The following is a 71,832-nucleotide window of genomic DNA, read 5'->3' as shown; positions in this document are numbered from 1 at the left end:
GCCATGGGAGACTTCCTGGAGAACGTGGGTTTTCAACCACACGTTGGCTCTTTGGACAATTTACTTTGTCCCCTTGTGTCCCAGCCTTCGTATCCTTAGATTGTCGGGAACGTTTACACTTGTGTTGTTGCTGAGCATGCTCAGAAATAACTAATGCGCTATATATATAATCAAGCTACCCAAGTGAAGCTGGTGGCTTGTTGGTATCTTTCATTAAAACATTCTTCTTTTTGATCTCTCAACAAAGTACTGCATTCTCAATACACATTAGGGAACTCCAAGCATATCTCAGGAGGTGCTCACCAGGACTTGAACCGGGGTCGGCTCCATGCAACCCAAAGGGAACACTCCGTAATCCTTGAGCATAACCTCCAAGCCAACCATCTTCATCTCTCATTATTTGGGTTTATGTTGGGTAGATTTCTTTGGTAGCCCATCCTATAAGGGCTAACATTTGGCAACACTAAGCCACCAATAGTGATGGCCGAACGGTTCGCCCGGCGGTCGTTTCGCGGCGAATTTCCGACATTCGCGGTCCGCACGTTCGAACGCCTTTTTCCGTCGTTCGCCGCGGCGGACTTACGTGTTTAATGTATACAAGAACTTTAACCTTTGGTGACACGTTTATCATGTGATACAGGACAGCCAATTGAGACATGACAGCACATGGACACTTGTACATTCCCCCTAACCTATAAATACACCCGATCCGGTGGCCATTTTACATTCTTTCTTCTGTTACGATAGGGACAGGTTCCTGTGTGGAGTAGGGAGAGATAAACCACTAGCTATTTGGTACACAAAAGTTCTTTTCAGGACTGGTATAGGTGTTAGGTGTTGATAGGTTTGCTGTGCTGCTGATTCTTGCAGCAGCCTGAGTGTCTTTTGTTAGTTTAGAGAAAGGGAAAGGACGGTGTATGCTACAGGGACAGCCAGATTAGTCTTTCATCATCATCATCATCATCATCATCATTAGCTGTTACTATCAAGGTCCACAAAAGAGCTGTTCCAGTAACCACTAATCGTTCTCTTTTTTTGCCAATTTGTATAGGGACAGGAAGGAAGCAGTGTTGTCAGGCAGTGAGGGTAATTTTAAAGACTTGCTGTTATTATTAGTTCCACAAAGGTTCTTTTCAGGACTGGTATCAGTGGTACAGTAATAGGCTTGTACATGTATAATATTCTTTCTTCCAAATATAGAAAGGATATTATACTTGACTGCTGCCCTTCTGCTGCAGTCTGCTAAACATTCACAACTCACTTGTTCCACAAAAGTTCTTATAAGGACTGGTAACTTGGTATAGGGTGCTACGGTACATAGGCTTGAGTGCGGTACAGTCTGCTGTTCTGTAAGGACCGCTATCGGTCCACAATAGATAGGGTTGACGTGCACCACTGCTGACCGCTGCCCTATACTGCAGCAGTCCTTCAGCGGTATAGGGACTGACGTACAGTCTGCTAAACACTAATACACAACCTGCTTGGTCCACAAAAGTTCTTATAAGGACTGGTAACTTGGTATAGGGTGCTACGGTACATAGGCTTGAGTGCGGTACAGTCTGCTGTTCTGTAAGGACCGCTATCGGTCCACAATAGATAGGGTTGACGTGCACCACTGCTGACCGCTCACCTATACTGCAGCAGTCCTTCAGCGGTATAGGGACTGACGTACAGTCTGCTAAACACTAATACACAACCTGCTTGGTCCACAAAAGTTCTTATAAGGACTGGTAACTTGGTATAGGGTGCTACGGTACATAGGCTTGAGTGCGGTACAGTCTGCTGTTCTGTAAGGACCGCTATCGGTCCACAATAGATAGGGTTGACGTGCACCACTGCTGACCGCTGCCCTATACTGCAGCAGTCCTTCAGCGGTATAGGGACTGACGTACAGTCTGCTAAACACTAATACACAACCTGCTTGGTCCACAAAAGTTCTTATAAGGACTGGTAACTTGGTATAGGGTGCTACGGTACATAGGCTTGAGTGCGGTACAGTCTGCTGTTCTGTAAGGACCGCTATCGGTCCACAATAGATAGGGTTGACGTGCACCACTGCTGACCGCTCACCTATACTGCAGCAGTCCTTCAGCGGTATAGGGACTGACGTACAGTCTGCTAATCACTAACACACAACCTGCTTGTTCCACAAAAGTTCTTATAAGGACTGGTAACTTGGTATAGGGTGCTACGGTACATAGGCTTGAGTGCGGTACAGTCTGCTGTTCTGTAAGGACCGCTATCGGTCCACAATAGATAGGGTTGACGTGCACCACTGCTGACCGCTCACCTATACTGCAGCAGTCCTTCAGCGGTATAGGGACTGACGTACAGTCTGCTAATCACTAACACACAACCTGCTTGTTCCACAAAAGTTCTTATAAGGACTGGTAACTTGGTATAGGGTGCTACGGTACATAGGCTTGAGTGCGGTACAGTCTGCTGTTCTGTAAGGACCGCTATCGGTCCACAATAGATAGGGTTGACGTGCACCACTGCTGACCGCTGCCCTATACTGCAGCAGTCCTTCAGCGGTATAGGGACTGACGTACAGTCTGCTAAACACTAATACACAACCTGCTTGGTCCACAAAAGTTCTTATAAGGACTGGTAACTTGGTATAGGGTGCTACGGTACATAGGCTTGAGTGCGGTACAGTCTGCTGTTCTGTAAGGACCGCTATAGGTCCACAATAGATAGGGTTGACGTGCACCACTGCTGACCGCTCACCTATACTGCAGCAGTCCTTCAGCGGTATAGGGACTAAGAGTTTTGTCACAGGGTCATTTAAAAAATGACATGCAGAGGAAGAGGCAGGCCCTTCCGCAGGGGTGGTAGGGGTAGGGCAGGAGCAACAGGCTTGAGCCAAAGTGGGAAGTTGCAGAAGGTGCGTTCAATTACTTTAAAGGATGCACCAGACTTGGTTGAGTGGCTCGCTCAGCCTTACTCTTCTGCACCCTCCTCATCCTCTCGATCTGCACCCTCTTCTTCACTCTCTGCTATGTGCACCCCCAAAGACACTACCACCAACAACACGACCACCACCACCACCACCACATACCTTCCGCTTGAGTCACTGGAATTATTTTCCGATCCATATCAAGAGGACATTTCTGATGCGCAGCCACTCTTGGTATTGGATCAGGAAGAGGAGGTAGCAACAAGCGCTACTCAGCAGTCTGACGCCAGTACCCAGATCAGCCCAAGGAGGAGGTTGGTCCCCGGTGTTGCTGCCTACTCCGAGATCTCTACTTATAGCGGTGGGGAAGGTGACGTTGATGATGACGTGTCTAGTGATGTCACGTGGGTGCCCACAAGAGAGGAAGAGGAGGGGAGTTCAGAGGGAGATATGGACCAGCAGATAGGGAGGAGAAGCAGCAATGACTTACATTGCACAGCAGGGACAAAGCAGACTGCAAATGTATCAGGAGCGAGTCATCGACCATGTACGGTCACATCTGGCGCTCCCAGGACACCGGCACATGGCTCCGCAGTGTGGGCTTTTTTTAACGTGTCCGCTGCTGACAATAGCGTTGCCATCTGCAATCTTTGCAGTCAACGCGTTAGTCGCGGTAAGCCCAATACTCACCTAGGGACGACCGCCTTAAGAAGGCACATGAGCAGCCATCACCGAGCCCAGTGGGAGCAACGGAACACACAAAGCCACACTGCAGGCTCTCACCGTCCAGCCTCGTCTTCTACTTCTCCTTCTCCTCTCTCCTCACAATTGTCCTCCACTCCACCTTCCATCACGCCAAGCTCACATTTTTCTGCAAAAAGGCAGGCTTCCGTGGGCCTAATGTTTGAGCGTAAAAAAATGATGATGCCGGATAACCCTCTTGCCCAACGGTTGGCGGCTGGCTTGTCAGAACTCATAGCCCGCCAACTACTGCCATATAAACTGGTGGACTCGGAGGCCTTTCGCAAATTTGTGGCCATTGGAACACCACAATGGAAGGTCCCAGGAAGGAAGTATTTCTCAGAGAAGGGCATCCCAGAGCTATATGGCCATGTTCAGCGGCAAGTGAATGTATCTCTGGCACACAGTGTCGGTGCCAAGATACATCTGACCACAGACACGTGGTCTAGCAAACACGGGCAGGGAAGGTATATCAGTTTTACTGCCCACTGGGTGAACCTTCTGACGGCCGTCAAGCATGTAACCCGTGGCACCCGTGTAGATTTGGTTTTACCGCCACGGATTGCATGCAGGCCTGACTCTTCTTCTCCTCCTCCTACTCCATCCTCCTCCCTCTCCTCCTCAGCTGCCTCCTCCTTTTCCGCTGCTAGCGTCTCTTCCACTGCACCGCCCAAGCTCCCCAGAACCTATTCCACATGCCAGGTGAGACGTTGCCATGCCGTGCTGCGTCTGTTGTGCCTGGAAGCAAAGAGCCACACTGGCCCGGCACTCCTTTCAGCTTTGCGTTCACAGGCAGATGAGTGGCTAACACCGCTCAATTTGACAGTTGGTAAAGTGGTGTGTGACAACGGTGCCAATCTGCTTAGCGCATTGAAACAGGGCAAAATCACGCACGTGCCGTGCATGGCACACGTCTTAAACTTGGTCGTGCAGCGATTCCTTGTCAAATACCCTGGGGTCCAGGACATCTTGCGGCAGGCAAGGAAAATCTCGGCCCATTTCAGAAGATCTTACACGGCCATGGCTCGCCTTGCTGACATTCAGCGGCGACACCATCTGCCGGTCAGACGTCTTATTTGCGATTGCCCGACGCGATGGAACTCAACCTTCTATATGCTTGATAGGCTGCTCCAGCAGAAACGTGCAGTTAACGTCTACCTGTATGAACTCTGCGAAAGAAACGGTTCTGGGGAGCTGGGGTTTTTTTCACCGCGCCAGTGGCTGCTCATGCGCGACACATGCAGACTTCTGCGGCCATTTGAGGAGATCACCAAACTGGTCAGTCGCAGCCATGGCGCCATCAGTGACATGGTACCTTATGCCTTCTTTCTGGAGCGTGCATTGCGTCGTGTCATTGATCAGGCTGTGGAGGAGCAGGAGCGGGAAGATGAGGAAGTCGCAATGCTGGATGAATTCCCAGGGGGGGCTACTCTATCTGAGACAAGTCAACAACAGGAGTCTGATGAGGAGTCAGAGGAGGATGGTGCCGGGGCGGATGAGCAGGAGCAAGAAGAGCATGCTTTAAACCTTTCTGGGATCCCTGTTGTGCGAGGATGGGGAGAGGAGAATGAAGAGGACGACATTATCCTGGATGATGAGCAGGAGCCAGGCCACCACACCGCTTCCACTTTAGTGCAAATGGGGGCCTTCATGCTCCAGTGTTTTAATAGGGACCCCCGTATAAAAAGCATGAGGGTCAAGGACCAGTACTGGGTGGCAACGTACTTAGACCCCCGGTACAAACACAAAATGGCGGAAATGTTACCGCCGTCGCAGAGGGCTGTCAGAATGCAGCACTTCCAGGCCTTGCTTCGAGAAATGCTGCATTCTGCTTTTGCGTGCGCTGGCAGAGGAGCAATTCCCACTCCCAGAGAAGGATTTGCGGGTACCAATCCAACAGCGCCTGCAAGAAGAGGCCGGTTTGAAGATGTGTTGGTGACTTCGGATATGAGGTCATTCTTTCAGCCGACCCATCGACAGGTGTCATCCGGATCCAGCATCAGGGAACGCCTAGACCGTCAGGTGTCCGACTACATTGGGTTAACGGCCGATGTGGACGCTCTGAGGAGTGATGAACCCCTAGACTACTGGGTGGGCAGGCTTGACCTCTGGCCAGAGCTTGCCCAATTTGCAATCGAACTGTTGGCTTGCCCCTCATCCAGTGTCCTGTCCGAAAGGACGTTCAGCGCAGCAGGGGGGATTGTGACCGATAAGCGTACTCGCCTAGCTCACCACAGTGTTAACTACCTCACATTTCTAAAAATGAATGAGGCATGGATCTCGGAGGAATTCAACACATGTGACCAGTAGACCATGTATATGTCTATAAACTATTTTTTTAATCAAGCACACAGACCTTCTTAATTCATTTGGCTCACTTCCTTGACCCAAAAAAGCACACCGTACTATATGCCCCTACCCTCCTCTTTGAAGAGGTTGAGCGGTGTCATATTTCTACTGGGGCTGCTTATGATATCCCTGTGCTGTGCTGACTTCCTCCTGGGGGTTCTTATTATGAAGGGATCACACTATCCCTGTGCTGTGCTGACTTCCTCCTGGGGGTTCTTATTATGAGGGGATCACACCATCCCTGTGCTGTGCTGACTTCCTCCTGGGGCTGCTTACGGTGCTGCTGTCAGTGCTGTATGTCACGGTGCTGCTGTCAGCGCTGTATGTCACGGTGCTGCTGTCAGCGCTGTATGTCACGGTGCTGCTGTCAGCGCTGTATGTCACGGTGCTGCTGTCAGCGCTGTATGTCACGGTGCTGCTGTCAGCGCTGTATGTCACGGTGCTGCTGTCAGCGCTGTATGTCACGGTGCTGCTGTCAGCGCTGTATGTCACGGTGCTGCTGTCAGCGCTGTATGTCACGGTGCTGCTGTCAGCGCTGTATGTCACGGTGCTGCTGTCAGTGCTCTGTATTACGGTGCTGCTGTCAGATGCCTCTATCACGGTGCATGTGTCATTCCGGTATGTCACGCTGCTGGTGATCATCTCCTGCACCCTCTTCTTTGCCTACCCTGGTCCCTGACCTTCCCTCTCCTCCATTGCCTTCATTAGCTCCATAGTCCTGAATTGTTAGAACAATTTCCCAAATAAAATAAAAATGCTTGTAGTTATCGATCCCAAATTCACCTCATACATGTATTATGTCATTGTCCAGATGGTGGGACTACGTTTTACCCCCTAATAATTACCACGTGGCCGCAAATTCGACATGAAGGTTTGCAAAGTTCGCCTCCCATTGAAGTCAATGGGGCCCGCGGCGAACGTTCGGTTTCGCGAACGTTTGGGTCCGTTCGCATTTCGCGTTCGCGAAACGTCCCGTCGGAAGTTCGTCCATCACTAGCCACCAATCCTTGTAGAGTACTGGTTAAGTATCCTGACTGCTAAGTGCCTTCTCCTGGGCTTTACATAGGTTCAAGTCCTACTTTTGACTACCACTTTGAAAAAGGTAGTTGGGTATTGTTATAAACCAGCATGAGAACCTTGTGATTGGACATGATGGGGGGGGGGGCAGTGGCTGCCAATGGACCCAGGACTCAATATTAGCCCACATTCTGCATAACCAATGGTATAGCTTCTCACAGGATAGAACACTGACCACCAGCCCATCTACAAACAGCGAAGTGGGCTATGCTATGAGTTTTCTCAATATCCACTTTGGCAGTGGAAGCTTTAAGATTTAAGAAAGTCACATCTACTCCAGGTGATGCAGCCGTAGCATGCAGGTTAAGTACTCTGACGGCCAGTGTAGCCACGGGAGACTTCCTGAAGAGACGTGGGTTCGAATCCCCGTGTTGGCTCTCACCAGCGAAGGGGCCGCCATTTGCAGGTTAAGTACTCTGACGGCCAGTGTAGCCATGGGAGACTTCCTGGAGAACGTGGGGTTTTCAACCACACGTTGGCTCCTTGTGACCTTGGACAAGTCACTTTGTCGCCTTGATGTCCCAACCTTCGAATCCTTAGATTGTAGGGAACGTTTAACTTGTGTTGTTGCTGAGCATGCTCAGAAAGAACTAATGATACATATATAAAACCAAGCCACCCAAGTAAAGCCGGGTGAGCTTGTTGTATCTTTCATAAAACATTCCTCTTTTATGATCCCTCAACAAATTACCATCTCAGTGCCACATTCTCAATACACGTTAGGGAACTCCAAGCATATCTCAGGAGGTGCTCACCAGGACTTGAACCGGGGTCAGCTCCATGCTATCCAGAGGGAACACTCCATAATCCATGAGCTTAACCTCCAAGCCAACCATCTTGGTGATCACCGTCTCTCATTATTTGGTTTTATGTTGGGTAGATTTATTTGGCAGCCTATCCTATAAGGGCTCACATTTGTCAATTCTCAACCACCAAATCTCGTAGAGTACTGGTTAAGTATCCCGGCTGATAAGTGCGTTCTCCATGGGTTCAATTCCTACCTTTGACTTCAACCTGAATTTTTGGAAAAAAAACTGTTTTCTGGTGTAATAGTTGGATATCTTTATAAACCAACGTGACAATCTTTATAGTTTTTTTTTCAGGGTCTTGATAAACAAATGAATTGTGTTGCAGAGAGGAGCCATGAGCGTGCCATGACCTGAAGGATACCACCACATCTGAGAAACACGGTGAAGGCAGTGTTTTGGCCGCCAATAGACCCGGGTCTCGTTTTTATTGAGTTCTGACAGAAGCAGCAGAGAGATTCATGAGATGTAGAGGGTTACTGCCTATTATCAGCCCAGATTGGACCAAATTCTGCGAAAACCGACGGGACGGCCCTCCACAGGACAGAACACTGACCCAAAGTATACTGCAAAGGGCAACCCAAGAGCTGTTGGAAGTAGTGAAGAAGTAGAGTATTCTTAAGTGGCCGAGTCAGTCCTCTGACCTTGAACCCAACAAAACATCTATTTTACTTGATGACGATGAAAAAAAAAAAAAAGCAGCTAGAGACAGCAGAAGTGTAGGCCTTGTAAGGGATTACCAGGGAGGGAAACCCAACATAGGACCACGTCTATGGGCACTATATGCAAAGCAGCCAATGGAGGTGATCTACCAAAGGAATATTGCTGGGGGTTCCTTGAGCTGTGGCTGATGAGCCACCTATTAGATGGTGCCTACAGAGTTTAAGGTTCAGCACCACTTAGTAAAGCCAAGAAGCATGACACCAAATATCTTTTTAGCTGTCTTTAAAGTGGTTGTAAACCCTTACAAACCACTTTGACCTACAGGTAAGCCTAGATTAAGGCCTAGATTAAGGCTTACCTGTAGGTCCAAGAAATATCTCCTAAACCTACACGGTTTAGGAGATATTTACCTGAAGACAGCCACCGCTGTCTAGGGGCGCATGCGCCGTAGACAGCGGCGCGCAGGTGCACTGGGCAAGCCGCAGATCGCGGCGATATGCCGCAAGTGTCGGCTCCCGTGCGCATGAGTGACGTCATCGCTGATTCGGCGAATAACAGCGCCGGAGCAGCGAGACCCAACGAGAAGATGGACGCTCGGAACTACAGGGGACAGCGGTGACATCGCTGGCTCCTGTGTCAGGTAAGTGACACATAATGCGATGTGATGCATAGTAGTCCATTATGCTTTACCTTTGCAGGGAATCAAAGAGGAAGTAACACCCATCAGGGTTTACTTCCTCGTTAAGGGTGGCAATTCTGAACACCACTTTAAGGGGGACATTCTTCCTGTTGACCACCCATATAAGGAGCATTGTTCCTATTGAGCCCTGAGGATTTGGTTTTAGGAAGGGTTCCCCAAGACATGAAAATTATTTTTAGGGTTCCTCTAGGGTTAAAAGGTTGAGAAAGCCTGCTCCACAAATGTAAAAGCAATCTTAGCAGCGAAATAGCCGCTGGATCGCTATTACATGCAGCAGAAAGGTCCCGCCGCCTTCCGGTGCCTTTCTGGGCTCTAAAATTCCATCGGGAAAAGCTGGGAGAGAAGCTGGAGGTTCCGCCGGCTTACCATAGAGATGACCGAGAACAGGAACATCCATGATTATCTCTATGGTCTACAGCAGGGGTCTCAAACTGGCGGCCTTCCAGCTGTTGCAAAACTACAAGTCCCAGTGAGGGAGTCATGCTTAAAACTGTCAGCCTTGCAAAGCCTCATGGGACTTGTAGTTTTGCAACAGCTGGAGGGCCACCATTTTGAGACCCCCTGGTCTACAGAGATCTCCAAACTACAGCCCTCCAGCACTTGCAGAACTACAAGTCCCATCATGCCTCTGCCTTTGGGAGTCACGCTTGCAACTGTCAGCCTTGCACTGCCTCATGGGACTTGCAGTTCTGCAACAGCTGGAGGGCCGCAGGTTGAGCAGCCACGGTCTAGTCTGAGAAAACAGGAGCAACAAGGATTTTGTCACTTCTGCTTTTGCTCAGATGTAAACGAGCCGTTACCGGCTGGGGAAAGCATCTGATCAAACAGATCTCAGTGTGATCAGATGTAAGGGTAGAGGAGAGATATGGGGTCTAATAGATCCCTGATGTCTCCGCAAAGAGAACCTGTCACCAGGGCTGGACTGGGACAAAAATTTGACCCCAGACTTCGTCATGGCCGGCCCACTTTAATTTTGAGTGTCTCCATCAGCACTTCTCCTTACATCAGAGTGTCTTCTCTCTCCTACCTTTCCTCCCCCTCCCACGTGTACTCACAGTTTTGAAGGCAGCTTCTCGTTCCTCTCTGTGTCATATGATAAGTGACAAGTGATAAGGGGAGAGAGGATGGAATGTCTGCCAGCTGTCTGTCTCCCCCTACAGGCTGGATGGAGCAGAAAGCCTAACGCTCTCTCCAGCAAGTGACGGCAGCTGCTCCTCCCAACGGGAGTGAAATCGCGATCACTCACTGTCAGAGAGGAGCGGCTCCAGGACTGCATCTGACCGGCCCACTGAGCCATCGGCCCACCGGGAAACTGGTTGTAGTCACATCATAGCGCATATATACATGGCTCCATAGATAAAGACACCCTTCCATGGGGCCATGTATACACTGGGCTGGAAGGCGTTATAATCACAGGATTGAAACGCGTTGACACTTCTCCACGCTACGCGCCTTTAAATCCAAGACCAATCACCAGCCCCCTGTGTGTACTAAAGACATTCTGCAGAAATGCCTGCACTGGACCTAAAAAAACCAAGAATCTCTTTATTGTATTGCAGTGGCGGCCCGTCCATGCAGGGCACTGCCCCTCTGGATGCATGGATTTCAATAGGGGTTTTTTTTAAGCACGTGATTGGAGCCTGAGGCTCTAATTGGCTTAAAAAAAGGGTGGGCTCAAGGCGCATAGTACTGCACCCCGAGCCCACCTAGTTGTATGACGATAGCGAATTACTATTCAATACTGTCCTCCTGGCCAATCAGGAAGCAGGTCCGAGACCCAATTGGCCAGGGAGTCTCAGAACACACTTCCTGTTGAGCCAGGAGGAGAAGCAACGGGCCATCTCCTCATCCTTCCCCCTGCCCCCTAAGTTAAGGTCAGTCTCCCGCAGAGGGGGGGGGGGGGGTGATGGTGGTGGATGGTCGCCGCCTTCTTGTCATCTAAAACCGTGGGGGGGGGGGTGTTTGCGGCAATCGACACCTTCCAGTCCATCTCCTGCGGGGGGGGGGGGGTGTTGCTGCTTGCAGCGATCACCACCTTTCCGTCCATCTCCCTCCACGTGGGGGGGGGGGGGGGGATGTGGTTATTTTGCCCCACCTCCCCCTGAAATACTTAGCACCAGCCGCCAATGTTGTATTGACTATAACCGAATTAGATTGCACTCCCATTTGTCACATTTCCTTCTGGGAAAGAAAATTGAACCTTCTATGGCTTGCTTTAGGAAAGATGAGAGACTCCCACACTCAAGGCTGTGCTCCACCCCCCCCAGAGCCCACCGAATACAGACTTGTCCAGCACCACAGGAAGCTGGAGAAAGGGGGGCCCACCTCTGAGACATGTCACCAAGGCAACTACCATCCCCTTTTTAAAGTAAGTGTTGTTGGACAATTCTGTATGCTGTGGGCTCTGGGGGTGGAGCACAGCTCTGGGAGTATCTTCCCATGCTAAAGGGGGACTCCAGCTGAAGCCATTTCTCTTGCAGCCCTGGCTATGGTGTTGGTTTTCCTCCTCCCCTGATGTGAGGAAGGGGAGTTACAATCCTTGCAAACCATATCGATCACCCAGAGATGATGGTTTTCCCCTCAAGAAAAAGCGCAGTTACTCTAAAGCCAGACATACATGGATTAAATCTCGGCCCGGTTCAGCAAGGACCGGCTGAGAATCGATCGACTAACTTCAGTACAACCAGCCTTTTGAGGTGGGATTACTGCGGCAGTCTATAGCCACAAACAGCAATTGTGCTTTGCCAGTTGAGAAGGCTCCTCGCACCCATCACCCCCCCCCCCCTTCACCGCACTGGACAGAACACAATAGCTCCATAGGTGGGATTCCCTCATCAATACCGACTGTGCTGATGATGGAAACCAAGTAATTATCTTTCCATCCACCTGTGAAAAATATCTCTGGCATGCTTTAGGAAAGAGGAGAGTTACACCCATGCCCAGGGCCCACAGCATACAGACTTGTCCTAAACCACAAGAGGTTTGATAAAGGGGGACCCACCTCCGAGACATGTCACCTGGGTAACCCTCACCCCGTCAAAGGAAGTGTTCCACCTGTGGTGAAAAATCAAATCACTTCTGGCCTGCTTTAGGAAAGAGGAGACAAACCCCCCCCCCCCCACCCCAGAGCGCCCACACTTGCCCAACAACACACTTCCTTTGACAGGGGATGATCGTTACCCAGGTGACATGTCTCAGGGGTGGGCCCCCCTGTCTCAAGCCTCATTGCAATTTTGGTCTGTATGCTGTTGGCACTGGGGAGACTTGAAAAAGGAAGTCTCACCTTTTTTTCCTAAAGCAGCCCATAGATCAAGCTGTGTGAAGTTGGCACCCCATGTTTGTAAAACCTGAATAAAAATATACCATTCGTTTGTGCCGCGTTTGTGCTGATTTGTGCCGCAAAAATTAGCGTTTGTGCCGGTTAGGTTTCTGAGATATTAAACATTCAATTTAATGCAAGCCCCGCCCACTTTGCACCCCACGTTGCTGAATTTGAAAAACAAACGCGCCATTTGTTTGTGCTGCGTTTGTGCTGGTTTGTGCTGCAAAAATAAACGTTTGTGCCGCTTTGGTTGCAGAGATATTGTGCGTTATATGTTGTGAAACCCCGCCCATTTTGCACCCCATGTTACCGAATTTGAAAAACAAACGCGCCATTCGTTTGTGCCGCGTTTGTGCTGGTTTGTGCTGCAAAAATAAACGTTTGTGCCGCTTTGGTTGCAGAGATATTGTGCGTTATATGTTGTGAAACCCCGCCCATTTTGCACCCCACGTTACCGAATTTGAAAAACAAACGCGCCATTCGTTTGTGCCGTGTTTGTGCTGGTTTGTGCTGCAAAAATAAACGTTTGTGCCGCTTTGGTTGCAGAGATATTGTGCGTTATATGTTGTGAAACCCCGCCCATTTTGCACCCCATGTTACCGAATTTGAAAAACAAACGCGCCATTCGTTTGTGCCGCGTTTGTGCTGGTTTGTGCTGCAAAAATAAACGTTTGTGCCGCTTTGGTTGCAGAGATATTGTGCGTTATATGTTGTGAAACCCCGCCCATTTTGCACCCCATGTTGCCGAATTTGAAAAACAAACGCGCCATTCGTTTGTGCCGCGTTTGTGCTGGTTTGTGCTGCAAAAATAAACGTTTGTGCCGCTTTGGTTGCAGAGATATTGTGCGTTATATGTTGTAAAACCCCGCCCATTCTGCACCCCATGTTACCGAATTTGAAAAACAAACGCGCCATTCGTTTGTGCCGCGTTTGTGCTGGTTTGTGCTGCAAAAATAAACGTTTGTGCCGCTTTGGTTGCGGAGATATTGTGTGTTATATGTTGTGAAACCCCGCCCACTTTGTACCCCACGTTACCGAATTTGAAAAACAAACGTGCCATTCGTTTGTGCCGTGTTTGTGCTGGTTTGTGCTGCAAAAATAAACGTTTGTGCCGCTTTGGTTGCAGAGATATTGTGCGTTATATGTTGTGAAACCCCGCCCATTTTGCACCCCATGTTACCGAATTTGAAAAACAAACGCGCCATTCGTTTGTGCCGCGTTTGTGCTGGTTTGTGCTGCAAAAATAAACGTTTGTGCCGCTTTGGTTGCAGAGATATTGTGCGTTATATGTTGTGAAACCCCGCCCATTTTGCACCCCATGTTACCGAATTTGAAAAACAAACGCGCCATTCGTTTGTGCCGCGTTTGTGCTGGTTTGTGCTGCAAAAATAAACGTTTGTGCCGCTTTGGTTGCAGAGATATTGTGCGTTATATGTTGTGAAACCCCGCCCATTCTGCACCCCATGTTACCGAATTTGAAAAACAAACGTGCCATTCGTTTGTGCCACGTTTGTGCTGGTTTGTGCTGCAAAAATAAACATTTGTGCCGCTTTGGTTGCGGAGATATTGTGTGTTATATGTTGTGAAACCCCGCCCACTTTGTACCCCATGTTACCGAATTTGAAAAAAAAAAGCGCCATTCGTTAGTGCCGCGTTTGTGCTGGTTTGTGCTGCAAAAATAAACGTTTGTGCTGCTTTGGTTGCAGAGATATTGTGCGTTATATGTTGTGAAACCCCGCCCATTCTGCACCCCATGTTACCGAATTTGAAAAACAAACGCGCCATTCGTTTGTGCCGCGTTTGTGCTGGTTTGTGCTGCAAAAATAAACGTTTGTGCCGCTTTGGTTGCGGAGATATTGTGTGTTATATGTTGTGAAACCCCGCCCACTTTGTACCCCATGTTACCGAATTTGAAAAAAAAAGCGCCATTCGTTAGTGCCGCGTTTGTGCTGGTTTGTGCTGCAAAAATAAACGTTTGTGCTGCTTTGGTTGCGGAGATATTGTGCGTTATATTTTGTGAAACCCCGCCCACTTTACACCCCACATTGCTGAATCTTAAAAACAAACGCGCCATTTGCTTCTGCCAGGTTTTTGCTGGTATAGTTGCAGAGATATTGAGCAGTATATATTGTCAAACCACAACAACTTAGCACCTCGTTATTAAATCATACATACAACTAGATTTATTTGTTAATAGTTTGTGCAGATTTGGTGGATATTATACATGTTTTACTTCATATGCATAGTTTTGCCACCCCCACAGGGATCCCCCCTTTCCGATTCTCTAGTGCTGAATGGAAGAACAGACAGGGAGGGGGCGGGCACAGATGGCTCTGGCTCTAGTGAGCCAGAGCAGTTGTCAATCAGGCGGCAGGGTGGATCTCGACAGTATTGTCAGGATCTGTACCGGCTGCAGCATTGATCTGCACTGGCAGGATATAGTGGGCAATGGCCCGCCACATGCACATGAGTTTTTTTGTCACAGGAGAACATACTAAATGTCACCTTGTGAACAAAAAGAGAACTAAGGCCAAAAAAAGTTGGGACATAGTTCTCTTTTAACATAAGTTTAAACCAGACGTTAACCAAGAAAAACATTACTCCAGCAGGAGAGAGAGGTTCGGAGTGGCCATCTACAACTTTCAAGAAAAAAAAATGAAGAACTAAGCTTGCAGGTGGGAGATACAGTGCAGATATTTGATTTGTTCCTCCAAGTGAATCCTCTGTACCACCCTTCATATGTCTCAAAGTAGGGGATATTTCCAGCTGCACATACTCATCAGAAAGAAGTGCAGATGACGGAGGGGCGGAGTTACTACATGGCGCCAAGCAGCAGCGTGATGCTGTGAGCTCCTAGGCATTCCCCCCGAGCGAATAAGCTAAGTGAGCCTGAATTTCCGTGTTAAAGCTGATTTGTGCCCCCACCATGGTAGCTGCTTATCGGTCTGTTACGTGCTGCTATCCACCTGCTACCTACCCAGTTTCCGGATCTCAGCTGGTCAGTCGTCTGTCTCCCCACTGTCCCTGGTTGATCGACCCGCAGTGAGCCATCTACTGGGCGGCAGTGGAGTAGCATGGGTTGTCAGCACCCGGGTCAAGGCAAGTAATTTGCACCCCCTAACCTGCGGACTTTTAGCACTCCCCGAGTCCCTTCAAATACAATAGCAGTGACCTACCTGATTCCTATACTGACCACTACACTAACCTACTTGATTAATTCCTTTACTGACCATTACACACTACACTGACCACTATACTATACTGTCCACTACACTGAGAACTACACTGACCACTATACTATACTGACCACTGTACTATACTGACCAATACACTACACTGACCACTATACTGTCCACTGCACTACACTGTCCACTACACTGACCACTATACTATACTGTCCTACATTACACTGACCACTACACTGTCCACTATACTGACTACTATACTGTCCACTACACTGACCACTATACTGTCCACTACACTATACTGACCACTACACTGTTCACTAGGGATGAGCTTCGTGCTCGAGTCGAACATACATTCAACTCAAACATCGGCTGTTCGTCCGTTCGGCGAATACCGAATGTTATGGGCTGTTCGCGCCAAATTCGTGTGGCGCTCATGGCCCACAATGCACTGCGCCACCGCAGTACATTGCTGGCTCATGATTGGCCAAGCATGCACTGTGACCCCGCATGCTTGGCCAATCACAGCGCCGACAGCAAGGAGAGCCATGATTGGCCACAGGCAGGATGCCTGTGGCCAATCATAGCTCAGGCTGTGTAGTACACGCCCCACACTATATAAGGCCGCCAGCGCAGCGGCCTTGTGTAGTGTATTGGCGTCTGTAGGAGTTAGTGGGTGTTCTGTGTACCTTCAACACAGTATACACCGTTTATTATCGGACGATTTTTCGTTCTTGCTCTTCTGTAGTGGTTGTTGTCTGCGTGCCCTGACCGCAGTATACACCATTATATCCACCTATATAGCTAGCTATATTTCTCTTTTTTTAATAGAGCTTGCAGTCAGTTGTAGGAGATTGTGCGTGCTGTCTGCGTGCCCTGACCGCAGTATACACGGTTATATCCACCTATATAGCTAGCTATCTTGCTCTTTTTAAATAAAACTTGCAGTCAGTTATAGGAGATTGTGCGTGCTGTCTGCGTGCTCTGAACGCAGTATACACCGTTATATCTACCTACATAGCTCTTCTCTAATTGAGCCATCTGTAGGAGTTAGTGGGTGTTGTGTGCCTCCAGCACAATATACACTACCCGAATGCTGGTTTTCCCATCTCTCTTCAGGCCATTACCATGTCTGGAAGGCCAACAAGGAGAGGCAGACAGACACGAGCCGATAAAAGAGGGCAAGCAGGCTCTGTGTCTAGAGACAACAGTGCTGGTCGTGGACGCGGTGCATCGTCATCATCAGCACATGGCCATGAGACATGCTTGTCCTTCTTTTCGGCAGCTGGACATGTTAAGCCGCAACATGCCGAAGACTTGGTAGAGTGGATGACCAAGCCCTCTTCATCCTCCTCATCCTCTCTCACCCAGGCTCAGGGTACTAGCAAAGAAGCTGCCAACCCATCGTCTTCCCGCCTCTCAATGTCATCATCAGTGACTCCTTCCCTTGACCCACCACGTCCTCCTGAGGAGTCTCCTGAACTGTTTGAGCACAGTGTTGGGTACATGCTCCAGGAGGATGCCCAGTGTTTTGTAGGTTCTGATGATGATACTCAGCTAGAGGAAGGCAGTAGCGTGAGCGCAGAGAGAGGGGATGCTCAAGAAGGACAGCAATCTGGCAGTCATGTTCCACAAGCTGCAGCATACTGCCAGGTTTGCTCCAGCGATGAAGAGGGAGGGGATGATGAGGGCACTGACTCCACGTGGGTGCCTCATAGGAGGGAGGAGGAGGAGGCACATGTCCAACGAGGCAGGATGCCCTCCGGGGGCCAGCTTAGGGGCAGCACACTGACTGAATCACACCGCAGAGCTCTGCCTGTGCAGGGCGCTGCCTCTGCGCGTTATTCTAAAAGTTCTTTGGTGTGGGCCTTTTTTGAGAGGAGTGCATCAGATCGCACCGCTGCTATTTGCAACATATGTCTCAAGCGTATCTCGCGTGGCCAAAACATTAGCCGCTTGGGCACTATATGCTTGACCAGACATATGTTGACCTGCCATGCAGCTCATTGGCAAGCGTACCTCAAAGACCCACACCAAAGAACAAAGCGGACCTCTCCTTGCTCCTCATCAGCTGGCATCTCCAACCCCACTAGACCTTCAGTCCTCTCTGAAACCTGCTCTGAGAGGAATGAAGGTGTAGAATTAGGTGTGTCACAGCCAAGTGCTTCCGGGCAATCTGCTAGCAGTACACCCACGTCCGATTATAGCAGGCAAATGTCCCTGCCCCAGCTGCTGGACCGTCGAAAGAAGTTCACTCCCAGCCATCTACATGCCCAGCGGTTGAATGCTAGCTTGGCCAAATTGCTAGCACTTCAACTGCTGCCTTTTCAGTTGGTAGACTCTGCCCCCTTCCATGAGTTTGTACAATGTGCGGTCCCTCAGTGGCAGGTCCCCAAACGACACTTTTTCTCACGGAAGGCGATTCCGGCTCTCTACCGGCATGTGGAAGGCAATGTCCTTGCCTCGCTAGACAGGGCGGTCAGTGGTAAGGTGCATATTACCGCTGACTCATGGTCCAGCAGGCATGGACAGGGACGTTACCTGTCTTTCACGGCCCATTGGGTCACTCTTCTGGCAGCTGGGAAGGATGCAGGACAAGGTGCAGTAGTGTTGGAGGTTGTTCCGCCACCACGCCTCCAAAATGCTACTACTGGTTGTGACACACCTCTCTCCTCCACCCCCTCCTCTTCTTCTTTCTCCATGGCCTCTTCCAGTGCTCGGTCCTCAGAACCAGCGGTGCTCCGTAGGCATTCCAGGGGCTACGCAAGTACGCAGGCAATACGATGCCATGCCGTGCTTGCGCTGGTTTGTTTGGGGAACAGGAGCCACACTGGGGCAGATGTTTTGTCAGCTCTGCAGGGGCAGGCCAAGAGGTGGTTGACGCCACGCCAGCTTAAGCCAGGAATGGTGGTTTTCGACAATGGCACCAACCTCCTCTCCGCCCTCCGACAAGGACAACTGACCCATGTGCCCTGTGTGGCTCACGTCCTTAACTTGGTGGTGCAGCGGTTCTTGGGCAGGTACCCGGGCTTACAGGATGTCCTGAAGCAGGCCAGGAAAGTCTGTGTGCATTTCCGCCGATCATTTAATGCCTGTGCTCGGCTGGCTGAGCTCCAAAAGGAGTTGAACCTGCCCAAGAACCGACTTACATGTGACATGCCCACCAGGTGGAACTCAACGTTGGCCATGCTGCAGTGGCTGCACAAGCAGCAGAGGGCCATCAATAAGTACCTGTGCGACTATGGCACCAGGACAGGGTCAGGGTAGCTCGGTTTTTTCTCACCACGCCAGTGGGGCATAAGGGATGCATGCACTGTCCTGTCACCGTTTTAGGAGGCCACAAGGATGGTGAGCAGTGACAGTGCATGCATCAGTGACACTGTACCTCTTGTCCACCTCTTGGAGCATACGCTGCATGGAATAATGGACAGGGCACTTGAGGCAGAACAGAGGCAGGAAGAGGAGGGCTTCCTTGCCTCTCAAGGCCCCCTTTATCAGGACAGTGTTCCTGCTGTGCCACCCATCACACAGGAAGAGGATGAGGAGGAGGAGGAGGAGGATGATTGTGTCAGCATGGAGGTGGATGCTGGCACTCAGCATCAGCAGCAGCAGCAGTCTTGTAGGGATGATTTACAGTCCCAAGAAACCCGTGGACTTGTACGTGGCTGGGAGGAGGTAGCTGCAGATCATGTTGTCATTAGTGACCCAGAGGACTCCGGACCGAATGCCTCAGCTACCCTATGCTGCATGGCCTCCCTGATCTTGCAAAGCCTGCGGAAGGATCCCTGTATTCTTCGGATCAAGGAGAGGGACCATTACTGGCTGGCCACTCTCCTTGATCCACGGTACAAGGGTAAGGTTGCCGACCTTATCTTGCCGTCGCAGAGGGAGCAGAGGATGAGACATCTCCGGGAGGCCTTGCAGAAAGGTCTGTGCAACGCGTTCCCAGAGACTGGGAGGTTACAAACTCCTGGTCCTGGACAACGTGTTGCTGAGGCATCGGTCAGAAGGAGCGGTGGAGAAGGTGGCCGTCTGACCGATGCGTTCAGACAATTTTTTAGTCCGCAGCCCCAAGGTATGATCGGTTCCAGCAACCATCGCCAGCGTCTGATTTACATGGTGCAGGAATACCTAGGGGCAAGGTCAGACTTGGACACCTTTCCCACCGAAAATCCTCTGGCTTACTGGGTCTTGAAGATGGATCACTGGCCAGAGCTTGCACAGTATGCAATTGAGCTACTAGCCTGTCCTGCATCCAGCGTTCTTTCGGAACGCACCTTCAGTGCTGCTGGTGGCTTTTTTACCGATCACAGGATGCGCCTGTCCACCGACTCAGTTGATCGACTGACCTTCATCAAGATGAATCAGTCTTGGATCACCCACAGCTACCAAGCACCTGAAGCTGATGTAACCGAATAATTTTTTTTGAAATATCACATCCCTTCAAGACTACCTATGCTGATGCTGAGTGACTGTCCTGTTATGTTGATTGTCTATCCTCTTCCTCCTCCGCTGATATGTTGGAAGAACATTTTTGGTTCTGGGTGATGTCACCAGCCCAGTTTTACAGCCCCTGTTTAACAGGGGCGTTTAATTACAATTTTTGATGCAATGCTTTGCAGCAGGGCTCATTCCTGCACCACAACTAGAGTACATGGGAGAGGTTGCAGTGTCGTGGCACCAGCACCAGTGCCTAAGGCCCAATTTTTCAGCCCCTGTTTAACAGGGGCATGTAATTACAATTCTTGATATAATAGTTCACAGGAGGGCCCGTTCCTGTGCCCACCCAGAGTAACGGTGAGGACTTATAGTGTTGTGGCACCAGCACCACAACCACCAAAGGTCAATTTTTCTACCACTGTTCAACAATGGCATGTAATTACAATTCTTAATATAATCGTTCACAGCAGGGCGCTCCAGCGCCCACCAAGAGTCACTTTGAGGGCTTACAATGTTGTGACAACACCAACACCTTGTTCCGCCATTTCTGCAGAGCATATAGGGCAGGCCCCTACTTTCAAACATCCAACTTACAAACATCTCCTACTTGCAAACGGAAGGAGACAACAGCAAGTGAGATGAAAAAAGATGGACGACAAAACAAATTATACAGGGGTGATAACCCTTCCCTATGTTTTCCAAAAAGCATAAAAATAGATTTTTTGACTGGAGCTACACTTTAAAAATGTACCAGTTGAAAATTACAAACAGATTCTACTTAACACAACAAACCTACACAATCCCTGTCTTGTTTGCATCGCCTGTATACTGCTGTTCTGAGTATATAGGGCCTGGTGTCCCCACATCTTTCCTTTTTGTAATATGGGTACAGGGTTCCCCTTAATATCCGTACAAGATCCAAAGGGGCTGGTAATGGGCGGGGGGGGGGGGCTACCCATGCCATTTTTCTCAATGATTTTCATCCATATTGCCGGAACCAGATATAACATTAAAACCGCAAGCAGTTTTAAATGATGTTATTTCCGTTTAATGTCATTTTGTGCAGGGACTGTTCTAAACACGGGAAACACGTGGCACTTCACAGGCATACTACAGACACCCCCCAGGCACGATATTTAAAGGAATATTTCACTTTTTTTTTCACTTTAATCGTCATTAAAATCAGTGCTCCCGCCAAAACGGCCATTTTTAAAAACATTTTAGGCATTGACCCATGTCCCCTGGGGCAGGAGCCAGGTCCCCAAACCCTTTTTAGGACAGTATCTTGCATATTAGCCATTAAAATTAGCACTTTTTATTTCAAACGTTTGAGTCCCATAGACTTCAATGGGGTTCTAACGTTCATACGAATTTGCGGTCCGTTCGAAAGTTCTGATGCGAACCGAACTGGGGGGTGTTCGGCTCATCCCTAGTTTAAAGCATTTCTGTATGTTACTACAATGATTTTACATTCTGGCTACCCCTGAACAAAGGATGTATACAGTACATAGGGACATCAGTTATTAACACAACTAGTGTTGCCACCTGATCACTATATTAGGTTGATGTGCTAGTATTGCAAAAAAATTTTTTGTATACACACAGCAAACACACGATCACCTATTCCAAATGTATTATTTTCACTGCAATTGAATACATTGCATAATTATTAATAATAAGTAAAATTAAAGATGTTAAAAATAAATTTACCCTGGATTCCCTGAGCTAGAATGAAACCATCAAGCAAAAAGTTGTTCGAGCTCCAATGCTGCCTTTTCCAGGGTACAGTATGAAGTGCAGTGCTCGGCACAGTGGGAGGAGCTTTACATTAAGGAAACCCAAGCTGAGTATAGGTTCTGTAAGTTCTGTATGTAAGATGTAGTAACAAGGTGTAAAGTCAGTGTGGTTTCACAACATATAACACACAATATCTCCGCAACCAAAGCGGCACAAACGTTTATTTTTGCAGCACAAACCAGCACAAACGCGGCACAAACGAATGGCGCGTTTGTTTTTCAAATTCGGTAACATGGGGTGCAAAATGGGCGGGGTTTCACAACATATAACGCACAATATCTCTGCAACCAAAGCGGCACAAACGTTTATTTTTGCAGCACAAACCAGCACAAACACGGCACAAACGAATGGCGCGTTTGTTTTTCAAATTCGGTAACGTGGGGTGCAAAATGGGCGGGGTTTCACAACATATAACGCACAATATCTCTGCAACCAAAGCGGCACAAACGTTTATTTTTGCAGCACAAACCAGCACAAACGCGGCACAAACGAATGGCGCGTTTGTTTTTCAAATTCGGTAACATGGTGTGCAAAATGGGCGGGGTTTCACAACATATAACGCACAATATCTCTGCAACCAAAGCGGTACAAACGCTTATTTTTGCAGCACAAACCAGCACAAACACGGCACAAACGAATGGCGCGTTTGTTTTTCAAATTCGGTAACGTGGGGTGCAAAATGGGCGGGGTTTCACAACATATAACGCACAATATCTCTGCAACCAAAGCGGCACAAACGTTTATTTTTTCAGCACAAACCAGCACAAACGCGGCACAAACGAATGGCGCGTTTGTTTTTCAAATTCGGTAACATGGGGTGCAAAATGGGCGGGGTTTCACAACATATAACGCACAATATCTCTGCAACCAAAGCGGCACAAACGTTTATTTTTGCAGCACAAACCAGCACAAACGCGGCACAAACAAATGGCGCGTTTGTTTTTCAAATTCGGTAACATGGGGTGCAGAATGGGCGGGGTTTCACAACATATAACGCACAATATCTCTGCAACCAAAGCGGCACAAACGTTTATTTTTGCAGCACAAACCAGCACAAACACGGCACAAACGAATGGCGCGTTTGTTTTTCAAATTCGGTAACGTGGGGTGCAAAATGGGCGGGGTTTCACAACATATAACGCACAATATCTCTGCAACCAAAGCGGCACAAACATTTATTTTTGCAGCACAAACCAGCACAAACGCGGCACAAACGAATGGCGCGTTTGTTTTTCAAATTCGGTAACATGGGGTGCAAAATGGGCGGGGTTTCACAACATATAACGCACAATATCTCTGCAACCAAAGCGGCACAAACGTTTATTTTTGCAGCACAAACCAGCACAAACGCGGCACAAACGAATGGCGCATTTGTTTTTCAAATTCGGTAACATGGGGTGCAAAATGGGCGGGGTTTCACAACATATAACGCACAATATCTCTGCAACCAAAGCGGCACAAACGTTTATTTTTGCAGCACAAACCAGCACAAACACGGCACAAACGAATGGCGCGTTTGTTTTTCAAATTCGGTAACGTGGGGTGCAAAATGGGCGGGGTTTCACAACATATAACGCACAATATCTCTGCAACCAAAGCGGCACAAACGTTTATTTTTGCAGCACAAACCAGCACAAACGCGGCACAAACGAATGGCGCGTTTGTTTTTCAAATTCGGTAACATGGGGTGCAAAATGGGCGGGGTTTCACAACATATAACGCACAATATCTCTGCAACCAAAGCGGCACAAACGTTTATTTTTGCAGCACAAACCAGCACAAACGCGGCACAAACAAATGGCGCGTTTGTTTTTCAAATTCAGCAACGTGGGGTGCAAAGTGGGCGGGGCTTGCATTAAATTGAATGTTTAATATCTCAGAAACCGAACCGGCACAAACGCTAATTTTTGCGGCACAAATCAGCACAAACGCGGCACAAACGAATGGTATATTTTTATTCAGCTTTTACAAACATGGGGTGCCAACTTCACACAGCTCATAGATCAGGGATATGCAATTAGCGCATCTCCAGCTGTTGCAGAACTATAAGTCCCATGAGACATAGCAAGACTGACAGCCACAAGCATGACACCCAGAGGCATGAAGGGACTTGTAGTTTTGTAACAGCTGGAGGTCCGCTAATTACATATCACTGCCCTAGATGACTCGGGTGGAAGGAAATAAAACCGCTAATCTCTGGGCTGCTTTAGGAAAGAGGAGAGACTCCAGCGCTCAAGGCTGTGCTCCACCTCAAAATTGCAAAGAGGCTTGAGAAAGAGGGATCCACCCCTGAGACATGTTGCCTAGGTAACTCTCATGCCCTGGAAGTGCTGGACTGGTCTGAACAATGTGGGCTCTGGGGTGGAGCAGAGTCCTCAGCATCTCTTTCCTAAAGCAGACCAGAGATGATTTGATTTCCCTTCTTTCACATCACAGATGGAAGGAAGAAAAATTGCTAGTTCCCCCCAATCTACAGTATCAATGGGAGAATCCCTCCTGCAGCACTATTGTATTCTGCCGAGGGGGGGGGGGGGGGGGCGCACAGGGAGCCTTCCCTGCTGGCAGAACACAATTAGTGCCGGAAGCTATAGCCACTGGCAGTAATCAGATTAATAAAAACATTAGGCTGGTTGTGTCAATTTGTGAACAACCAGCCTGCCCATAGATTAATCAAATCTCAGCCGGTCCCATCGAGTGACGTTTCCAATGGGGTCTGGTTTTCCTTGCAGCCCTAGCATCTGCTTTCATCCTCCCCCAATGAGGAAGGGGGGGGGGGGGGGTTACAATCCCTGCAATCCATATTGCTCACCCAGGGGGTGAATGGTTTTTCCCTCAACAGAAAGCGTAGTTACGCTAAAGCCACACCATACATGGATTGAATCTTGGCTGGTTCAGCAAGGATCGGCTGAGATTCGAGTCCTCTATGGGCATGGCTGATTGGATCCAACGATCGACTTAAGTACAATCACCCAGAGGGATCATCCCCCCCCCCCCCCACCAAAAAGACTCCAAAGCTTTAGTCACATTTTTTGTTTTAGAATGGGCTTACTCCGTAAAGCTGAACATGGTTTATAAACATTGATCAGACAGGAGATGGAGAGACAAATTACCTTAGTATCTCTTGATCTCCTGTCTGAACAATGTTTATAAACAATGTTATTTCATATCTCCATCTCCTGTCTGATCAAAGACTATAAACAATGTTACTTTGCATTTCCCTCTGTCTGATCAACTTTTATAAAGTAACATTGCTTATAAACATTGATCAGACAGGAGATGGAAATATACAGCCAAATTATCTGTCTACTAATACAAGATATGGGCTCAGTGTGAAACCTGCCAATACCACCTACCTGTGCCAATCAGTGTACTGAGGTCAAGTGTGTGGTAGTGTGACAAAAGCAAGCAGGGGTAGTGGGAAAGTTTGAGATGGGGGATAAATAAAATCATAATTCAGCACAAGAACCCCCCTCATCTGTCAACCTCTACTTGTAAACTTTACGATACAGTAAAGGCCACAAGCAGGAGGGGGGGGGGGAATACGGTAAAGGCCACAAGCAGGAGGGGGGGGGGGGAATACGGTAAAGGCCACAAGCAGGAGGGGGGGGGGGAATACGGTAAAGGCCACAAGCAGGAGGGGGGGGGGGGGAATACGGTAAAGGCCACAAGCAGGAGGGGGGGGGAATACGGTAAAGGCCACAAGCAGGAGGGGGGGGGGAATACGGTAAAGGCCACAAGCAGGAGGGGGGGGGAATACGGTAAAGGCCACAAGCAGGAGGGGGGGGATACGGTAAAGGCCACAAGCAGGAGGGGGGGGATACGGTAAAGGCCACAAGCAGGAGGGGGGGGGATACGGTAAAGGCCACAAGCAGGAGGGGGGGGGAATACGGTAAAGGCCACAAGCAGGAGGGGGGGGGGAATACGGTAAAGGCCACAAGCAGGAGGGGGGGGGGAATACGGTAAAGGCCACAAGCAGGAGGGGGGGGGATACGGTAAAGGCCACAAGCAGGAGGGGGGGGGAATACGGTAAAGGCCACAAGCAGGAGGGGGGGGATACGGTAAAGGCCACAAGCAGGAGGGGGGGGATACGGTAAAGGCCACAAGCAGGAGGGGGGGGGGGATACGGTAAAGGCCACAAGCAGGAGGGGGGGGGGATACGGTAAAGGCCACAAGCAGGAGGGGGGGATACGGTAAAGGCCACAAGCAGGAGGGGGGGATACGGTAAAGGCCACAAGCAGGAGGGGGGGATACGGTAAAGGCCACAAGCAGGAGGGGGGGATACGGTAAAGGCCACAAGCAGGAGGGGGGGGATACGGTAAAGGCCACAAGCAGGAGGGGGGGGGGAATACGGTAAAGGCCACAAGCAGGAGGGGGGGGATACGGTAAAGGCCACAAGCAGGAGGGGGGGATACGGTAAAGGCCACAAGCAGGAGGGGGGGATACGGTAAAGGCCACAAGCAGGAGGGGGGGGATACGGTAAAGGCCACAAGCAGGAGGGGGGGGGGGATACGGTAAAGGCCACAAGCAGGAGGGGGGGGGGGATACGGTAAAGGCCACAAGCAGGAGGGGGGGGGATACGGTAAAGGCCACAAGCAGGAGGGGGGGGGGGATACGGTAAAGGCCACAAGCAGGAGGGGGGGGGATACGGTAAAGGCCACAAGCAGGAGGGGGGGGATACGGTAAAGGCCACAAGCGGGGGGGGATACGGTAAAGGCCACAAGCAGGAGGGGGGGGTAAGGCAAAGGCCACAAGCAGGAGGGGGGGGATACGGTAAAGGCCACAAGCAGGAGGGGGGGGATACGGTAAAGGCCACAAGCAGGAGGGGGGGGGATACGGTAAAGGCCACAAGCAGGAGGGGGGGGGATACGGTAAAGGCCACAAGCAGGAGGGGGGGATACGGTAAAGGCCACAAGCAGGAGGGGGGGGGATACGGTAAAGGCCACAAGCAGGAGGGGGGGATACGGTAAAGGCCACAAGCAGGAGGGGGGGATACGGTAAAGGCCACAAGCAGGAGGGGGGGATACGGTAAAGGCCACAAGCAGGAGGGGGATATGGTAAAGGCCACAAGCGGAGGGGGATACGGTAAAGGCCACAAGCGGAGGGGGATACGGTAAAGGCCACAAGCAAACTTTACAAAAACAATTGGGTTATATATTGTGCATTAAAGCACAATTCTTTTTTTGGATGGAGTGGAGAGGGATTAGACCCCTTGTCAGGTTTTTGTTGTCTGTGCCCCTGTTGGGGAGATTTACCCTTTATTTGTCCCGTTTACCATCCTCATTCGCAGGGATTTCCTCACTTCCTGTTTTTGGCTATGGGACAGAAAAAAATAAATAAAGTGTCTCCAAGTGGGACACAGATGGAAATTTTTTAAAAAAATAAGCCAATGTGGGGAGGGGGGGGGGGGGTTCTAACCCTCCCTTACTCCATCCAAAATGAAAGTCTTGCCTTTAATTCTACTTTGAAAAGCAAAACCCCCCCCCAAAAATCAATCATGCCTTTGTACCCCATTTTGGTGTTGATCAGTGAATTGAACCCCCTGACAGGCTGGGGGGCTCCACGGTCTATCAAACTCCTGTTGGAAGCCAATATTGAAGGGAATTTAAACCAATCAGGCTGCTGCTGGTGGGGTGAGGGGGGGCGGATGTTGCATGGTGGCATTTCGATTAAACCTTTCAGGCTTGGGGGGGGGAATTTGATGTAGACGGCCAGGTAAACCTTTGCTGGGCTGTCATTGGTCAAACGCATCAGTTGCTCATCACCTCTTGGGAAGGTCGGCACATTAGCCAGGCCAGAAAGTGATAAGAAATTGCATTTGATTGGAGGAAAAATGTCAGCACCCCCCCCCCCCTTGGGGGGAGGGTCATGTGAAGGAGGAGGAGATTTCCATTGACTTCCTGTTCCAGGAGACAACTAGAAATTTCTAAAGCGATGCAAATCTCCTCCTAGTTGGCGGATGAACGAAGTGCCCCCATTTGGAGAGTCCCCCCTTTCTTCCTGTTCCAGCGACAACTCAAAATGTTGGGCTTTCCCAGCTTTCAGCCCCCCCATGACAGATAGCGAGTCCCCTCCCCCCCCCAGACAACATAAAACCTGAATGTATACAAAGCAAAAAAGTTTATTAAAAATTTCAATTTATTTACACAAATATAAAAACACATCGTCCTGTATTAATAGTCTGTGTGCAAATTGATTGCTGTCAACTCCTCCTGACAATTGGTTGCCTGCAAGCTCCTCCTCCTGTCACCATGAAGCAGTCCAATAGGGGGGGGGTCACTTCCCCCCCCGTCCCCTGGTCACACAGGCCCCGCCCCCTGGGGGCAGGCTCTGTACAGCAGGGTGTAGTGGTCCTGTGTATACAGCATATAGATGTCCGGTGTGGCCCCCTCGGGGAAGACATGCTGGTTTATGGCGGGGTCCGCGGAGTCCACGTACTCCACCTGGAGGGGGATGGTGAGGGCCTGGGTCAGGGCGATGATGTGGATGTGATCACACACAGTGGCCATCGGCTCCACGTGCTGGATAAAGAAAAAAAAAAAAAAGTTAAAGTGGCACCCCGACTCAAATACAAAAATGTATGCAAGACAGCAAAGCAGATGGAATTGCAGCAAAATTACACTTCATCACTTCAGGCCACTAAAACCAGAGGGGGGCATTTAGCAGAGACTTGGGGCTGGTGGGAGGGGCAGGCAGATAAGATGGGGGCTGTATACAGCTTCCTGAGAGTGCCGCAGCACCCCGCCTCAGTACTCTTGAGTGGCATTACAGCCACTAGATTGGAGTGGAGGATCATAGGAAATACATTGGAGTAAAAAAAATACAATGTAATATTTCTGGAGAACGCTGGAGGGAAATGAATGGGGGCTCCATCATTAGATTTGATAATTCCCTCCAGTGTTCTCTAAATTGTTAGATTGTATCATTTCCTACTAATATTGTATGTGTGCTCATTCTCAGATGAGATGCAAGCAGTGGGAGGAGTTATGCAAATATCTAAATGCTTTGACGGGGCGTGTTAATCCGGAGGTGTGGGTGTCCCAAGGCAGGCTTATTTGCATAGGCGACACCCACGTGTGAAAGAACTGAAAGCAAATAAAAAGGGCCGGGGCCAGGGAGGAAAGGAATTGTCAAACTGCATCCCTCCAGCAGTTAGAAAACTACAAGTCCCATCATGCCTCTGCCTGTGGGAGTCATGCTTGTAACTGTCAGCCTTGCAATGCCTCATGGGACTTGTAGTTTGGTAACCGTTGGAGGGCTGCAGTTTGATACAGAGGGTCCTCCGGCCAAGAAATGAGGGTGGGGCTCTGACTTGCTGCAGCTTCTAATGCACATTGGGAGAAGCTCACAGTGTGCGGCGAAATCAGGAAGAAGCTGTTTCAGCCCAAGGGGGGAGGAGCTGAGACACCCAGAAGATGGAGAGCAGATATAATGGAGCGTTTTACAGACCAGTGTGCAGAAATCAGCGATGTGAAGCCCCTCCTCTACGAAGGGTTGGTAGAACTCGGCTCGTTTCCTGAGGAAGGCGGAGGTGACCAGTCTCAGGTAGTAGACGGCGTTGTCGGAGATGGGAGGGTAGTTGAACGCTCTCAGGAGGGAGAGGACAGAGCCGTCTTTCTCCGCTAAATCTAGGAGACTGAGAAACTGCGGAGAGGTCAGTCATATGAAAAACCACCATCAATATACAGAAAACAAAATAAACTTCATTCACTGGATACAAAGTATTCTTTATTTGTAATTCTTTTAGATCATATCAACAAAGGCCACAAACTGCTGAAACCAGAAGAGCAATGTTCTCTGGTTAGAGGTCTGCATATTGAATGCCATTTACAGTTTGTCTCCCCTATAGATTGTTCAAGTTAGACCCTTCATTTCTTTGTAAGTGGGCAATCATTTTTATCAGAGGTGTATTTTATATGATAGAGACAGGAGATCAACCAAAAATCCAGAAAAACCACACAATACAAATGTTATAAATGGAGTTCAGTGCGTAAAATAAGTATTTGATCCACAAACAAAACACAACTTAATAGTTGGTGGAGAAACCCTTGTTGGTGATCACAGAGGTCAGACGTTTCTTGTAGGTGGTGATGAGGTTTCCACACATCTCAGGAGGGATTTTGCTCCTCTACAGATCTCTAAATCCTTAAGATTTCTTGGCCGACGCTTGGTAACTTGAAGTTTCAGCTCCTTCCATACGTTTTCTATAGGATTAAGGTCTGGAGGTTGTCTAAGCCACTATGACCTTAACCTGCTTCTTGAGCCACTCAAGAAGCCACACAAATTTGTCTATAGGATTAAGGTCTGGAGACTGGCTGGGACAATCCATGACCAATGTGTTTTTCTTGAGCCACTCCTTTGTTGCCTTTGGCGGTATGTTTTGGGTCATTGTCATGCTGGAAGACCCATCCACGACCCAACGTCAGTGTTCTGATTGAGGGAAGAAGGTTCTCATCCAAGAACTATTACAATACATGGGCCCGTCCATTGGCCCCTCAATGCAGCAAAGTCGGCCTGTTTAGCAGAGGAACGGCCCCAAAGCATCATGATTCCACCTCTGTGTGTGACTGTAGGGATGGGGCTCTTAGGGCCATAGTCAGCATTTTTCTTCCTCCAAAACACGGTGAGTTGAGTTCGTACCAAAGAGCTAAATTCTGGTCTCATCCGGCCACAGGACTTTCTCCCCATCCTTCTCTGAATCATTTGGCTGTTCATTGGCATGACTGTACATGTGTCCTCCTGAGGGGGACCTGTACATGTGTCTTCCTGAGGGGCACCTTGCGGGGGCTGTAGGATTTCAATCCATGGCGGTGTATTGTGTCACCAATGGTTTGTTTGGTGACTGTGGTCCCAACTGCCTTGAGATCCTTCACAAGCTCCTCACATGTAGTTCTGGGCGGATCCCTCACTTTTCTCATGACCATCCTCACCCCATGAGGAAAAGTCTTGCATGGAGCTCCAGACTGAGGACAATTGATGGTTATTTTGTATTTCTTTCATTTGCCAATAATCTCTCCGGCAGTCGTCTCCTCTCCCCGAGCTTCTTGCTGATGGTCTTGTAGCCCATTCCAGCCTTGTGCAGGTCTCCAATCTTCTCCCCGACGTCCTCTGACAGATCTTTGCTCTTCCCCATGATGAGGTTTGAATGGAAGAAAGTCTGTGGACTTGTGTCATTTATATACATAACGAGTTGTCGTTAGGAGAACCTTCTTACATTGACCGAACCAATCTGTACCACATGAGCACCTACTGGAGCCAGTCTGTGGGGGGCAGAATTATTGTTGGTTGGTAGGGAAGGTTTAGAGAAGATCTGTAGAGAAGAGAGGACCAAAATCCCTCCTGAGATGTGTGGAAACCTCATCACCACCTACAAGAAACGTCTGACCTCTGTGATCACCAACAAGGGTTTCTCCACCAACTACAGGCCGACTTTGCCGTATTGAGAGGCCAATGGATGGGACCATGTATTGTAAAAAACCTTAATGAGAACCTTCTTCCCTCATCCAGAATGCGGAAGATGGGTCATGGATGGGCCTTCCAGCATGACAATGACCCAAAACATACCACCAAGGCAACAAAGGATTGGCTCAAGAAAAATCACAGTAAGGTCAGTGGCCTAGTTGGTCTCCAGACCTCAATCCTATAGAAAAATCTATGGAGGGAGCTGAAACTTCGAGTTGCCAAGAGACAGTCAAGAAACCTTAAGGATTTAGAGAAGATCTGTAAAGAAGAGAGGAGCAAAATCCCTCCTGAGATGTGAAAACCTGATCACCACCTACAAGAAACGTCTGACCTCTGTGATCACAAACAAGGTTCTCTCCACCAACTACTAAGTCATGTTTTGCTTGGGGATCAAATACTTATTTTACTCACTGAACTGCAACTCCATTTATAACATTTGTATTGTGTGTTTTTTCTGGAATTTTGGTTGATATTCTGTCTCTATCATAAAATACACCTCTGATAAAAATTATAGACCCTTCATTTCTTTGTAAGTGGGCAAAACTGACACGATCTGCAAGGGAGCAAATTATTATTCCCCCCCCCCCCCCCCCAATGTACAGGGCATTCAATCTAGCCAGAGAACATTGCTCTTCTGGTTCCAGTAGTATATATGTATAAATAAATAAATATCTATCCATCCAGCTATAATCTCCAGCGAGGGGATAATGCCTCATTATGGCCACTAGATGGCACTGAGTATCAGTGAAAGTTTGCTCCATCTGGTGGTCATAATGCAGTATAGTCCCTTCCACCATTTACATATATTTCTTTTTCAATGAATAATGCTTGCTCTGTAGATTATATAGCTTGAACATTTGATTGGGCACAGCCACACACAGCGCGCTCCAATTGGGCACAGCCACACACACACACACACACACACACAGCGCGCTCCAATTGGGCACAGCCCCACACACACACAGCGCGCTCCAATTGGGCACAGCCCCACACACACACACCGCTCCAATTGGGCACAGCCACACACACACACACACACACACAGCGCGCTCCAATTGGGCACAGCCCCTCACACACAGCGCGCTTTAACTGGGCACAGCCCCTCACACACAGCGCGCTTTAACTGGGCACAGCCCCTCACACACAGCACGCTTTAACTGGGCACAGCCCCTCACACACAGCACGCTTTAACTGGGCACAGCCCCTCACACACAGCACGCTTTAACTGGGCACAGCCCCTCACACACAGCACGCTTTAACTGGGCACAGCCCCTCACACACAGCACGCTTTAACTGGGCACAGCCCCTCACACACAGCACGCTTTAACTGGGCACAGCCACACACAGCACGCTTTAACTGGGCACAGCCACACACAGCACGCTTTAACTGGGCACAGCCACACACAGCACGCTTTAACTGGGCACAGCCACACACAGCACGCTTTAACTGGGCACAGCCACACACAGCACGCTTTAACTGGGCACAGCCACACACAGCACGCTCCAACTGGGCACAGCCACACACAGCACGCTCCAACTGGGCACAGCCACACACACACAGCATGCTCCAACTGGGCAGTCATGTACACTTACAGTGCTGTAGCTGTGTCCGAACGCCTGTTCCTGAAATCCGACCGCCAGCAGCTCATTCCGACTCTCCATCACCCGCTCCCGGAACCTGGAAAGGAGTGCGGACAGTTTACTGATCAAAAGTGCCGACAACCAAACTTCTATCCAGCTTTAGGTGGGAAAGGGGTTAGAATCGCTTCTCGGCCTTTTGGCTAAGATCAAGTGTAGTATCTGTTCTTATCAGTTGCCAAAGGAGGCGCTGGTCCATCCCTATAGAGGGTTTGGGCGGCGCTCTCCGATGGTGTAATTTGCATCCCGAAGGATGGTTTCGGTAGGGGCCACGTCGTGCCGCCCGACAGTAAACTGGGGGCCGATGCATGGTCGAGTCTGAGCCATCTGGAAGGATGCACCTGGTGAGGGCGGAGAAACACTGGGTCGAAGCCAGGGGAGGGGACCCTGGCAGACCGGCTTGGATTGTGGCAGCTTTAGCCCCAGTCAGTTTTTCGGGAGGGAACGCTTAGCTCTTCTGTTCCAGCAGAGGGGCGGCCGGTACCTTTCGAATATAATTAGGTAGGAGTGACGGGAGTGAGGGTGGGACCTGATGGCAAAGGGTCTCACTAAGCTCGCTGATCTCCATGCCTTTCTGGCTGGGGTGGGGGCTGTCGTGGTCTGGGCTGGGCTGTCGGGGATGCTTTTGTTGGAAAGCCCATGGTGATGTGCCCCTGGAGTGGCAGTCCAGGGGTGCCTTCTTTCACTGTGCGTCAGCACTTTGATTTAGGCACCTAGGTCACGTCACCATTACACGCTTTTTTTACACCTGCCTCTAGGGCCCGGCCTTTTGGCTAGGACCAGAGGAATTTTTGATTCCTGGCCGGAGGGCCGGCCATTGTATCTCACAATGGTCACTTTTCACTCTCCTCTTCACTATCCCTTCCCCACTTTTTATTTATTTTATCTTTGTGTGTTTGTCACTGTGTGTCACTTCACGTTTGATTAGTAGGGTGTCGGTCCTCGGACCAATCCTGAACGTCTTGTGGGAGAGCGGACATAGGCCTTCTGGCTTGGTCCAATCTCCATGAGGGGGGGCCTACCTTCGGGGAAGCCCCCTACAGTACCAAGTACCTAGGAGGTTCTGTTTCGGCAGTCCTCCCGGGGAAGGAGGGATTCCGGTTTCGTCCGGGTCCCACTTTGTTGAGTCTGGTACCTCAGTCCCTGTCTGGAGCCTAACGCCCCGGGGGATCAGGGTATGGTCCTTCTTTTGGAGGACATCAGGCACCCGTCTGCACTTTTTAGTGTGTCACTCTTTATGTGTGTGCACTTTTTTTATGCACCGGGTGGAAGTTTTTTGGGTGTGTTTGCACGCCATGGGCTTTTTCAATAAAAAAAAAAAAGGGGTTAGAATCGCTTCTCGGCCTTTTGGCTAAGATCAAGTGTAGTATCTGTTCTTATCAGTTGCCAAAGGAGGCGCTGGTCCATCCCTATAGAGGGTTTGGGCGGCGCTCTCCGATGGTGTAATTTGCATCCCGAAGGATGGTTTCGGTAGGGGCCACGTCGTGCCGCCCGACAGTAAACTGGGGGCCGATGCATGGTCGAGTCTGAGCCATCTGGAAGGATGCACCTGGTGAGGGCGGAGAAACACTGGGTCGAAGCCAGGGGAGGGGACCCTGGCAGACCGGCTTGGATTGTGGCAGCTTTAGCCCCAGTCAGTTTTTCGGGATTGGAACGCTTGTTCCCCTTTAGCCTGGAGGGGGGAACGGTCAGTACGTCCTGGATGTAATTAGGTGGGAGTGACGGGAGTGAGGGTGGGACCTGATGGTAAAGGGTCTCACTAAGCTCCTTGATCTCCATGCCTTCCTGATAGGGGTGGGGGCTGTTGTGGTCTGGGCTGGGCTGTCGGGGATGCTTTTGTTGGAAAGCCCATGGTGATGTGCCCCTGGAGTGGCAGTCCAGGGGTGCCTTCTTTCACTGTGCGTCAGCACTTTGATTTAGGCACCTAGGTCACGTCACCATTACACGCTTTTTTACACCTGCCTCTAGGGCCCGGCCTTTTGGCTAGGACCAGAGGAATTTTTGATTCCTGGCCGGAGGGCCGGCCATTGTATCTCACAATGGTCACTTTTCACTCTCCTCTTCACTATCCCTTCCCACTTTTTATTTATTTTATCTTTGTGTGTTTGTCACTGTGTGTCACTTCACGTTTGATTAGTAGGGTGTCGGTCCTCGGACCAATCCTGAACGTCTTGTGGGAGAGCGGACATAGGCCTTCTGGCTTGGTCCAATCTCCATGAGGGGGGGCCTACCTTCGGGGAAGCCCCCTACAGTACCAAGTACCTAGGAGGTTCTGTTTCGGCAGTCCTCCCGGGGAAAGGAGGATTCCGGTTTCGTCCGGGTCCCACTTTGTTGAGTCTGGTACCTCAGTCCCTGTCTGGAGCCTAACGCCCCGGGGGATCAGGGTATGGTCCTTCTTTTGGAGGACATCAGGCACCCGTCTGCGCTTTTTAGTGTGTCACTCTTTATGTGTGTGCACTTTTTTTATGCACCGGGTGGAAGTTTTTTGGGTGTGTTTGCACGCCATGGGCTTTTTCAATAGAAAAAGGGGTTAGAACCCCCTTTATCACCAAACTCCTCACTTCCTGTTCTGGTGACTACAGCTTCTCATACAGGAATTGGAGGGAAATATCAATGAGGAAACCGATTAGAACAAAAATAAAAGAGACCGAAGTCCAGAGCCTGACTGTGCTGTATGGCAGGAGTGCCTGGATCACCAGACTGGCTGCACAGAACAATCCACTGTCAGATACCAATAATTGTATTTAATATATTTATATAAAAAAATAAAAAATAAAAAAGCCAAAAGGGCATTTTATAAAAGTTGTCATAATGGGCACAGAATAAAATTAAAACCAAATTGTCCAGTTTGATAGATCTAGAACTAAAATGTGTCCAACTTTTCCCTGCCCGTCCAATCAGGTAGATTTCTCCTCACTTCCTGTCTTAAAGTCACATGGAGGAAGTGATAGGAAATCTCTTCTGGTCGTAATTGAAGGCGGTGACCATCAGATGATCGGGACAGGAAGTGAAATCTCCCCCCAGTTGACGATATTGTCCAATCATCTGATGGGACTACCAGGGGAGGATTTCCTACCACATCCTCGTGTCTCAAATACAGGAAGTGAAGGGAAATTTCCCCCAGCTCAATGAGGTGGATTTCCTCCCCCATTAGGGAGATTTTTTTTCTGTACCTTCCTCTGGGACAGGAAGTCGATCTCCCTAGCGGATGGGTACATTGTGCCCTCCCAAAAAATCCACTCACTGAACCTGGTGACCCGATTGGAAGATTGGGGCAATGGAATCAGCAGCTCGGGAGATTTCCTTCACTTCCTATCCCAAAGACAAAACATAATGGGAGGGGCAACCCCCCCCCCCCGGTTGTCATTGAACCCGGTGACTCGATCGCAAGAATGGGGTCCCATATTCAGGAGATTTCTCTTCATTTCCTGTCCCAAAGACACAAAGGAAGCGAAAGTATTCAATGCGAGGGGAAATCCAGTGTTCATAGTCACTGAACCCAAGATTAGGGCGATATGGGGGGGGTGGAAATTTCCCCAATTGGTGACCCCATCACTTCTGGTCCCCAAAAAAGTTCTCTTTACAGTTATTGAACCTGGTCACACCCCATTGCATGGCGCCACCCATTGCATGGCGCCACCCATTGCATGGCGCCACCCATTGCATGGCGCCACCCATTGCATGGCGCCACCCATTGCATGGCGCCACCCGGTTTTGCAGGAACTTACTTTGAAATTTCGGGCCGTTTTCCCAGCAAGGACTCCAGGTAGGAGAAGGCCAAACCTCTGTAGAAGCAGCTTCCATCAGCGCGCGTTTTCCGAACAGCGCCGTACGACGACATGAGATCCTGCGAGAAATAAAAAACGCATCAATGCGAAAGATTGCACGAGAAGCAACTGACATTTCCTGAAAGCCGAGGCCCTGGAGAATAAAATGGCGGTTTCCACTCTTATGTCACACCATATTTGTACAGCGGTTTATCAAATGCATATTTAAGAAAAATGCACTAAAATTAAATAAATTTTAGTCCAATTGTCGGGTAAAATATAAAATGTGTCGCTTAGATACCAAACATGTAAAGACTCGAGTTTGTGCGCAGGTGAGAAATTGCAGCGAGGTGCAGTACCTGAATCTTCCCATAGGTGGCGCTTCAAAAGGCCCTAAGTGTCAGTTCAGGAGGCAACTGGATGTAGAATTATTACTCCAAGACGTCATAGGCCACACCTCCCAACTCTGAGATGGGAATGAGGGACACCTATCAGCAAGAGTATGCAGGCCTAGGACACACCCCCTGCCACACCCCCTTAAAGGAGAATTGTACAAAAAAAATGATTGGTTAAACCTACCAAGGACTTTTTTCCCTACTATTCCTTTATATGGCTTGTTTAGCACCGGAAAACACTGATAGATAAAAAGTACATTTTATATACATCTTGGGAGCGGGGGGCGCCCGAGGGGGGGGGGGGGGGGACGCCCAAGGGGGAGTCCCCAGATATACATTTGCTGCAACTTCTGTTTACAAGCCCATGCTCACCCTATGCGGTCTGATTGAATTTGGGGGGGGGGGGGAGGGGGGGCGGGGTCACAGGTGCTTTAAAATTATTCTTTTTTTTTACAACTATTACTATCAGAAGGGGCTTAAAGTGGAACTTCTCTCCCAATCAGCATCGATTTATTTATACTCCTCTTGCTGTATTAGTAAAAATAGACAGAAAATGATATTTACACGATTTAAACTTTACATTTCTTCTGTTCCTTCCTGTTTGTCTAGGCAAATCTCATATCCCATGGAGGCGGCCCATGAGACACCGATATGGGGGGGGAGAGGAGGGGGCCCATGGAGACACCGATATGGGGGGGAGAGGAGGGGGCCCATGGAGACACCGATATGGGGGGGGGAGAGGAGGGGGCCCATGGAGACACCGATATATGGGGGGGGGGGAGAGGAGGGGGCCCATGGAGACACCGATATATGGGGGGGGGAGAGGAGGGGGCCCATGGAGACACCGATATATGGGGGGGGGAGAGGAGGGGCCCATGGAGACACCGATATATGGGGGGGGGAGGGGGCCCATGGAGACACCGATATATGGGGGGGGGGGGGAGGGGGCCCATGGAGACACCGATATATGGGGGGGGGGGAGAGGAGGGGGCCCCATGGAGACACCGATATATGGGGGGGGAGAGGAGGGGGCCCATGGAGACACCGATATATGGGGGGGGGGAGAGGAGGGGGCCCATGGAGACACCGATATATGGGGGGGGGAGAGGAGGGGGCCCATGGAGACACCGATATATGGGGGGGGAGAGGAGGGGGCCCATGGAGACACCGATATATGGGGGGGGGAGGGGGCCCATGGAGACACCGATATATGGGGGGGGGGGGAGGGGGCCCATGGAGACACCGATATATGGGGGGGGGGGGAGGGGGCCCATGGAGACACCGATATATGGGGGGGGGGGAGGGGGCCCATGGAGACACCGATATATGGGGGGGGGAGAGGAGGGGCCCATGGAGACACCGATATATGGGGGGGGAGAGGAGGGGGCCCATGGAGACACCGATATATGGGGGGGGGGGGAGGGGGCCATGGAGACACCGATATATGGGGGGGGGGAGGGGGCCCATGGAGACACCGATATATGGGGGGGGGGAGGGGGCCCATGGAGACACCGATATATGGGGGGGGGGAGGGGGCCCATGGAGACACCGATATATGGGGGGGGGGGAGGGGGCCCATGGAGACACCGATATATGGGGGGGGGGAGGGGGCCCATGGAGACACCGATATATGGGGGGGGGGAGGGGGCCCATGGAGACACCGATATATGGGGGGGGGGAGGGGGGGCCCATGGAGACACCGATATATGGGGGGGGGAGGGGGCCCATGGAGACACCGATATATGGGGGGGGGAGGGGGCCCATGGAGACACCGATATATGGGGGGGGGGAGGGGGCCCCATGGAGACACCGATATATGGGGGGGGGGAGGGGCCCATGGAGACACCGATATATGGGGGGGGGGAGGGGGGCCCATGGAGACACCGATATATGGGGGGGGGAGGGGGGCCCATGGAGACACCGATATATGGGGGGGGGAGGGGGCCCATGGAGACACCGATATATGGGGGGGGGAGGGGGCCCATGGAGACACCGATATATGGGGGGGGGAGGGGGCCCATGGAGACACCGATATATGGGGGGGGAGGGGGCCCATGGAGACACCGATATATGGGGGGGGGAGGGGGCCCATGGAGACACCGATATATGGGGGGGAGGGGGCCCATGGAGACACCGATATATGGGGGGGGGGGAGGGGGCCCATGGAGACACCGATATATGGGGGGGGGAGGGGGCCCATGGAGACACCGATATATGGGGGGGGGAGGGGGCCCATGGAGACACCGATATATGGGGGGGGGAGGGGGGCCCATGGAGACACCGATATATGGGGGGGGGAGGGGGCCCATGGAGACACCGATATATGGGGGGGGGAGGGGGCCCATGGAGACACCGATATGGGGGGAGGGGGCCCATGGAGACACCGATATGGGGGGGGGGCCCATGGAGACACCGATATGGGGAGGGGGCCCATGGAGACACCGATATGGGGGGGGAGGGGGCCCATGGAGACACCGATATGGGGGGGAGGGGGCCCATGGAGACACCGATATGGGGGGGGAGGGGGCCCATGGAGACACCGATATGGGGGGGGAGGGGGCCCATGGAGACACCGATATGGGGGGGGAGGGGGCCCATGGAGACACCGATATGGGGGGGGAGGGGGCCCATGGAGACACCGATATGGGGGGGGAGGGGGCCCATGGAGACACCGATATGGGGGGGGGTGGCCCATGGAGACACCGATATGGGGGGGGGGTGGCCCATGGAGACACCGATATGGGGGGGGGTGGCCCATGGAGACACCGATATGGGGGGGGGTGGCCCATGGAGACACCGATATGGGGGGGGGTGGCCCATGGAGACACCGATATGGGGGGGGTGGCCCATGGAGACACCGATATGGGGGGGGGGGTGGCCCATGGAGACACCGATATGGGGGGGGGGTGGCCCATGAAGACACCGATATGGGGGGGGGTGGCCCATGGAGGAGTTTGCTTTGAATATTAAAAATGACTGGCGCTCAGATGCAGTGACGATCGGCCTCACAAGCCTCTTGTAATCAATTTGGGCAGGTTGGTCGTTCCCCTTTTATGGAGACTTATTGGACCCCCAATGGCTGCCTTGCAGCTAATCAAGCACAGATCACGTTTGATTAGCTGTATTCATGGATACAGCTGTGACCCCAAAGTGTTGTGTATTTTATTTTTTTATCAATTTGGGGTCACAGCTGTATCCATGAATACAGCTAATCAAACGTGATCTGTGCTTGATTAGCTGCAGGGGAAGGCAGAGGGGGGTGAAGGAAAAAAGCAATAGCGCCGCCCCAATCACTTATCAGAACGCCCCTCACTGGTTGTACCAATCAACACTGAGCTCACAGCCGCCCCCAATTCGCTTAACCCCTGCTACCTGGCGCTCATAAACGTATGTTGGAAGGTGAGGGGTTAAAGGATCTCGATGTGCGGAGACCGACATTCCCCGACATCACCTTCTACAAACGTGACCCCCCCCTCCCCTCCCCCCACCTATATACCCCAGGAGACTAGGACCTCACTGAAGTGTGGAGGAGTTGAGGACCAGCGATGGAGACCAGCCAAGTCACTGCCAGCCAGGAGCTCGGCATTTCCAGAGGACGCCCCCCAATGGAAGCTCCAGTCATTGGATTGAGGACATCGGCCTCCCCGATTGGTTACCTTCAGTTTGCTGTAGTACAGCGGCTCGCTGGCGTGTTCTTCGACGAACGAAGGCATGTCGATCTTCTCAGACACCAAATCAAAGTAATCGTCGCACTGAAAAGCAAACAAACCAATCAGAACACAGCCAGGTCCTGGGAACCAATAGACATGAGACTATGATGTCATTTCTGGAACGTTCTCTGATTTCACTGCACACTGCGAGCTTCTCACAACGTGCATTAGAAGCGGCAGCAAGTCAGATATAGCCCCGCCCCTCATTTCCTCACTGGAGGACGTCCAGCATCATCTAGCCCTCCTTCCCAGGCCCGACTGTCCCCCACCCCTCAATTTAGTGGAGGATCAGCGTCACATGTGGGCGTTACCTTATGTAAATACAGCCCGCCTAGGAAAACACCCACTTCCTCCAGACTGAGGCCCACCAAGGCTTTGTCATATTTACATAACTCCTCCCACTGCTTACACCAGGACTAAGGGCTCATGAGAAGTGGGACGGCTGTTGGGAGGAGTTATGCAAATATCAAAATGCCTAATGCAATCAACTGCTAATAAGAAAAGAGCTGTACATAGATACAGAGATGCTGAAACAAGAAAATAAATAAAAAAAAGACGTAAAAATATAAAAAAAAGGATCTATAGAGGAGAAAAAAAAAAAACATTTGTTGGTCGAATATCACAAGAATTCCCCCGTGTCTTGTCATATAACATCCCCCATCCGATAGTGTCCGCTGTGTACTGCGCATGCCCGCGAGGGGCCCTCTAATATTCACAATCCTATGTCCGCTTGGATGGTGGGGCCACCACCTCCACTCGCGGCACAGGCGCCGTTCAACTTCGGAGATTTTCCGAAGCTTCGTCTGCTCCGTACTGCGCATGCGGGGCGGACGCTATGTGATGGCCGGACACTATATGGCACAACACCGGCAGCACATTCTCCTATTCTCCATACTACTATGATCAACAGCGCCATCTAGTGGCCAAAATGCATAACTTCTTGAAATGCCCCAATCAGGAAAAATGCACAATTTTGGCCACTAGATGGAGCCGATTCTCACAAAAATCAGCATTAGAGAAAACACAGCGGGAGAATTCATGCCGCCCGACCAAATGCTCGTGACGTTCGTGCAACAAATGTTTTATGAATGGAAACCCCAAGAATCAGAACTTGGACTTCACTCTTCCAGAGCACAACAGACCCCAGTCTCGAAGCCTAAAAGGCAGGGGGAGAGGAGACACCCCCCCAGTCCCAGGCAGGGGGGGAGACACCCCCCCCCCAGTCAAGGGGGGGGGAGAAACCCCCCCCCCCCAGTCCCAAAGCCTAGAAGGCAAGGGGTGGGAACCCCAGTCCCAAAGCCTGGGGGGGGGGGTCCTCTAGGCTTCGGGACTGGGGGTTGCCCTCCTGCCTTCTAGGCTTCGGGACTGGGGTATTTTGTGCTCTGGAAGTCCAAGTTCTAAATCTTGGGGTTTCCGTTCATAAAACATTTGCTGCACGAACGTCACAAGCATTTGATCGGGCTGCATGAATTACCCCTCGCTTTGGGACTAGGTGAGCCCCCCCCCCCCCCAAAGCCTAGGGGGGGAACCCCCGGTCCTAAAGCCTAGGTGAGCCCCACCATCAGCCCCAATCAGATCAGGCAGAAGTGCGGATCACGCCATCATGCTGCAGTGGCGGGCGCTGAAAAAGTACGGCATGCACTACTGCGCCAAAACTACTGCGACTATCCACACCGCGATCAGCACAAACCGAGCAAACGTCACTTTTCAATAACGTTTACACAAACTCTTCTGGACAGGCCGCCTTCCAGCGCACACCGGCGTGTGAATAGTGGACGGACCCCAATAAGGAGAAAAAAAAACCTTCACAGACCCAACCGGCAACGCAATTCAGAAATGTGAGTGTTGCTGATTGGAGGGTGGGGGAGGGGAATGTCAGATCTGCAGCGACTCTGCGGGGGGCTTTTTAGCAACTTCTATGGAATTCCTGATTTTTGGAATCGCCGATTCTCCATATCGTCCAGCTATTGGGAGATCAGCGATTGTTTTCAGCAACAAATCGCTCTCCGGTCACCTCTATGGCCAGCAATGGATGAGGGAGAGCAGCCAATCAGAACACAGTGCAGCGACAAATCACTTCTTGATGGATCCCAGTCACATCCAATTACAGGTCAGAGACTGCAGACATGGGTGCAGGAGTCGGTCAGAGACTGCAGACATGGGTGCAGGAGTCGGTCAGAGACTGCAGACATGGGTGCAGGAGACGGTCAGAGACTGCAGACATGGGTGCAGGAGACGGTCAGAGACTGCAGACATAATGCAGGAGACGGTCAGAGACTGCAGACATAATGCAGGAGACGGTCAGAGACTGCAGACATAATGCAGGAGACGGTCAGAGACTGCAGACATAATGCAGGAGACGGTCAGAGACTGCAGACATAATGCAGGAGACGGTCAGAGACTGCAGACATGGTACAGGAGACGGTCAGAGACTGCAGACATGGTACAGGAGACGGTCAGAGACTGCAGACATGGTACAGGAGACGGTCAGAGACTGCAGACATGGGTGCAGGAGACGGTCAGAGACTGCAGACATGGTACAGGAGACGGTCAGAGACTGCAGACATGGTACAGGAGACGGTCAGAGACTGCAGACATGGTACAGGAGACGGTCAGAGACTGCAGACATGGTACAGGAGACGGTCAGAGACTGCAGACATGGTACAGGAGACGGTCAGACTGCAGACAGTACAGGAGACGATCAGAGACTGCAGACACAGTACAGGAGACGATCAGAGACTGCAGACACAGTACAGGAGACGATCAGAGACTGCAGACATAATACAGGAGACGATCAGAGACTGCAGACATAATACAGGAGACGATCAGAGACTGCAGACATAGTACAGGAGATGATCAGAGACTGCAGACATGGTACAGGAGACGATCAGAGACTGCACATGCTGTAGGAGATGTGGGGGGAGGGGAGGCTTCAGGAGACAGAGTCCAGGACTGGAGAGACGACTTCTATAACAAGGAAATATGGAAACGCAGATCTGCGTCTGTAGGGGCCCCTGAGGGCCACACACAGCCGCAGACCGGCCATCAGAGCTCTGACACTCACACTGAACCCTTTGCACAGCAGACTGAGGCTCAGCACCTTCCCTCCCCCCACTCACCATGATCCCAGCCTGATCCTACACTGACAGCAACCAGCCCTTCCTGGCCACACCTATTTATACAAACCCCGCCCACTCAGCTGCAGCAATGTTGTTGATGACATTGCGGTGTGGGCGGGGCCCAGCAGGCAGGGTTCAGTGGGGATTGGCTGTCATTGCTTCTCATGAATCCAAATATTCCAAATATAAAGGAGCACAGAGGCCGCCAATCACTGAGCTCAGCTTCTGAAAATGCCAGTCGCCTGGCTGTCCTAATCCAGGGGGGGCCTCAGTATATTCTTAGAGGGTGGTGACATAGAAGGCATCCTGTCATTCTGGACTTCCTTAAAAAAAAAAAATTCACACTTCCACTTTGTAGCAACACTTTGCGTTACCATAAATCGGTGTGCGTTTTATGTCACGCGGTATTCGCACGGCGTTATTTTCAAATGCATTTTTTTTAGGGAAAAATAAATTATTATTATTTTATTTATTTTTTTCATGCAAAAAAACACAATACATAACCCCCACTTTTTTTTTATTTTTATTTTTTTTTTTTATGGAGGGATCTGGGGGTCTATAATCCCTCCTCTACACTTAAAAGCATTCAAAAACACAGAGATCAGAGTTTTTGAATGATTTTGATTTTTAAATAGGGGGACACTTTCCTTTTTTATTTATATTATTATTATTATTCATGTATTTATTTATTTATTTTACACCGTTGCTTTATTATTTTTATTTTTTGTTTCTTTTTTAATCACTTTTATTGCTGTCGTAAGTAATGTAAACATCCCCTGTGGCAACAAAAGGCACGTGACAGGACCTCTTTATGGAGGGATCTGGGGGGAGGGGGGGGGTCTTTAATCCCTCCTCTGCCTTTGAAAGAATTCAAAAACACAGAGAGCAGAGTTTTTGAATGACTTAGATTTTTAAATAGGGGGCACTTACATTTTTATTATTATTATTATTATTATTATTATTATTATTCATTCATGCATGCATTTATTTATTTTACACTGTTGCTTTATTTATTTATTTATTTATTTATTTTTATATTATTTATTATTATTATTATTATTATTATTATTATTATTATTATTATTATTATTATTATGATTATTATTATTATTATTCATCCATGCATGCATTTATTTATTTTACACTGTTGCTTTATTTATTTATTTTTATATTTTTATTATTATTATTATTATTATTATTCATTTATGCATGCATTTATTTATTTTATACTGTTGCTTTATTTATTTATTTTTATATTATTTATTATTATTATTATTATTATTATTATTATTATTATTATTATGATTATTAGTATTATTCATTCATGCATGCATTTATTTATTTTACACTGTTGCTTTATTTATGTATTTATTTTTATATTTTTATTATTATTATTATTATTATTATTCATTTATGCATGCATTTATTTATTTTACACTGTTGCTTTATTTATTTATTTATTTATTTATTTTTATATTATTTTTTATTATTATTATTATTATTATTATTATTATTATTATGATTATTATTATTATTCATTCATGCATGCATTTATTTATTTTACACTGTTGCTTTATTTATTTATTTTTATATTTTTATTATTATTCATTTATGCATGCATTTATTTATTTTACACTGTTGCTTTATTTATTTATTTTTATATTATTTATTATTATTATTATTATTATTATGATTATTATTATTATTCATTCATGCATGCATTTATTTATTTTACACTGTTGCTTTATTTATTTATTTATTTATTTATTTTTATTATTATTATTATTATTATTATTATTATTATTATTCATTTATGCATGCATTTATTTATTTTACACTGTTGCTTTATTTATTTATTTTTATATTATTTATTATTATTATTATGATTATTATTATTATTATTCATTCATGCATGCATTTATTTATTTTACACTGTTGCTTTATTTTTTTTATTTTTTTATTTTTATATTATTTTTTAATATTATTATTATTCATTTATGCATGCATTTATTTATTTTACACTGTTGCTTTATTTTTTTATTTTTATATTATTTTTTTTATTATTATTTTTTTTAAAATACAATTCGCAATTTTTTTATTATTATTATCTATATATTTTGCAATTTTTTATTTTATTTTATACATTTTTTTAAATTAATTATTTAATTAATTTTTATTGTTTTTTTTTTTTTATTATTATTTGAGATTAAAATAAAAAAAATCAATACATCTCTATGGAGACGGTTCGCATCTCCGCCGCAAAACGCCTGAAGCTCCAAAAAAAAGTTTTGAGACTACTTTTTTTGGGGGGAAAATTGGTGCGTTTTTGACTCCCGTAGAATTGTATCGGTGTGCAGAAAAAAAACGTGCTATACATGCGTTTTTTTTTTTTTTTTTTTTAAGCTGATACGTCCACACGGCAACAAGTGATGTCACACAGGATACTGTTTTCTATAGGTTAAGACAAGAATTGCCTGACGCTCAAATGCTGTAAAAAAATAAAAATAAATAAAAAAACGGGCGCAAAAAAAAAAGTGCGACAAAAGCCCAAGGGTCCATCCACGTTTCTGCGACGCATCAACGTACGTTATGTGGGGGGTGTTACCCCTTCCATGCGCCCAGTGAAGTGACCGGCCTCAGGCGTTATACACAGAGATGAGACAAATCCTCTGACATAAGTTGTACCTGTTTTATCTGCAGCCTCTTCTACTCTACATCTGTTGAAAGTGCTGAATTTATAAAGCTTGTCTGAGCTTTCAGAATACGGGGGGGGGGGGGCAAGGGAAGCTCAAGTTACACTCTGCGGAGAGCTGATTGGAGGGATGGGACACACCTGTCCCCCCCCCCCCCCCCACACACACACACAAATAGAGCTTTATTTCGGTGGTATTCGGTCACCTCTGCGGTTTTTATTTTTTGCGCGATAAAAAAAAGTGACAATTTTGAAAAAAAGAAAAGCAATATTTTTTGCTATAATAAATATCCCCCAAAAATATATAAAAAATAAATATTTTTTTTTTCCTCAGTTTAGGCCGATACGTCTTCTTCTACATATTTTTGTTAAAAAATTTTTTTTTAAAAAATTACAAAAAGCGTTTATTGATTGGTTTGCGCAAAAGTTATAGCGTTTACAAAATAGGGGATAGTTTTATGGCATTTTTATTATATATTTTTTTTTATTAGTAATGGCGGCGATCTGCGACTTTTTTTCATCGGGACTGCGACATTACGGCGGGCCATTTTTTTTGACACATTTTTTGGGACCATCTGCATTTTTTTACAGCGATCAGTGCTATAAAAATGCATTGATTACTGTAAAAATGTCACTGGCAGTGAAGGGGGTTAACCACTAGATGGCGATCAAGGGGTTAATGTGTTCCCTAGTGTGTGTTCTAACTGAAGGGGGGGGGGGGGAGGGGACTGTGCAGGAGAGATGACAGATCGCTGTTCATGAACGGATGATCTGTCTGTTCTCCCCTCAGAGAACCGGAAACTGTGATTACACACACAGATCCCGGTTCTCCGTGTGCCCCTCCGAGCGATCGCGGGAGCCCGGCAGGCACTCGCGTTGGCTCTGTAGGCCAGCAGGGTGCGCGCTCACGCCCTCTAGTGGCCGTGGGGCGAAGCGGCGTTACATAACGTGGTTTCGCCCAGCCGTGCCATTATACCGCAGTAGAACTGCGGCGGATGGTCGGCAAGTGGTTAATGTTTAAACCGCTGGCAACAAAAGTCAGTACACCCCCTAAGTGAAAATGTCCGAATTGGGCCCCAAAGTGTCAATATTTTGTGTGGCTGCCATTATTTTCCAGCACTGCCTTAACCCTCTTGGGCATGGAGGTCACCAGAGCTTCACAGGTCACCACTGGAGTCCTCTTCCCCTCCCCCATGATGACATCACAGAGCTGGTGGATGTTGGAGACCTTCCCCTCCTCCACCTTCCTTTTGTCTGTAGTGATCCTGAGCAGGAAAACGGATCTCTGCCCTTCCCCCAGTACAAGCACCTCCCCTCGCAGTTATAAAGCACTTTCTTCCTAGGAACGCATTTAACCCTTTGCTCGTCCCCCCTAATAACCCGCTTCCCAGCTAGGGTTGCCACCATTTCTTCAAGCCAAACCCGAACACTTTAGCGGCATGGGACACCTTTGGGTGCCCCAAGGAGAGTAGTAATGTGGTGTGCATAGCGCGCAGCAGCGAATGGTGGGTGTGGCCAAATTGCTCTGACATCATCACCCTGCCACCCAGTGATGCTGAACTTGCCCCAAGACAGCCACCTGCAGCTCCCAGATGGCAACAGATTTGAGTGACTATCTCGGTTACTTGAGGAGCCACCGCCCGGTTTGAATAATGTGTCCGGGTTTCAGTCTGCCTGAAACCTGGACACATGATTCAAAACCCTGACTGTCCGGGTGAATCCTGGACAGGTGGCAACCCTATTCCCAGCCAGCGTCATTAGTGCAATGATCACTGTTAAAAATATGCACTGTCACTGTACTAATGACACTGGCAGGGAAGGGGTTATTAGGGGGCGAACTAAGGGTTAAATTTGTTCCTAGGGATTGCTTTATAACTGCGGGGGGGGGGGGGGGGGGAGGTGCTTGTACTGGGGGAAGGGCAGAGATCTGTGTTCCTGCTTAGCGGAGACACAGGATCCCTACCTTCCCCTTTGTCACAGACCGTCGTACTGCCGAAACGATCGGTGGGTCCCGGCATACAATCGGTGTCGGCCGGACCCGCCGACTGGCTTCCTCCATGTCCAATCACAGCGGGAGCGGGTCGCCAGGCGGAAGTACAGAATGACATACCTTTACGTGGGGAGGGGGAGGGGGGCCGATCAGCAAGAAGTTAAAGTATAACTAAAGGCAAACAGTTTCCTAGTTCTGGATGGAGTGGAGATGGGTTAGAACACCTGTCGGGTTTTTATCGCTGTCTGCATTGCCATTGGGGAGAGTCACCCCTCTCTATTTGTCCTGTTCTCATTGAAAAGGAAAGAAAATCCCAAATGTTGGGTTGTCACCAAAAACAGGAAGGGAGGGGAAATCTTCCGATGGGGACACTGGGTTCAGATGACAACCCCAATGTTGGCGGGATTTCCTCTCCCTTTCTGTTGTGGCTAATGGGACAGGAAGTGAAGGGAAATCTCCCCAATGGGGACACAGGGGGCAAAAATAAACCTAACACGGGGGTTATAACCCTCCCTTGATGGACCCCACATTTTCACCTTTAGTTCTACTTTAGTTGTTCCTAAACATGCTTATGGTAATGACTTTGAGCTGCAGGGGAGAACGCGCTCCCCACACCCCAGCCAATCAGATCGGAGAGTATAGAGTCGGGGGAGTACAGATCCCTAACCTGCAGAACTAGCCGCAATTCTGTAAGCAGACACCAGAGGGAGCAATAGGCTCACTAATCCTCTATAAAGTATATTAGTGAAGTCATTGTATGAGTGGCGGGTACATGCGGGGCGACATTGTATCACACGGCCAGGTGATGGCGCTCAGTGAAGGGCGCCGGTAATCCTCCATCATACAAAGACATTGCAATTGTAGGCAATGGTTCTTCCAGCCTTGTGGTAAGAGTTTCGTGAAGACCCTTTTCTGTTCCCCCCTGACTGTGTCCCTTCCAGAGGGGGGGGGGGGGGGGGGGGGGGAGAGACACAGTCAGGGGGGAACAGTAAAAGGGTCTTCACCAAACTCCGTAAACATACACACTATATTACCAAAAGTATTGGGACGCCTGCCTTTACACACATATGAACTTTAATGGCATCCCAGTCTTAGTCCGTAGGATTCAATATTGAGTTGGCTCCGCCCTTTGCAGCTATAACAGCTTCAACTCTTCTGGGAAGGCCGTCCACAAGGTTTAGGAGGGTGTCTATGGGGATATTTGTACATTCTTCCAGAAGCGCGTTTGTGAGGTCAGGCACTGATGTTGGATGAGAAGGCCTGGCTCGCAGTCTCCGCTCTACTTCAACACCTATCGGGCTAAAATCAGGACAGTCAGGTTCCTCCCCCCCCCCCCAAACTGGCTCCTCCATGTCTTTACGGACCTTGCTTTGTCCACTGGTGGGCAGTCATGTTGGAACAGGAAGAGGCCGTCCCCCAAACTGTTCCCACAAAGTTGGGAGCATGGAATTGTCCAAAATGTCTTGGTATGATGACGTCTTAAGAGTTCCCTTCACTGGAACTAAGGGGCCAAGACCAACATTTGGAAAACAAACCCCACACCATAATCCCTCCCCCCCCCCCTCCACCAAATGATTTGGACCAGTGCACAAAGCAAGGCCCATAGAGACATGGATGAGCGAGTTTGTGGTGGAGGAACTTGGCTGGCCTGCACAGAGTCCTGACCTCAACCTGGGGCTCAGGGTTTGGGCTCGGTCCCCTTAGTTCCAGTGAAGGGAACTCTTACCAAGACATTTTGGACAATTTCATGCTCCCAACTTTGTGGGAACAGTTTGGGGACGGCCCCTTCCTGTTCCAACAAGTCCTGACCTCAACCCGATAGAACACCTTTGGGATGAATTTGAGTGGAGACTGCGAAGCAGGCCTTCCCGTCCAACACCAACCTCGCTGATCATGCCACTGGTCAAGTCTACCCAGTAGAACATCACCATTGTCCCATGACCACCATGGATGAGCGAGTTTGGGGTGGAGGAACTTGACTGGCCTGCACAGAGTCCTGACCTCAACCCGATAGAACACCTTTGGTGATGAATTAGAGCAGGGACTATGAGTCAGGCCTTCTCATCCAACATCAGTGCCTGACCTCACAAATGCTCTTCTGGAAGAACGGTCAAACATTCCCATAGACACGTCTCCTAAACCTTGTGGGCGGCCTTCCCAGAAGAGGTGAAGCTGTTATAGCTACAAAGGGCGGAGCCAACTCAATATTGAACCCTCCGGACTAAGACTGGGGGGTCATTAAAGTTCATGTGTGTGTAAAGGCAGGCGTCCCAATACTTTTGATATCATGGGGTATAATATATATATATATATTAGGATGTTAATGAGGGGGGAGGGGGGGGAACCAGGCAGAATAAAGGTTATTGATAAACCAAATAGTTCAGGAGGATAAATAACGACGACAAATAATCAGCTTTTTATGTTTATTTATAATATCATTTACAGAATATTTACAGTTTAACTTCAGAGAAATTTGACAATAAACAGCATGTGGGGGGGGGGAGGGGTTCAGTCCAAGCAGCAGGTAAGTACAGGTAGGTCTTATCAATCATTTTATAGACATCTTGCCCCCCCCCCCTGGTGTGCAGAGCTCCAGGGGCAGAGGACGGGGTCACTGAGATGAGTTCCAACTTCACTGGCTACATGCTTGTTCCAGGACAACATCTCACCGAGTGATGGAAGAAGAAAGAAGATCTTCATGATGGACAATCAATATTATTATTGGATTATTATTTCCTAATGTCAGAGATTGGGGGAGGGGCGTTCATAATGAAGGTGGATGATAACCAATTCATTTGGATACATTGTCAGACTAAATATTACAGAGAGAGGTCTGGAGATCTGTATTGAGGTCTGTGTGGAGATCTATATGGAGAGCTTTGTGGAGATCTTTGTGGAGATCTATATGGAGAGCTTTGTGGAGATCTTTGTGGAGATCTGTATTGAGGTCTGTGTGGAGATCTTTGTGGAGGTTTTTATGGAGATCTCTGTGGAAGTCCGTATGGAGATCTTTGTAGATGTATGTATGGAGAGCTGTATGGAGATTTATGTGGATGTCTATATGGAGATCTTTGTGGAGGTCTGTATTGAGGTCTGTATGGAGGTCTTTGTGGAGATCTTTGTGGATGTCTATATGGAGATATTTGTAGAGATCTGTATGGAGATCTTTGTGGAGATCTGTATGGAGATCTATATGGAGATCTTTGTGGAGATCTTTGTGGAGATCTTTGTGGAGATCTGTATTGAGGTCTGTATGGAGATCTTTGTGGAGGTTTTTATGGAGATCTCTGTGGAAGTCCGTATGGAGATCTCTGTGGAAGTCCGTATGGAGATCTTTATGGAGATCTGAATGGAGATCTTTGTAGATGTATGTATGGAGAGCTGTATGGAGATTTATGTGGAGGTCTACATGGAGATCTTTGTGGAGGTCTGTATTGACATCTTTGTGGAGATCTGTATAGAGGTCTGTATGGAGATCTTTGTGGATGTCTCTATGGAGATCTTTGTGGAGATCTGTATAGAGGTCTGTATGGAGATCTTTGTGGATGTCTCTATGGAGATATTTGTAGAGATCTGTATGGAGATCTTTGTGGAGGTCTGTATGGAGGTCTGTATGGAGATCTTTATGGAGATATTTGTAGAGATATGTATTGAGGTCTGTATGGAGGTCTTTGTGGAGGTCTTTGTGGAGATCTTTGTGGATGTCTATATGGAGATCTTTGTGGAGGTCTGTATGGAGATCTTTGTGGATGTCTATATGGAGATCTTTGTGGAGGTCTGTATGGAGATCTTTGTGGAGGTCTGTATGGAGATCTTTGTGGAGGTCTATATGGAGATATTTGTGGATGTCTCTATGGAGATCTTTGTAGAGGTCTGTATTGAGGTCTGTATGGAGGTCTTTGTGGAGATCTTTGTGGAGATCTGTATGGAGATCTATATGGAGATCTGTGTGGAGGTCTTTGTGGAGATCTTTGTGGATGTCTATATGGAGAGCTTTGTGGAGATCTGTATGGAGAGCTTTGTGGAGATCTGTATGGAGATCTTTGTGGAGATCTGTATTGAGGTCTGTATGGAGGTCTTTGTGGAGATCTTTGTGGAGGTCTGTATTGAGGTCTGTATGAAGATCTTTGTGGATGTCTATATGGAGATCTTTGTAGAGATCTGTATGGAGATATTTGTGGATGTCTCTATGGAGATCTTTGTAGAGGTCTGTATTGAGGTCTGTATGGAGGTCTTCGTGGAGATCTTTGTGGATGTCTATATGGAGATATTTGTAGAGATCTGTATGGAGATCTTTGTAGAGGTCTGTATTGAGATCTTTGTGGAGGTCTGTATGGAGATCTTTATGGAGATCTTTGTGGATGTCTCTATGGAGATATTTGTAGAGATCTGTATGGAGATCTTTGTGGAGATCTTTGTAGAGATCTGTATGGAGATATTTGTGGATGTCTATATGGAGATCTTTGTAGAGATCTGTATTGAGGTCTGTATGGAGATCTTTGTGGAGGTCTTTGTGGAGATCTGTATGGAGATCTTTGTAGAGGTCTGTATTGAGATCTGTATGGAGATCTTTGTAGAGGTCTGTATTGAGATCTGTATGGAGATCTTTATGGAGATCTTTGTAGAGATCTGTATGGAGATATTTGTGGATGTCTATATGGAGATCTTTGTAGAGATCTATATGGAGATCTTTGTAGAGATCTTTATGGAGATCTTTGTGGATGTCTCTATGGAGATCTTTGTAGAGGTCTGTATTGAGGTCTGTGTGGAGATCTTTGTGGAGATCATTATGGAGATCTTTGTGGAGATCTGTATGGAGATCATTATGGAGATCTTTGTGGAGATCTGTATGGAGATATTTGTGGATGTCTATATGGAGATCTTTGTAGAGATCTGTATTGAGGTCTGTATGGAGATCTTTGTGGAGGTCTTTGTGGAGATCTGTATGGAGATCTTTGTAGAGGTCTGTATTGAGGTCTGTATGGAGATCTTTGTGGAGGTCTTTGTGGAGATCTGTATGGAGATCTTTGTAGAGGTCTGTATTGAGATCTGTATGGAGATCTTTGTAGAGGTCTGTATTGAGATCTGTATGGAGATCTTTATGGAGATCTTTGTAGAGATCTGTATGGAGATATTTGTGGATGTCTATATGGAGATCTTTGTAGAGATCTTTATGGAGATCTTTGTGGATGTCTCTATGGAGATCTTTGTAGAGGTCTGTATTGAGGTCTGTGTGGAGATCTTTGTGGAGATCATTATGGAGATCTTTGTGGAGATCTGTATGGAGATCATTATGGAGATCTTTGTGGAGATCTGTATGGAGATCATTATGGAGATCTTTGTGGAGATCTATATGGAGGTCTATATGGAGGTCAAAATCGACGAGAATGAGACCCATAGGAAATTCAGGTTCAGGGCCCTTTCACACTGATCAGTTTTTCCGTTAAAAAAAAAGTGAAAAGATTGCATCCCTTGACGCTCGGTTAACACCTTGGCGTTTTTGCGTGCCACATTTGTCGTGCCAGTATTTTTGCAAAAAGAAGGCGCATGCACCTTTTCAAAAACGTGTCTTTTGACCATGCGATTTACCGGCGGTTTCCGCACCCAAATTGTGATTCTACATGCGTGGGGGTGCAATTCAGAAGGAATCGCTGTGCTTTCCGCACCCGCAAGCCCCCCCCCCCCCCCACACAGATGGGAACGGAGGGTAAAATCTCACGGGACTCTTCACGTCAGCTGCAGTCCTGCTTGCTGCATTTTTTTTAATGATTATTTTTTTTAATAATTAGAAAATACGCCAAAAAAGCACAGCGGTTGCATTTTTTGTAAATTGCATGTCCGTGTTTCACAGGTGCATGCTGGAAGTCAGGGAAACCAGAAAACACACCGCAAACGCACCAAAAACACGTATGCGTTTTTGGCGCGTTTCGTCAAAAGAAAACACAAAACGACACAGACGTGAGCTGAGCCGAGGCACAGATAAATTGTGTCCGGAAGACAAAACAACAAATACTCAATATATATATATATATATATAAGATATATACAAAATCTGCATGATAAGAATAAACAGTTTGCACTGATTTTGCCTCTCTCTCATGAGTGGCTGGTGGTGGGGCGATAAAAACAGGCGCTTGAGCTGCAGTTTTACCATCCCCCCGACCACCTGCCTAAAGTCCACGATTCGGGTGGAGGGGGGGGGGGGGAGCGGCCGTTCACGTGCTGCTGCCAGCCAACTTTGCCATTCCAATCAACAAGGATGCAGGTGCAGTTAGCTATTTTGCCACTAGGTGTCTCTACCAGAATAGTGTTTGGTTACAGTCAATGAAGTCATCAGGTGTTAGGCCCCCTTTTAGGTCAGGTAGGGAGTGGCGCACATTATCTTAGGGAATAGGAGCCAAACACCTCCCCCACCTATGAGGATGTAACCAGCACACGTAGGCACCGGACAGGGCAGGAGGCCCGGGGGAAGTGGAGTGTTCCAGCAAGGCTGGAGCGGGGGGGGGGGTAGGTGCCAAATTCAGCCAACGATGAAGACCCCTCTTACATGTGGATTGCTTTTCAGTGAATGGGTTAATACGAAGCTCGCTTCAGAGCAGCACTACGGCTTATGGAGGTGAGATGCCAGCCCCCGTGGTGCCAGCGGGGTCTCTGAGAGGTAGAAGAAGCCATGCAGGGGATTCCTCCTACTAGGATATCAGTTCTGGGTGGAGATCCCCCTCCCGGGACCCTTCTTCTTCTTCTTCTTCTGGGACTCCTTGTTGGCCGTCTTCTTCTGTCTCCTCAGATAGTCCTCCAGATTGGACAATACCTGGAGCTCTTCGTACGGCTTCTTGGCCAGACGTTCGACCTGCATCTTCTCCAGAATGTATTCCTGGAGATATAGAGAAAGAGAGCGAATGTCACAATGTATCGGATGTGAGATACAAAGAGATCCAGGAGAAGAGGCCGGGAAACTGCTACACGCCGAGATACGGAAAAGAGATTTACCCCCCCCCCCCCGACCGCCATACAAAGGAAATCACTTCAATGAATGAAATGTGGGGCCGGGTGGTGGGCGTGGCCAAATTCTGCTTTTCAGTGGGAGGGGCTTATGGGGGCCATGACTAAATAAAATGGACACTTACAAATCACAATTACTGAAAAAAAATCAAAGTCTTCTATTACATATACAGTACTTTTCTGCAGACAACCTACCTTCAGGAGTCTATAATGTACATAGGAGTGCAGGGCTCAGGAGTATATAATGTACATTAGAGTGCAGGATTAAGGAGTATATAATAATGTACATAGAGTGCAGGGGTAAGGAGTGCATATAACAGAGGGTGCAGGGGTCAGGAGTGTGTAATGCGGAGGATGCAGGGATCAGGAGTGTGTAATACAGAGAGTGCAGGGTTAGGAGTGTGTAATACAGAGAGATTGCAGGGGTCAGGAGTGTGTAATACAGAGGGGGCAGGGGTCAGGAGTGTGTAATACAGAGAGTGCAGGGGTCAGGAGTGTGTAATACAGACAGTGCAGGGGTCAGGAGTGTGTAATACAGAGAGATTGCAGGGGTCAGGAGTGTGTAATACAGAGGGGACAGGGGTCAGGAGTGTGTAATACAGAGAGTGCAGTGGTCAGAAGTGTGTAATACAGACAGTGCAGGACTCAGGAGTATATAATAATGTACATAGAGTACAGGGGTCAGGAGTGCATATAACAGAGGGTGCAGGGGTCAGGAGTGTGTAATACAGAGAGTTAAGGGATAACGAGTATGCAACTAAAAGAATACAACCAAAAATGACCCCCTCCCCCGGTATAATTCCCACATGACTGACATTTTTTTTGCTGGAGGTCTGTATGATGGTCTGTATGGAGGTCTGTATGGAAATCTTTGTGGAGATCTGTATGGAGATCTTTATGGAAGTCTGTATAAAGGCCTGTATGGAGGTCTCTGGATATCTGTATAAAGGCCTCTATGAAGATGTGTATGGGGATCTTTGTGGAGATCTGTATGAAGGTCTGTATCACAGTCTGTATGGAGGTCGGTGTGGAGGTCTGTATAGAGCCCTGTATGGAGGTCTGTATGGAGGTCTGAATTATGGTCGGTTAGGGGGTCTGTATGGAGGTCTGTATGATGGCCGGTATGGAGGTCTGTATGGAGGTCGGTATGGAGGTCTGTGTGGAGGTCTGCATGATGGCCGGTATGGAGTTCTGTATGATGGTCGGTGTGGAGGTCGGTGTGGAGGTCTGTGTGGAGGTCTGTATGATGGTCGGTATGGAGGTCTGTGTGGAGGTCGGTGTGGAGGTCTGTATGATGGTCGGTGTGGAGGTCTGTGTGGAGGTCGGTGTGGAGGTCTGTATGATGGTCGGTGTGGAGGTCGGTGTGGAGGTCTGTGTGGAGGTCTGTATGATGGTCGGTATGGAGGTCTGTATGGAGGTCTGTATGATGGTCGGTATGGAGGTCTGTGTGGAGGTCGGTGTGGAGGTCTGTATGATGGTCGATATGGAGGTCGCTATGATGGTCGGTGTGGAGGTCTGTGTGGAGGTCTGTGTGGAGGTCGGTGTGGAGGTCGGTGTGGAGGTCGGTGTGGAGGTCGGTGTGGAGGTCAGTGTGGAGGTCGGTATGGAGGTCTGTGTGGAGGTCTGCATGATGGCCGGTATGGAGTTCTGTATGATGGTCGGTGTGGAGGTCGGTGTGGAGGTCTGTGTGGAGGTCTGTATGATGGTCGGTATGGAGGTCTGTGTGGAGGTCGGTGTGGAGGTCTGTATGATGGTCGGTGTGGAGGTCTGTGTGGAGGTCGGTGTGGAGGTCTGTATGATGGTCGGTGTGGAGGTCTGTGTGGAGGTCTGTATGATGGTCGGTATGGAGGTCTGTATGATGGTCGGTATGGAGGTCTGTGTGGAGGTCGGTGTGGAGGTCTGTATGATGGTCGATATGGAGGTCGCTATGATGGTCGGTGTGGAGGTCTGTGTGGAGGTCGGTGTGGAGGTCGGTGTGGAGGTCGGTGTGGAGGTCGGTGTGGAGGTCGGTGTGGAGGTCAGTGTGGAGGTCGGTATGGAGGTCGGTATGGAGGTCGGTATGGAGGTCAGTGTGGAGGTCGGTGTGGAGGTCGGTGTGGAGGTCGGTGTGGAGGTCGGGGTGGAGGTCAGTGTGGAGGTCGGGGTGGAGGTCAGTATGGAGGTCAGTGTGGAGGTCAGGGTGGAGGTCGGGGTGGAGGTCAGTGTGGAGGTCGGTATGGAGGTCGGGGTGGAGGTCGGTGTGGAGGTCGGGGTGGAGGTCAGTGTGGAGGTCGGGGTGGAGGTCAGTATGGAGGTCAGTGTGGAGGTCGATATGGAGGTCGGTATGGAGGTCGGTATGGAGGTCGGGGTGGAGGTCGGTATGGAGGTCAGTGTGGAGGTCAGTATGATGGTCGGTGTGGAGGTCAGTGTGGAGGTCTGTGTAGAGGTCAGTGTGGAGGTCGGGGTGGAGGTCGGTATGGAGGTCAGTGTGGAGGTCAGTGTGGAGGTCGGGGTGGAGGTCGGGGTGGAGGTCGGGGTGGAGGTCGGGGTGGAGTTCCGTGTTTCATTTTTAGCTTTGACATTAAAACAAAAGTCCTCATAATCTGAACCGGCAATGCTCAGCGTAGATTCGGCTCTCACTTTGACCATGTCCAGTTTCTCGGTGAGGTCCACTTCGGCCAGAGGTCCATAATGCTTCATCTGGCACTGCTCAGCCAGGTTAATCACAGCCAATAGCAGGCTCCCGATCTCCACGCTCTGCGGATTGAAGAGAATGGAAAGTTCTTCATCAATTCAATCACGAAACACGAACCCCGCCCCTCCCCCATCCATTACACTCCTAATGGCACATAAAGCTGAGCAAAATGCTCTGGGAACACCCCCCCCCCCCCCCCCCGAAACCTCCGTCTAATCTGTGCATTTCCTGTGAATGTCAGCGCCATCTAGTGGCTATAATGTGGTATTTTCCTGGTTTCTGTATGTCAGGAAAATGCTGAATTATGGCCACTAGATGGAGCTGATGATCACAGGAAATACCGGGATTATTGGCGGGGGCTGAGACACGCCTCCCCAATATTGCCTATCCCGGAGTTTTGCTTTAATTGCCCCGCTGACTGACCTGGTTCCTGAACTGGCTCTTCTCCAGGTTGAAGGTGAGTTCCAGCTGTTTGCTCTTCTCCTGTAGCCGGTCGTAGTCCAACTGCAGCCGGGAGAGCTCGCTGGTCATCGTCTGCGGACACAAACCGGCTTGTAAATAACGGGATACGTTTTAGATCAGTTAAAAACAAACCAAAAAAAAGCTGCAGTGTGCAAGAGGCCTTAGAATAATAATCCAGAATAATAATAATAATAAAAAATAAGAACATAAATCCAGAAGAACAAAAATAATCCTGAATAATAAAAGCATAAACCCTGAAAAATTAAAAATAATATCTTTAATAATATAGAGCCTGAATAATAATAATAATAATAATATAAATTCCGTATAGTAGTAATATTAAAAATAATAACCCTGAATAATCTAAATCTTGAATTATAATATAGATCTCATATAATAATAATAATAAAAAACCTAATAATAATAATATAAATCCTGTATAATAGTAATAATAAACATAATAACCTTGCATAATATACATCTTAAATTATAATATAGACCTGAATAATAAAAATCTTGAATTATAATATAGATCTCATATAATAATAATAATAATAATTATAATAATAATAATATGAACCCTGTATAATAATAATAATATTAATATCCCTGATTAATCTAAATCTTGAATTATAATATAGACCTGATTAATCTAAATCTTGAATTATAATATAGTTCTCATATAATAATAATAATAATAAATATAAACTCTGTATTATAATAATAATAATAATAAAACTAATAATAATAATATAAATCCTGTATAATAGTAATATTAAAAATAATAACCTTGAATAATATACATTTTAAATTATAATATAGACCTGAATGATAAAAATCTTAAATTATAATATAAATGGCATATAATAATAATAATAATAAAAAATATATAAACCCTGTATTATAATAATAATAATAATAAACATAATAATATAAATCCTGTATAATAGTAATATTCATAATAATAACCCCTAATAATAATATAAAAAAATAATAACATAAATCCAGAAGAATAAATATAATCCTGAATAATAAAAACATAAATCCTGAAAAATAAAAAATATCTTTAATAATATAAACCCTGAATAATAATAATAATAATAATAATAATAATATAATTTTTGTATAATAGTAATATAAAAATAATAACCTTGCATAATATACATCTTAAATTAAAATATAGAACTGAATAATCAAAATCTTGAATTATAATATAGATCTCATAAAATAATAATAATAATAATCATAAAAATAAATATAAACCCTGCATTATAATAATAATAATAATAAATATAAACCCAGCATTATAATAAAAATAATAATAATAATAATAAATATAATAATATAAATCCTGTATAATAGTAATATTAAAAATAATAACCTTGAATAATATACATTTTAAATTATAATATAGACCTGAATATTAAAAATCTTGAATTATAATATAGATCTTATATAATAATAATAATAATAATAATAATAATAATGATAATAATAAAAAGAACATAAACCCTGTATTATAATAATAATAAACATAATAATAATATATATCCTTTATAATAGTAATATTAAAAATAATAACCTTAAATAATATACATCTTAAATTATAATATAGATCTCATATAATAATAATAACAATAAAAAATATAAACCCTGTATTATAATAATAATAATAATAATAATAATAATAATAATATATCCTGTATAATAGTAATATTAATAATAATAACCCTGAATAATAATATTAATATAAATAAAATAAAGTTGAATAATAGCCCCTCACACCTCTATCTAGTGCCAATATTCTAGAGCACCATAAATGTATATTAACAATCAAATAAAACACATGGGACTGTAGCGGAATCGCATGCTGTGTACTAACGATCTGATTAGCATACGATCGCATCAAAAGCGGAATCTTTGGCCCGACTTTCGGATCGTGTGTATGGTGGGCCTTTAGGGGTAAATTTATTAGCAGTGAATGTGACATTCACCAAACATGGTGACCGAAGGTTACAAATCCCAAGTACGGGTAGGATTCACCTGCGGTGAATATCACATCGGCCGCTTTATAAATCTGCCCCTATATAATGAACGAAATGCGCCCCTTCATATACAATAAGCGTTTTGTGGGGTGCGCTCCTTCTATACAATGTGGGCGATCGAAGGTGACAACACGGATCGAGCAATTGCTGGGGGGGGCGCAATGTGGTCGCTGAGCTCAGCGCTCCTCCCCGTGGGTTCGGAAGCTGCGGGAGGGAACCGGTTTCCATTCCCCCCATTGTCCTCACTGTATCTTTGTATAAAGAATTCAGTTACATTTGTATCCAGTAATAAATGGTGAATGTGAAACACGCCGCGTCCAATTCCACGCCAGCGCCGGTAATCCTTTCATTGTCAGCACACAGATTGCTCAATTCTCAGGGCGGAATTGCACAACAAAGGAAGCAATTATAGCGGCGTTCCGCCTGCTCACTTCATGGCAACAAAATACCTGCGGGGGAGGGGAGGGGGCCGGGTGCAGCCGCAGTCTCCTGCAGAGAGAACAACTAAAAAATGTACAGCACCTGAACCCCTCAGCGCCACCTCCTGGCACCCCTTTGTGTGGGCTTTAATGCCCGAGAGATGGCACGGGCTTTGTATTAGACATGTGCAGTTCGTTTACTTCCTGAATTTTGATATTTCCGGAAATTAAAAAATTCAAAAATCTGAAAATTTTAAAATCTGAAAAAGTTTAATAAAAATCTGTAAAATTCAAAATAATAACTATTAAATTATAGGTATTGGGATTTCCTTTCAAATTCGGCTGTTTGTGAACGTAACAAATTTATCCGAAGTTACAAATTATCTGAAATAACGAACGCCGCATCTAAACGAATGGAACGTAATGATCTAATAATAATAAATAATAAAAAAACCTTATTATTAATTCATTCTGTTTCATTTGTTATGTATTCGGTATTCGTTATTTCGGATAATTCGTAACTTCAGATAAAATTCGTTTTCGTTACGTTCACAAAACGGCCAAATTTTAAAGGAAATTCCAATTTAATTATTTATTTAACAGTTAGTTATTATTTCAAATTTTACTGATTTTCTTTCTTTTCGGACTTCAAAAATTTGGAAAATTTGAAAATCCAAAGATTCAGATTTTCAGAAATCTGAATTTTCGGAATTCGAAAAAATTCAAAAATCGGAAAAAAGAAAGAAAATCTGTAAAATTTGAAATAATAACTAACTGTTAAATAAATAATTAAATTGGAATTTCCTTTCAAACAGTTAGTTATTATTATTTTATTTATTATTTATTTATTATTTTATTTATTTATTAATATTATTTTTAATTTTCTTTTATTATTTATTTATTATTATTATTTTATTTATTTATTATTATTTTTTTTTTTTTTTTCGAATTCCAAAAATTCGGATTTTGAAAATTGGGAAATCTGGAAAATTAGAAAATCCGAATTTTTGGATTTTCAAACTTTCCAAATTTTCGAAGTCTGAATTATTTGGAATTCGAAAAAATTCGAAAATCGGAAAAAAGAAAGAAAATCAGTAAAATTTTAAATAATAACTAACTGTTAAATAAATAATTAAATTGGAATTTCCTTTCAGTTAGTTATTATTTCAAATTTTACTGATTTTCTTTCTTTTTTCCGATTTTTTAATTTTTTTCAAATTCCGAAAATTCGGATTCCAAAAATACGGAAAATTTGAAAAATCTGAATTTTCGGATTTTCTAATTTTCCAAATTTTCGAAGTCTGAATTCTTCGGAATTTGAAAAAATTTGAAAATCTGAAAAAAAAAAGAAAGTCAGTAAAATTTGAAATAATAACTAACTGTTAAATAAATAATTAAATTGGAATTTCCTTTCAAACAGTTAGTTATTATTTCAAATTTTACTGATTTTCTTTCTTTTTTTCCGATTTTTTTCTTTTTTCCGTATTCCGAAAATTAGAAAATCCGAATTTTCGGATTTTCTAATTTTCCAAATTTTCGAAGTCTGAATTTTTCGGAATTCGAAAAATTTTAAAAATCAAAAAAAGTCTGAATTCTTCGGAATTTGAAAAAATTTGAAAATCTGAAAAAAAAAGAAAGTCAGTAAAATTTGAAATAATAACTAACTGTTAAATAAATAATTAAATTGGAATTTCCTTTCAAATAGTTAGTTATTATTTCAAATTCTACTGATTTTCTTTCTTTTTTCCGATTTAAAAAAAAAAAAAATTTAATTCCGAAAATTCGGAAAATTCGAAAAATCAGAATCTTCGGATTTTCACATTTCGAGTCCGAATCAGTAAAATTTGAAATAATAACGAACTGTTAAATAAATAATTAAATTGGAATTTCCTTTCAAATTTGGGCGTTTTGTGAATGAATACGTATTTATCCAAAATTACGAATTATCTGAAATTACGAATACCGCATCTAAACAAATGGAACGGAACAAATTAATAATAATAAAAAAGGTTTTATTATTTATTATTATTAGATCGTTATGTTCCATTCGTTTAGATGCGACATTCGTTATTTCAGATAATACGTAACTTCGGATAAATTCGTTATGTTCACAAACAGTCGAATTTGAAAGGAAATCCCAATGCCTATAATTTAATAGTTAGTTATTATTTCACATTTTACTGATCTTCTTCCTTTTTTTCCGATTTTCACATTTTTTTCGAATTCCGGAAATTCGGAAAATGTGAAAATCCGAATTTTCGAATTTCCGAAAAAATGGACGCAGCAGGGGCTGGTCTGTCCAAGAACAGGCACCAGGTTTTTACATGATTGTCTGATCTCTAAAGCGGCATCTCAGATCAGAAAGTAGGGGGGTGACCCTGAGTGATGTCTGAACAAAGATGGCGCCAACCTTCTGGAGAGAGAAGAGAAAAAACAAGCAGCAGCTGACAGCACTGTCGGGAAGCAGAGTCGGGCAGGCAGTGTGATTACCAGCTTCGCCGTGTCGTGTTGCCTCTTCAGCGCCTCCAGGCTGTACTGCGCGCTCTCGTTTTCATCGGCGAGGACCGTCAGATTATTCACCAGATTCTCATTGGTTAGGAACAGAGTCTCGTAGCGTCTGATAATGGCTTTCACCGGAGAATCCACACCGTACTCCAAATAATCTAATCACCGAGGGGGAAGAGAGGAAACTCCATCAGATCAGGTCCAACATGAAGCATTGGTGCAATACCTGCCCTGCTGAGAAATGCGAGGCCCGGATTGTGCAGCTCTACCTATATAGTCAGGTTGTGACCACGCCCCCATCCTCCCCTCTTCTCCCTAATGGACAATTTTACTATTCATCCTTTATATGGATACATTTATAAACTGATGACAAACGATTACAGGGCGGTTCCGGTCACCGATCACTTACTGTCCGGGACTTTCTCCACCATCTGTAACAAGAACTCCTCGTAGATTTTATTCCTCTTCACCCGTTCATGGAGCGTCCGCTGTCTGCAGGAGGAGAAAAGATTTTATATTATTCCTCATTCCGGAGCTTTCCCATCAATGTCCTCACTGCAGATAGTCAATGAGGAGGTGGCTCGGTGAGGGGGTAGAAGAGGCGGTGGCTCGGTGAGGGGGTAGAAGAGGAGGTGGCTCAGTGAGGGGAGGGGTAGAAGAGGCGGTGGCTTGGTGAGGGGGTAGAAAAGGCGGTGGCTCAGTGAGGGGAGGGGTAGAAGAGGAGGTGGCTCAGTGAGGGGAGGGGTAGAAGAGGCGGTGGCTTGGTGAGGGGGTAGAAGAGGAGGTGGCTCAGTGAGGGGAGGGGTAGAAGAGGCGGTGGCTTGGTGAGGGGGTAGAAAAGGCGGTGGCTCAGTGAGGGGAGGGGTAGAAGAGGCGGTGGCTTGGTGAGGGGGTAGAAGAGGCGGTGGCTCGGTGAGGGGAGGGGTAGAAGAGGAGGTGGCTCGGTGAGGGGAGGGGTAGAGGAGGAGGTGGCTCGGTGAGGGGAGGGGTAGAAGAGGCGGTGGCTTGGTGAGGGGATAGAAGAGGCGGTGGCTCAGTGAGGGGAGGGGTAGAAGAGGTGGTGGCTTGGTGAGGGGGTAGAAGAGGCGGTGGCTCGGTGGGGGGAGGGGTAGAAGAGGAGGTGGCTCGGTGAGGGGAGGGGTAGAAGAGGCGGTGGCTCGGTGAGGGGAGGGGTAGAAGAGGCGGTGGCTCGGTGAGTGGAGGGGTAGAAGAGGCGGTGGCTCGGTGAGGGGAGGGGTAGAAGAGGCGGTGGCTCGGTGAGGGGAGGGGTAGAAGAGGCGGTGGCTCGGTGAGGGGAGGGGTAGAAGAGGAGGTGGCTCAGTGAGGGGAGGGGTAGGAGAGGCGGTGGCTTGGTGAGGGGGTAGAAGAGGCGGTGGCTCAGTGAGGGGAGGGGTAGAAGAGGCGGTGGCTTGGTGAGGGGGTAGAAGAGGCGGTGGCTCGGTGAGGGGAGGGGTAGAAGAGGAGGTGGCTCGGTGAGGGGAGGGGTAGAAGAGGCGGTGGCTTGGTGAGGGGATAGAAGAGGCGGTGGCTCAGTGAGGGGAGGGGTAGAAGAGGTGGTGGCTTGGTGAGGGGGTAGAAGAGGCGGTGGCTCGGTGGGGGGAGGGGTAGAAGAGGAGGTGGCTCGGTGAGGGTAGGGGTAGAAGAGGCGGTGGCTCGGTGAGGGGAGGGGTAGAAGAGGCGGTGGCTCGGTGAGTGGAGGGGTAGAAGAGGCGGTGGCTCGGTGAGGGGAGGGGTAGAAGAGGCGGTGGCTCGGTGAGGGGAGGGGTAGAAGAGGCGGTGGCTCGGTGAGGGGAGGGGTAGAAGAGGCGGTGGCTCGGTGAGGGGAGGGTAGAAGACGCGGTGGCTCGGTGAGGGGAGGGGTAGAAGAGGCGGTGGCTAGGTGAGGGGAGGGGTAGAAGACGCGGTGGCTCGGTGAGGGGAGGGGTAGAAGAGGCGGTGGCTCGGTGAGGGGAGGGGTAGAAGAGGTGGTGGCTCGGTGACGGGAGGGGTAGAAGAGGTGGTGGCTCGGTGAGTGGAGGGGTAGAAGAGGCGGTGGCTCGGTGAGGGGAGGGGTAGAAGAGGCGGTGGCTCGGTGAGGTGAGCGGTAGAAGAGGCGGTGGCTCGGTGAGGGGAGGGGTAGAAGAGGCGGTGGCTCGGTGAGGGGAGGGGTAGAAGAGGCGGTGGCTCGGTGAGGGGAGGGGTAGAAGAGGCGGTGGCTCGGTGAGGTGAGCGGTAGAAGAGGCGGTGGCTAGGTGAGGGGAGGGGTAGAAGAGGCGGTGGCTCGGTGAGGGGAGGGGTAGAAGAGGTGGTGGCTTGGTGAGGGGAGGGGTAGAAGAGGCGGTGGCTCGGTGAGGGGAGGGGTAGAAGAGGCGGTGGCTCGGTGAGGGGAGGGGTAGAAGAGGCGGTGGCTCGGTGAGGGGAGGGGTAGAAGACGCGGTGGCTCGGTGAGGGGAGGGGTAGAAGAGGCGGTGGCTCGGTGAGGGGAGGGGTAGAAGAGGCGGTGGCTCGGTGACAGGAGGGGTAGAAGAGGCGGTGGCTCGGTGAGGGGAGGGGTAGAAGAGGCGGTGGCTTGGTTAGGGGAGGGGTAGAAGACGCGGTGGCTCGGTGAGGGGTAGAAGAGGCGGTGGCTCGGTGAGGGGAGGGGTAGAAGACATGGTGGCTCAGTGAGGGGAGGGGTAGAAGAGGCGGTGGCTCGGTGAGGGGAGGGGTAGAAGAAGCGGTGGCTCGGTTAGGGGAGGGGTAGAAGACGCGGTGGCTCAGTGAGGGGTAGAAGAGGCGGTGGCTTGGTGAGGGGAGGGGTAGAAGAGGCGGTGGCTCGGTGAGGGGAGGGGTAGAAGACGCGGTGGCTCGATGAGGGGAGGGGTAGAAGAGGCGGTGGCTCGGTGAGGGGAGGGGTAGAAGACGCGGTGGCTCGGTTAGGGGAGGGGTAGAAGACGCGGTGGCTCGGTGAGGGGTAGAAGAGGCGGTGGCTTGGTGAGGGGAGGGGTAGAAGAGGCGGTGGCTCGGTGAGGGGAGGGGTAGAAGACACGGTGGCTCAGTGAGGGGAGGGGTAGTTCTGGGTAGTCACATGGAGCCATGGTTCCATCCCAGGTAAGTGGTCAGTAGCCCCTCCCCCTCATATTGAGTTGCACAGGATAACCTACCTGACTCTCTTCTCTTCGAGTCGCTCGGCCAGTTGTTGGATCTCAGTTTTGCGCAGATCGTTCTGCCGGGACTCGGCTTGGTATCTCACCATCGCCCGCCGCTGTTTGGCTTCGCCGTCCTTTAGGAACTTTTCGAACTTCTCGGCTTTCTCTCCATACTGCGGATAAGGAATTCAGGTAGAGTTACATCCGGGAAAATACAGAGGAAACTGTGAGATAAATGCATAAAAATGGCGCTAGTTATGTGATGGAGGGGCAGAGACAGGGTGCCCATCATCTGAGGGAGGGGCAGAGACAGGGTGCCCATCACCTGATGGAGGGGCAGAGACAGGGTGCCCATCATCTGATGGAGGGGCAGAGACAGGGTGCCTATCACCTGATGGAGGGGCAGAAACAGGGTGCCTATCACCTGATGGAGGGGCAGAGACAGGGTGCCTATCACCTGATGGAGGGGCAGAGACAGGGTGCCTATCACCTGATGGAGGGGCAGAAACAGGTGCCTATCACCTGATGGAGGGGCAGAAACAGGGTGCCTATCACCTGATGGAGGGGCAGAGACAGGGTGCCTATCACCTGATGGAGGGGCAGAAACAGGGTGCCTATCATCTGAGGGAGGGGCAGAGACAGTGTGTCCGTCATCTGATGGAGGGGCAGAGACAGGGTGCCCATCACCTGATGGAGGGGCAGAGACAGGGTGCCCATCACCTGATGGAGGGCCAGAGACAGGGTGCCCATCATCTGATGGAAGGGCAGAGACAGGGTGCCTATCATCTGATGGAGGGGTAGAGAGTGCAGGGGTCAGGAGTATGTACTGTACAGAGTGCAGGGGTCAGGAGTAGGTAACACACAGAGGGTCAGGAGTTTGTACTGTACAGAGTGCAGGGGTCAGGAGTAGGTAACACACAGAGGGGTCAGGAGTATGTCATGTAGTTTCCTCACCTCTTTCTCTTTCAGCTTAAACTCCTCCCTCCGCGCTTCCAGCTCCCGGATGCGCTCGCTGAACTCCTGCCTTTTGCTCACCAGTTCCTCGCTGATGCGGTCGTACTCCACCTCTTTTTTCAGGACCAGCGTCTTCTGCAGAGTGTTTTTACTTCGGTCCAAAATCTTGCCGGCAGCCTGGACTCCAGCAGAAAAATGGTGTCAGATATAGGCGGGTTCTGGGCATAATAGGGGAAGTGCAGACAATTTCCAGTCATTCTGCTCTGGTAGTGGCATACCCCAAAGCCCCCCCCCCCCCCCACTAATCCTCTTGTGGACATTTCAGGTACTGCCCATGTCTAAATAGATAAATCCCCGACAGCAACCGGAGAATCTTTCCAGAAAAACTCCACCTTTCATCGTTCAAACAGCATGACAGAGCTCCAGTCAGTGACTGTGCCTAGGCTGAGATGATTTCATCATTCAGCTGCAGGCAGGAGGAAGCATTTCCTCAGTCTCCTTTTCCTCCCTTGTGATCAGAGGTTGCAGCAAGTCACAAGGTGTGAGGCTGCAGCAGGGGCTGATCTGTGTCAGACATTTGTGAATACAAGTAAGAACTGGATGAAACAAAGCCGGCACCATCCTTCTGCAGAGAAAATCAGATGAAGGCGTTGTGGGGGGAGGGGTGTTATCTCTGTGAGTGGGAATAAATACCTGGAAGAGTCACAAATAACACGACACACAATGTATCTCATGATGACGCTCCGCCACTCACCTCCTTTATTATGGGTATTTGTGTGACGTCTTCATCCTCCTCTTCCCTGAAAAACAAAGTTTGAACATGGGCAGGGAATCCTCATAACGTTACACCGTGGGGCTGAGATATCAATCGGGGGGGGGGGTCACCACCACATTCCGGGCACAGCACCCCCCAACCCGCCTCGTGAAAATGCCCGTACTGAGGGCATCCAATCACACGACTGCTAAGGGGCTCATTCACACACAACTCCTCAGTGGAGATGAACAGGGGAATATATTTGGGGGTATCAGTGGAGGTGAAGGGGGGTATATTTTGGGGGTATCAGTGAAGATGAAAGGGGGGTATCAGTGAAGATGAAAGGGGGGGTATCAGTGGAGATGAAGGAGGGGTATCAGTGGAGATGAAGGGGGTATCAGTGAAGATGAAGGAGGAGTATCAGTGGAGATGAAGGGGGTATCAGTGGAGATGAAGGAGGGGTATCAATGGAGATGAAGGAGGGGTATCAGTGGAGATGAAGGGGGTATCAGTGGAGATGAAGGGGGGTATCAGTGGAGATGAAGGGGGTATCAGTGGAGATGAAGGGGTATCAGTGAAGATGAAGGAGGAGTATCAGTGGAGATGAAGGGGGTATCAGTGGAGATGAAGGAGGGGTATCAATGGAGATGAAGGAGGGGTATCAGTGGAGATGAAGGGGGTATCAGTGGAGATGAAGGGGGGGTATCAGTGGAGATGAAGGGGGGGTATCAGTGGAGATGAAGGGGGGTATCAGTGGAGATGAAGGGGGGGTATCAGTGGAGATGAAGGGGGGGTATCAGTGGAGATGAAGGAGGGGTATCAGTGGAGATGAAGGAGGGGTATCAGTGGAGATGAAGGGGTATCAGTGAAGATGAAGGAGGAGTATCAGTGGAGATGAAGGGGGTATCAGTGGAGATGAAGGAGGGGTATCAATGGAGATGAAGGAGGGGTATCAGTGGAGATGAAGGGGGTATCAGTGGAGATGAAGGGGGGGTATCAGTGGAGATGAAGGGGGGTATCAGTGGAGATGAAGGGGGTATCAGTGGAGACGAAGAGGAGATGAAGAGGGGTATCAGTGGAGATGAAGGAGGGGTATCAGTGGAGATGAAGGAGGGGTATCAGTGGAGATGAAGGAGGGGTATCAGTGGAGATGAAGGAGGGGTATCAGTGGAGATGAAGGAGGGGTATCAGTGGAGATGAAGGAGGGGTATCAGTGGAGATGAAGGGGGGGTATCAGTGGAGATGAAGGGGGGGTATCAGTGGAGATGAAGGGGGGGTATCAGTGGAGATGAAGGGGGGGTATCAGTGGGGATGAAGGTGGGGTATCAGTGGGGATGAAGGGGAGTATATTTGGGGGTGAAGGGGGGATATATTGGGGGGGTATAATTGGAGATGGGAGTATATTTGGGGGGTATCGAGTGAGATGGAGGGGGTATATTTTGAGGGGGAGGGGTTATCAGTGTGGATGAAGGAGGGGAAATACTGGGGGGGGGGGGGGGTATATTTTGGGGAGGGGGATATATTTGGGGGGTATTTTTTTTAAGATGGGGGGTATAATTGTAGATGGGGGAGGGGTATCAGTGGAGATATATTGGGGGGAGGGGGGGGTCTGACCGGTTCTCCTCCAGTTGGGTGACGAAGACATTCCTCCTCCGGATCTCGAGGCTCAGCTCATATTTCGGAGGGTCTCCGGGGATCGGGGTGTCTCCGGGGATCGGGGGGTCTCCGGGGATCGGGGGGTCTCCGGGGATCGGGTCGGATTTCTCGGGATCGATCATCATTATCGTTCTCCGGCGGACCGAGTAGAAAACTTCTCTTTGTAGAGCGCTGGGTCAGCGTTCTGTCACCATGGAGACCCTCCGCCAATCACAGCGCAAGGCAGCTCCGGACAATCCCCGCCCACTCCACCGGACTACTTCTAGTGTGTGGGAGGAGCCGAGTGTGTAAAGGGGGGGGGGGGGGGGGGGTGCATGGATGGATGGATGGATTGGGGGGGGGGGTATAATCTGCCTGAACCCTCCAATAGGACAAGGCAGAAGTTTACAAAAGTTTCCAAACTTTTTCCTGCCCCCCCCCCCCCCCCCCCCACACGTCCCCCTGTCCTGCACCCCAATTATCTCCACACACATTGGTGAATTTGCTTTCATATCCCATTTTTCTGCGTCTGCATCAAAATCGTGCGCTGCGTTTAGCAAAAAATCTCAGGCCGCGCCGCACAGATCCGCGGGTTCTATCCGCACAGAAAGACGCGCGTTTAGTCATTTATTGGAACGAAAGGAGAATTTTCTGCGTCTAAACGCGAGTATTTCGGGGACGTCTTTTACGCGGATCTTCCGCCAGCTCTGCGTTTCCGTGCAGAAAGCTCGCGGACTGCGGAGCGAACGAACCCTAAAGGGCCAGTTAGACCTTTTGTGTTGCAGCGACGTCCATTGCAAGTGCCATAACGCCGAGCGCCAAAAGTCAGCGCCGCCATAAAAAAAAAAACACGCCCGTTTCGAGGCGTTTTGGGTGTATCGGCCCCCCCAATACAAGGCGATATGTAAATGAGCCCCCTGATTCTTCTACAGACGTCTCCGATGTGATTGACTTAAAGTGAACCTGTCATTCAAAAAAAAAAATGGCGGAGGGGCGCTACCACTGATTTCCTTGTGGAAATGCTGGTCGCCTGGCTGTTCTGCTTGGAATAATTCTATCAGCTGACATGCTAATAACCGAGGCTGGCGCTACTACAAGGCTGACTAGGCAGCCGCCTAGGGCGCAGCCATGCCCGGTTGTTGCTGGGTCCAAACCCCACCCCCGCCGAGCATCCTGCCCAAATACCCAGTCAGCGTCTCGGCTGCTACAGCCACACCGCTCAGCAACAGCGCAGGCGTCAGAGCCGTCCCCAAATGTACGACAGGTTTGGTTGCTAGGACCGCCCATGTCCTAGAAACCGACCATGTGCTTGCCACTCCCCCAGGCCCCAGCATTCAGAGGTGGAGGAGGAGGAAGGTCCTCCTCCAAACCTGTCCGGTCCCATTGCCCAGCCTTCCAGTTTCCACCTGTCCTGTAGCTGACTGCTGCAATAAGAAGCAGCAGATCCAGATGTAAGAGATGGGGGTCTTCGCAATACTCCCCCCTCCACTACCCCAATTATTTTCTTACACCTCTCCACTCTCCCT

The 71,832-nt window shown here is 48.3% G+C and overlaps 2 protein-coding genes and 2 pseudogenes across 2 annotated transcripts; 2 read left to right on the top strand and 2 right to left on the bottom strand.

The window, feature by feature from the left end:
• Positions 1 to 28,079: 28,079 nt before the first annotated feature.
• OTUB2 (OTU deubiquitinase, ubiquitin aldehyde binding 2) lies at positions 28,080 to 44,116 on the bottom strand. Its single transcript, XM_077466673.1, has 6 exons — positions 44,068 to 44,116; positions 40,895 to 40,990; positions 36,805 to 36,923; positions 33,032 to 33,116; positions 29,426 to 29,620; positions 28,080 to 28,497 (listed from the first exon to the last, which is right to left on the bottom strand). The coding sequence occupies exons 1-6, from the start codon at positions 44,068 to 44,070 to the stop codon at positions 28,276 to 28,278; spliced, it is 720 nt and encodes a 239-aa protein (XP_077322799.1). The 5' UTR covers positions 44,071 to 44,116; the 3' UTR covers positions 28,080 to 28,275.
• On the top strand, positions 33,200 to 33,304 carry LOC143956613 (U2 spliceosomal RNA; annotated as a pseudogene).
• On the top strand, positions 34,408 to 34,512 carry LOC143956612 (U2 spliceosomal RNA; annotated as a pseudogene).
• Positions 44,117 to 54,178: 10,062 nt separating the features above from the next.
• CCDC197 (coiled-coil domain containing 197) lies at positions 54,179 to 70,585 on the bottom strand. The gene is made up of 9 exons (XM_077466671.1): positions 70,286 to 70,585; positions 68,672 to 68,717; positions 67,918 to 68,094; positions 66,979 to 67,136; positions 64,266 to 64,348; positions 63,842 to 64,014; positions 58,849 to 58,959; positions 58,371 to 58,487; positions 54,179 to 55,623 (listed from the first exon to the last, which is right to left on the bottom strand). The coding sequence occupies exons 1-9, from the start codon at positions 70,450 to 70,452 to the stop codon at positions 55,447 to 55,449; spliced, it is 1,209 nt and encodes a 402-aa protein (XP_077322797.1). The 5' UTR covers positions 70,453 to 70,585; the 3' UTR covers positions 54,179 to 55,446.
• Positions 70,586 to 71,832: the final 1,247 nt, after the last annotated feature.

This window comes from Lithobates pipiens, unplaced genomic scaffold, assembly GCF_037356315.1.
Source record: "Lithobates pipiens isolate NorthernLeopardFrog02 unplaced genomic scaffold, aLitPip1_a1.2 Scaffold_37, whole genome shotgun sequence".
Classification (NCBI taxonomy): Eukaryota; Metazoa; Chordata; class Amphibia; order Anura; family Ranidae; genus Lithobates; species Lithobates pipiens.
Note: the sequence above shows the minus strand (reverse complement) of the source record. Positions and strands in the feature narration are given on the sequence as shown.

Coding starts and splice junctions, on each gene's coding strand:
- CCDC197 (XM_077466671.1), bottom strand. CDS start 70,452: ATGATGATCGATCCCGAGAAATCCGACCCGATCCCCGGAGACCCCCCG. Junction 58,960..63,841: donor AACACGACACGGCGAAGCTG/GTAATCACACTG, acceptor TTGTGTCCGCAG/ACGATGACCAGCGAGCTCTC. Junction 58,488..58,848: donor AGAGCCAGTTCAGGAACCAG/GTCAGTCAGCGG, acceptor TTCAATCCGCAG/AGCGTGGAGATCGGGAGCCT.
- OTUB2 (XM_077466673.1), bottom strand. Junction 33,117..36,804: donor AAACGGCCCGAAATTTCAAA/GTAAGTTCCTGC, acceptor ACTCCTTTCCAG/GTTCCGGGAGCGGGTGATGG. Junction 29,621..33,031: donor TCGGACACAGCTACAGCACT/GTAAGTGTACAT, acceptor ACCTCTCCGCAG/TTTCTCAGTCTCCTAGATTT.